General features: G+C 39.2%; 2 protein-coding genes across 2 annotated transcripts in view; both read right to left on the reverse strand.

Annotated features, from left to right (window-relative positions):
• kcnn4 (potassium intermediate/small conductance calcium-activated channel, subfamily N, member 4) overlaps nucleotides 1-15,355 on the reverse strand; it is an 80,455-nt gene extending 65,100 nt beyond the window's left edge. Inside the window, exon 1 of the mRNA XM_062063201.1 lies at nucleotides 14,482-15,355. Within this exon, the coding sequence (XP_061919185.1) occupies nucleotides 14,482-14,769 (288 nt within the window). The 5' untranslated portion in view covers nucleotides 14,770-15,355. The remainder of the gene's footprint in view (nucleotides 1-14,481) is intronic.
• Nucleotides 15,356-20,011: 4,656 nt separating this feature from the next.
• si:dkey-79d12.5 (maternal B9.15 protein) lies at nucleotides 20,012-46,330 on the reverse strand. Its single transcript, XM_062063204.1, has 5 exons — nucleotides 46,114-46,330; nucleotides 31,329-31,506; nucleotides 22,978-23,115; nucleotides 22,577-22,886; nucleotides 20,012-21,005 (listed from the first exon to the last, which is right to left on the reverse strand). The coding sequence occupies exons 1-5, from the start codon at nucleotides 46,313-46,315 to the stop codon at nucleotides 20,832-20,834; spliced, it is 1,002 nt and encodes a 333-aa protein (XP_061919188.1). The 5' UTR covers nucleotides 46,316-46,330; the 3' UTR covers nucleotides 20,012-20,831.
• Between the last annotated feature and the right edge of the window lie 25,759 nt (nucleotides 46,331-72,089).

Below are 72,089 nucleotides of genomic sequence, written 5' to 3' on the forward strand. Positions count from 1 at the left end.
TGGCATCCTGACCAGATGCCCGAACCACCTCATCTGGCTCCTCTCGATGTGGAGGAGCAGCGGCTTTACTTTGAGCTCCTCCCGGATGACAGAGCTTCTCACCCTATCTCTAAGGGAGAGCCCCGCCACCCGGCGGAGGAAACTCATTTCGGCCGCTTCTACCCGTGTTCTTGTCCTTTCGGTCATGACCCAAAGCTCATGACCATAGGTGAGGATGGGAACGTAGATCGACCGGTAAATTGAGAGCTTTGCCTTCACCACAACGGATCGATACAGCAGCCGCATTACTAAAGACGCCGCACCGATCCGCCTGTCGATCTCACGATCCACTCTTCCCTCACTCCTAAACAAGACTCCGAGGTACTTGAACTCCTCCACTTGGGGCAAGATCTCCCCAACCCGGAGATGGCACTCCACCCTTTTCCGGGCGAGAACCATAGACTCTGACTTGGAGGTGCTGATTCCCATCCGAGTCGCTTCACACTCGGCTGCAAACCGATGTAGTGAGAGCTGAAGATCTTGGCCAGATGAAGCCATCAGGACCACATCATTTGCAAATAGCAGAAACCTAATCCTGCAACCACCAAACCATATACCCTCAACGCCCTGACTGCGCCTAGAAATTCTGTCCATAAAAGTTATGAACAGAATCTGTGACAAAGGGCAGCCTTGGCGGAGTCCAACCCTCACTGGATGCGGACCAAGCTCTGACACTGATTATACAGGGAGCGGACCGCCACAATAAGACAGTCCGTTACCCCATACTCTCTGAGCACTCCCCACAGGACTTCCCGGGGTACACGGTCGAATGCCTTCTCCAAGTCCACAAAGCACATGTAGACTGGTTGGGCAAACTCCAATGCACCCTCAAGGACCCTGCCGAGAGTATAGAGCTGGTCCACAGTTCCATGACCAGGACAAAAACCACACTGTTCCTCCGGAATCCGAGGTTCGACTATCCGGCGTAGCCTCCTCTCCAGAACACCTGAATAGACCTTACCGGGAAGGCTGAGGAGTGTGATCCCACAATAGTTGGAACACACCCTCCGGTTCCCCTTCTTAAAGAGAGGAACCACCACCCCGGTCTGCCAATCCAGAGGTGCCGCCCCCGATGTCCACGCGATGTTGCAGAGTCTTGTCAACCAAGACAGCCCCACAGCATCCAGAGCCTTAAGGAACTCCGGGCGGATCTCATCCACCCCCGGGGCCTTGCCACCCAGGAGCTTTTTAACTACCTCGGCAACCTCAGCCCCAGAAATAGGAGAGCCCACCACAGATTCCCCAGGCACTGCTTCCTCATAGGAAGACGTGCTGGTAGGATTGAGGAGGTCTTCGAAGTATTCCCTCCACCGATCCACAACATCCGCAGTCGAGGTCAGCAGAACACCACCCCCACCATACACGGTGTTGACATTGCACTGCTTCCCCTTCCTGAGGCGGCGGATGGTGGTCCAGAATCGCTTCGAAGCCGTCCGGAAGTCGTTTTCCATGGCTTCCCCGAACTCCTCCCATGTCCGAATTTGAAGCCGCACACCGCTTGGCCTGTCAGTGCCTGTCTGCTGCCTCCGGAGTCCTATGAGTTAAAGGACTCTTTCTTCAGCTTGACGGCATCCCTCTAGGATTACCGCCACGACAGGCACCAACCACCTTGCGGCCACAGCTCCAATCGGCCGCCTCGACAATAGAGGTACGGAACATGGTCCACTCGGACTCAATGTCCAGCGCCTCCCTCGTGACATGTTCAAAGTTCTTCCGGAAGATAGATTTCATAGTTTTTCAAATTGTTTTATGATGTGTGGTGTACACTGCATCCAAACTTCCAGTGCCGTATAACGTTTCACCTTCCTTGGGCGCTGGACTTATCGCAGCCTCAAAGGCGCATAATAACAAAAGTACTTAAGTCAAAGAGATTTGACATTGAACATTCACATTTCATGGTCGATGAAGGGTTAGCCACAGTCCGCGCAGTTGCACACCTTTTTTCACTTGAGCACATTAAGACTAGAGCTCAAACGACTCCTCGAATAACTCGATTACAAAATATATTCGAGGAATTTTTGCTGCCTCGAGGCGTCGTTAAGTTTTTGTTTTGATTTTGTTTTTGTTTTGTTTTGTTTTTATGGCATTTTGCCTTGTTTAGTAGTCAAACCACGGACTGTTTAGGTGTTGCACAGCGTGTTTACGTCAGATCATACGCCCCCTGCACTGCACAACACCGCTCCTTTAAATACGCTTGAGTTTAGTGAACTTTTTCGCCGACATAACTCGCAATGGCAGACGCCGCAGAAAGCAGTTGACAAGAGCTATAGCAAAACGAGGGAATTAAGAAGCGACAAAAGTTGTCTAAGGTGTGGGAACACTTCACACTAAAATCGAAGGAAAACGCAGTTGTATGCAAACATTGCAAAGTGGAGCTCACATACCACAATAGCACAAGTTCGATGCTGCAGCACCTGTCGAGAAAGCATCCGATTGAGGGATGTCCAGAGGCGAGGTAAGTCATCTATTATCAAATGTAAACGCAAAACTTGTGTTAGTAAAATAAATGTTATTCATTATGATGACCAGAATGTGTTCTTTCACTCCCGCAAAGTCATCAAATGCCGCCAAAAGGTGTTGAAAACTAACAACGCTATCCGAGCTGTCATGTTCAATTAGCCTTTCATTAGTAACCACGCGAAGTAGTCGTGCAAAGTTATTCGGGTTATTCAAGTCAGGCAACCACATGCTACTTGGATAGCTTGCACCTGCAACCACTATGGCAGGGGTCACCAACGCGGTGCCCGCGGGCACCAGGTCGCCCGTAAGGACCAGATGAGTCGCCCGCGGGCCTGTTCTAAAAAAAAATATATATATATATATATATATATATATATATTTTTTTTTTTTTTTTTAATTAAATCTACATAGAAAAAACACAAGATACACTTTCAATCAGTGCATCAACCCAAACAACCTCCCCCATGCACACTCATCCACACCCACTCACACAAAAGGGGTTATTTCTTTCTGCTACCAATATTCTGGTTCCCACAACATAGACAACACATCTGCAAGGGACACAGTCCCTGAAGCACACATGATTGTATAGGCTGCTGGTCCACTAACATTTTCATTAATTACTATTTTTTATGTAATTATTTTTATATTGTTTTACTTTCTTTTTTATCCAAGAAAATGTTTTTTATTTATTTATCTTATTTTATTTTATTTTTTAAAAAAGGGCCTTATCTTCAACAGACCAGGTTGTCAATGAAATTAGATTTGTTTAAAGGGTTTTTTAAACCAGGCCCAGTCCAGATAATGTCCAAGTCGGACTCAGAAACACACACCTTCATTCATGTACACAGAAAAAAATTTGGGAACACAACAGATTGCATATAATTTATAAACAAAATTACATTTTCAAAATAAGCATTTATGTACAGTCCAGATTATGTCCAGGTCACTCAAATTAGGGAACACAACAACAGATATCATATAATCTATAAACATAATTATACTTTCAAAATAAGCCTTTGAGGACTTCTCATCTTTTTTTAAATGTTTTTTGGCATCTTTATCGTTTTCAACCATGTAACTTTCTAAAGTTAGAAAATACTGAATAAATGTTTTAGAGAAAGTAATACTAAGTGAATATCTGTTTTTGGCCTTAAAAATAAACATTTTACCGAGTACTATAATTAAATTGACTAAATCATGATTGTCAATGAACTCTCCTAAAATAACAGAAACCACATTAAGCTTCATAAACAAACCAATCCTTAAACACATTTTTTTAACTTCCACCCAAAACAAAGACACAATATGACAATACCAAAACAAATGCAGGGTGGATTCAGGCTCCTGACAACAAAATCGGCAATCATCTGACTCTGTCATATTCCATAATTTTAACATTTTCCCTGTGGGTAAGAAGTTATAAATAATTTTAATTTGAAAATAACGATTTTGCACATCGATAGTGGTTTTATAGATTAGTTTGAATATGGCATCCCATGGCAACGGGCAGTCAAAAAAGTCCTCCCATTTTCCATTTGTGTTGTATGAGGCAGCCTTCAAAGATGTCTTTATTAAATAAAAATTATATATTTTTCTATTTACTTTAGTTCCTTTTTGCCAACTAGAATTTCTTATTAGAGGTTTACAAACTAATAATTTAGTAGTTCCATAATTAATTATTTGTTTCCATCTTTTCCCAATTACTCCAGTTAGTTGATAAAATGAAAAGCTTGAGCAAGCATCACCATACATAGCTCTAAATTCATCATACTTCATAATTTTACCATTCTCATTGATAATATCATCGACAAAAATGATTCCTCTTTCAAACATATTTTTCCAAAGGAAAGGCTTTCCATCTATTACAATATTAGAGTTCATCCATATTAACTGCTGCAAAATATCGTCTCTTTTTTCTGGCACATAAAATTGAAAACACCACTATGAGTGGATTGTTTCCTTTATGAACCCCGCCATGTTTCCCAGCAGACTCTCTGGGAGGGGATCACTTGTAAAAAAGGATACAATTTCTTTTGATACAGTACATGTTTTTTGTCCAACAGGACATTTGTGTATTACTCAATGTTTAAATACATCTTTGGAACAATTGATGCTTTTAAAGACAGACACATAGCTTCAAGGTTGAGAAGTTTCAGGCCCCCATATTCATACTCTTTGTACAAAACCTTTCTTTTAATCTTTTCTGGTTTGCCGTTCCAGACAAAATCGAAGACCCTCCGCTCATAAATCTTAAAAAAGTTTTGTGATGGAGCTGGTAATGACAAAAACAAATAAATAAATTGAGGAATAATTAACGAGTTGGCAATAGACATTTTACCATACAAGGTTAGGGATTTCCCTTTCCATAATTGCATAATTTTGTCCAGCTTTCTTAGTCGATTATCATAATTTACTGAGCCTAAATCTTCCAGATTTTCTGGGACAACAACACCAAGTATGTTAACTGGTCCATCTGTCCACAAAACAGGCTCTTTGCATTCCATTCGAAAGGACGTTCCCTTTAGATTTCCGATCCTTAACATTTTACATTTATCATAATTAAGCTTAAGGCCAGATTTCTGTGAAAATATGTCCAAAAGATTAAGAAGGTTCCGCAAACAATAAGGAAAAATCTTATCTTTGTGAATCAGCCTTTTCTGACATGAACTTCATCAAGAACAAACACAGAACACGCCTCCCTGATGCACATCTGCAAGACTCACTCAGAGTTGCAGTGTCAAGTTACACACCAGAGTACAACACACTAGTTAACAGCATGCAATGCCAGGCTTCCCACTAACTGACAAAGAAACAGATAACAGATTTGGTGTCCAGTTCAAAGTGTGACATGATTTAAAAATTTGAGAGTTTACTTTTGTATTTTACATGAGTTATTATTTGTACAAACATGGTGCAAAGTAATTCATGATTTGTTAAAAAATATTAGTGGCTAGCTAGTTAAAATGGGGTATTGTGATTTCACAAGACTGTCTTAGAAGTGATCATTTGAAAATGTTCAATTTGAAAAATGTGCACTTAGAGAAAATATAAAAATAAAGTGTTGCATATTGATATTTATCTGTTTCTATATATATTTATTGTGAGAAATCATTAAGATGATCAGTGTTTCCACAAAGATAAATATCATTAATTATTAATAATAACAGAGTTAAAGGTAAATTGAGCAAATTGGCTACTTCTGGCAATTTATTTAAGTGTGTATCTAACTAGTAGCCCTTCGCATTAATCAGTACCCAAGAAGTAGCCCTTGGTTTCAAAAAGGTTGGTGACCCCTGCACTATGGTCTCTATAGCATCGGCGCCGATCTACATTTCTGCCAGTGGGTGCTCGGACGGGAAAATCTGACGCTACTTTTCTGAGCATATGGTTGCACATTTCAAATGCAGTATTAAAGGCACTACCTAATCCACTTTTTAATGAAAACTGTTCTTATTGTTTTATTTTTCATACTTATATTAATACTATATATATATATATATATATATATATATATATATATATATATATATATATATATATATATATATATATATATATATATATATATATATATATATATATATATATATATGTGTGTGTGTTTTCCTCTCAAACATGTTATAATGGCAAAATGAACATTGATTACTATTTTGCATGCAAAGAAAGCAATGAACTGTATTGCATTCTTAAAATGTAAAACTGTTTTCGTCATTATTAAGTGGTTTGTCTTTTTATATTGTTTATGTATTGTTGGCAGGTTGAAAACAGCTCAGCGGATTGCGTGGAGAAACCACCATTTAAACGGCACCGTATAATAATTATCAAAAACGCACAAGAGACAAGAACTTTGTTAATGCGGTCACACCACAATGTGAGCGCACCTATTTTTATTAGCACACACAAATTGGCACAATCAACCACGGACGCATTTCAGCTGTGCGTGTCAGCCTTCAATAATGAAAACAGGCGTTTAGGAAATAAAAGACAATCAGGCCGAACGCTGTTTAATTATACATCTTAACATGTATAATTAAACCTTAATTAAGCAAAAATATTGCTCCGGCCCAGCTGCACCAAATAATAATATAAATCCATTTAATAAATTCAAAATACACATAAGGCAACAAGAGAACTTACACTTCTCAAATAATAATATAAATCCATTTAATAAAGTCAAAATACAAATAAGGCAACAAGAGAACTTACACTTCTCTTTTGTAAAGAGCCGATATGGCATCTACATCAACAATATGATTTTCCTGAGAAGCTGGACAGGACAAAAAAATTATAATAATAAAAATAAAAATAAGCAAAAATATGATTTATTCGATTACTCGTTAATCGATCGGGATATTCGATAGAATACTCGATTACTAAAATATTCGATAGCTGCAGCTTTAATTAGGACCATGTCAGATTTTGTTTTCTTCTCATTTTTTTATATTCAAAGTGTTGTGTTTAACTTTTCTGCAAATTTTTAGGCTTCCACGTTCCAACTAAAAGATCCCCAGAAAGCTGAAAGGCTATGCCTCATTGAAATATTCAGGTCCCTAGTGGGATATGGGGTCAAAGTGCAAACTCCCGCTTAGCACAACATACACTGACTTCCAGACTAAATGATGCGGAAAGTTCACCTCAAGTTCCGAGGGTAATCTCGCTGCAGGGGGAAAAGGCAAAATGTGGAAAAATGGTCCACAAATAGCTTTATTTTCGTGCAGAACCAACATAACCAGTATGCTGCCATTAACTTTGATAGGTCCAGTACACAGTACACTCTGCAGCATAAATGCATTTGAAGTGGTTTTAACAAACTAAAGCAATCAATGCATTACTTGGCCAGTATATAGATTATGAATGACTAAAAGGCTTATAACTGGGAAGGAACACACTCAAGACGGTAACAGTACATTAAATGTAAAAAGTAATGCAGACAATTATTACATAAGTATACTGTACAATTTAATAAACCACATAGGACTTTCTGAGGATGCTGAAAAGTACTTAAATGGCTAATTATGAGTGTATTTGACTCAACAAGGTGGTCTAATGTTTCCTCATGCATGGGAACCTTTTTCCATGAGGGACTGTTGTTGATTGTGCAGCCTGCCCTTATCTGCTAAGATCTGCAAATTAATGGCATGACGGGTCTGGAAGTGGCCTAGCTAATCAAAGCCTGCACAAGTGTTGTCCGGCTCATGCTGTTTGCTAGTGAGAAGGAAGTTGCTATGACGAGACTGAGTGGGAAGTCTTCTCCATCCATTGTGGCGCTATTAGGAGCTACATTCACCACTAAAAAGCTTCCTCATTGTCCGCTGTCTCCTTTGTCATCCACATGTTGCAGACATTATCAGAGTATGTTTTACATTTGAAAAGTGTCTGTTCATCATAAACATTAATTTGTGCTCTAACACATTTACCCATGCACTTTAGGGACAAGCGGTAGAAAATGGATGGATGGAAGGACTTTAGGAGCATTTGTGAACTGTTGCAAGCAATTTACAGCTGTATTTTTTTGTTGGTAAAAGAGAGATGATGAGAGATTATCATCACACTTCAACATGTCTAACATGTAAATGCTGCCTATTTGCTAGCTCAGTATTGTAAATGAAAATCTGGATAAAAAAAAGCTAACAAACATACAAGGTCTTGTGGTTAGAGTGTCTGCCCTGGGTGAGTTCAAACCTCGGCCAAGGCATACCAAACACTATAAAAATGGGACACATTACCTCCCTGCTTGGCACTCAGCATCAAGGGTTAGAATTGGGGGTTAAATCAACAAAATTATTCCCGCTGTTCACTGCTCCCCTCACCTCTCAGGGGGTAGAACAAGGGGATGGGTCCAATGCAGAGGATACTTTCACCACACCTAGTGTGTGTGTGTGTGACTATCAGTGGTACTTTAACTTAACTTTAACATTTATAACCAAATTAGCACTGTAGACATAAACCAGAAGTAGGTATGAGCTACACGAAAATCGTGCCATTTGACCAATAAACATTGCTGGTCCTGCTTTGTCCACACATGAAACTAATGTTTTGATTAGACAAAAGCAAATTTGATTGGCCAAAATTTACGATGTAGTTTTTTGGTTTTTTTAACTTTTCAAGTATGATATGCCAGAAGTAAACATCAAGTATGAAACTGAGTGAAACATTTCCAATAAAAAGCATGTTTTGCCACATTTTAGTTTTTTTGTTGTTTTTTTTTTTTTACCAAAGATGACTATTCTTTATCACACACTACTGTGGTATGCGGTGGAAGAGGGGTTAGTGTGTGTGCCTCACAATAAGAAGGTCCCGCACTCTGGGTCTTTCTGTGTGGAGTTTGCATGATCTCCCGGTGACTGCGTGGGTTCCCTCCGGGTACTCCGGCTTCATCCCACCTCCAAAGACATGCACCTGGGGATAGGTTGATTGGCAACACTAAATTTGCCCTAGTGTGAATGTTGTCTGTCTATCTGTGTTGGCCCTGCGATGAGGTGGCGACTTGTCCAGGGTGTAGAAAATGCAGCTGGGATGGGCTCCAGTGGCCCCCAGGACCCCGAAAGAGACAAGCGGTAGAACATGGATGGATGGATACTGTGGGATATCATTCCATTCCTCAACCAGGTGTTGTTGCTAGTCAATTTATATCATCATTTATATTCTCATTTACCTTGGCCATCAGGTAGGTTTGTCTGTCAGTTAGTTAGTTAGCAAAATAATGTAAAACGTTATGGGTGTTTTTGATTTTGAAATGTACATTTTTGGGGGTGATCCAGATCATTTCTACTACATACTTTTTTGATGCTCAACTGTTCCTTGTGTATGCTAGTGGCAACGTCTCCACCCACAGAGACAAAGCAATTGGATGACTGACAATAGGGTTAACTCTCTTTATTTTATTATACGGAAATAGGGCCTGGCATAGGCCTGCACTCTCTTGAGTGATTTATTTCTTGGTTTTTAAAATATTGTAGCCTATAGCAGAAGTGAATGTTAAGTATAGGAAAACACTCCCTATTACTATTCCGTTGTTGCTGTCTAATAATTAGTATGCATCTCCATATTGTGAGTTTACTGAACAAAAATGACTTTTCTTTGTCACACACTCCTGTGGGATGGCCTTCCATTTCTCTGTTACCTTTTTCAAGTATGGTATGTATGGTAGAAGTAAACATCAATAATTAAACTCTCCAGTTACAAGCATAGATTGCTACATTTTGTGAGTTCACTTAACACTTAAGACTTTTCTTTGTCAGACTGTGGGATGGTATTCTACTCCACAACCTTAAGTTGCAGCAAGTCAGTTTACGTTACCATTTTCAAGTATTGTAAGGCAGAAGTAAACATCAGGTATGAAGCTGTTAAAAAAAGCTCATATTGCCACATTTTGTGAGTTCATGTAACAAATATTACTTTTCTTTGTCACACATTGCTGTGGGATGGCGTTTCACTTGTCCATTACCATTTAACATATGGTATGGCAGAAGTACACATCAAGATTCAAACTCTCAAATAAAAAGAATGGGTTGCTACATTTTGTGAGCTCACTTAACACTTGTGACTTTTCTTTGTCACACACTGCTGTGGGATGGTATTCCACTTTCCCATTACATTTTAACATATGGTAAGGAAGAAGTATATATCAAGATTCAAACTCTCACATCAAAAGATTGGATTGCTACATTTTGTGAGCTCATTTAACACTTATGACTTTTTTTTGTCACACACTGCTGTGGGATGGCATTCCACTTTTCCATTAGCATTTAACATGCTAAGGCAGAAGTATATATCATGATTCAAACTCTCACATACAAAGCTTGGATTGCTACATTTTGTGAGCTCACTTAACACATACAACTTTTCTTTGTCACACACTGCTGTGGGATGGCATTCCAATTTTCCATTACCATATAACATATGGTAAGGCAGACGTATACATCAAGACTCAAACTCTCACATAAAAAGCTTGGATTGCTACATTTTGTGAGCTCACTTATTAACACATACTTTTCTTTGTCACACACTGTTGTGGGATGGCATTCCAATTTTCTATTACCATTTAACATATGGTAAGGCAGACGTATATATCAAGACTCAAACTCTCACATAAAAAGCTTGGATTGCTACATTTTGTGAGCTCACTTATTAGCACATACTTTTCTTTGTCACACACTGTTGTGGGATGGCATTCCAATTTTCTATTACCATTTAACATATGGTAAGGCAGACGTATATATCAAGACTCAAACTCTCACATAAAAAGCTTGGATTGCTACATCTTGTGAGCTCACTTACCACTTACGACTTTTCTTTGTCATACACTGCTGTGGGATGGCATTCCACTCCTCAACCAGGAGTTGTAGAAAGTCGATTTATCGTACCATTTTAAAGTATGATACGGCAGAAGTAAACATCAAATATGAAAACAATCCCTGTGTACGTCATGTTGTCACTGTCCAATAAAAAGCATGTATAGTCACATTGTGTAAGTTTACTTCCCAAAAATGACTTTTTTGTTTATTATATAAAATTCCATTCGTTTGTGAAGGCTCTTCAAAAAGTATGCAAACCTCCATCAGAACGCCAAAATAAACTAGTCTGTGTATACTTATTTTACTTACTTTTCTCAGGTCACGTTCTATATTTTATATGTAAACACTCCTTACTATCATTTACTATTTACTTGTACAGTACTCTTTCAATATGGAGCATTTTTTTATCAATGCATTATATGAAAGTTTGAACTCCATCCTTATTTAAAAGTTGTTTGTATAAGGATAAGGTGCAGCTAGGCAAACAGTAGGCATATTTGAGTTAGTCATCTGAGGTATACATACCGCTTCATAGCTCATGACACATTATCTGTATGTACAAACCCTGTTTTCATATGAGTTGGGAAATTGTGTTAGATGTAAATGTAAACGGAATACAATGATTTGCAAATCATTTTCAACCCATATTCAGTTGAATATGCTACAAAGACAACATATTTGATGTTCAAACTGATAAACTTTTTTTTTTTTTTGCAAAAAATCATTAACTTTAGAATTTGATGCCAGCAACACGTGACAAAGAAGTTGGGAAAGGTGGCAATAAATACTGATAAAGTTTAGGAATGCTCATCAAACACTTATTTGGAACATCCCACAGGTGAACAGGCAAATTGTGAACAGGTGGGTGCCATGATTGGGTTTAAAAGTAGATTCCATGAAATGCTCAGTCATTCACAAACAAGGATGGGGCGAGGGTCACCACTTTGTCAACAAATGCGTGGGCAAATTGTTGAACAGTTTAAGAAAAACCTTTCTCAACCAGCTATTGCAAAGAATTTAGGGATTTCACCATCTACGGTCCGTAATATCATCAAAGGGTTCAGAGAATCTGGAGAAATCACTGCACGTAAGCAGCTAAGCCCGTGACCTTCGATCCCTCAGGCTGTACTGCATCAACAAGTGACATCAGTGTGTAAAGGATATCACCACATGGGCTCAGGAACACTTCAGAAACCCACTGTCAGTAACTACAGTTGGTCACTACATCTGTAAGTGCAAGTTAAAACTCTCCTATGCAAGGCGAAAACCGTTTATCAACAACACCCAGAAACGCCGTCGGCTTCGCTGGGCCTGAACTCATCTAAGATGGACTGATACAAAGTGTAAAACTGTTTTGTGGTCTGACGAGTCCACATTTCAAATTGTTTTTGGAAACTGTGGACGTTGTGTCCTCCGGACCAAAGAGGAAAAGAACCATCCGCATTGTTATAGGCGCAAAGTTGAAAAGCCAGCATCTGTGATGGTATGGGTGTGTATTAGTGCCCAAGACATGGGTAACTTACACATCTGTGAAGGCGCCATTAATGCTGAAACGTACATACAGGCTTTGGAGCAACATATGTTGCCATCCAAGCAACGTTACCATGGACGCCCCTGCTTTTTTCAGCAAGACAATGCCAAGCCACGTGTTACATAAACGTGGCCTCATAGTAAAAGAGTGCGGGTACTAGACTGGCCTGCCTGTAGTCCAGACCTGTCTCCCATTGAAAATGTGTGGCGCATTATGAAGCCTAAAATACCACAACGGAGACCCCCGGACTGTTGAACAACTTAAATGGTTATACTTGTATAGCGCTTTTCTACCTTCAAGGTACTCTAAGCGCTTTTGACAGTATTTCCATATTCACCCATTCACACACACATTCACACACTGATGGCGGGAGCTGCCATGCAAGGCGCTAACCAGCAGCCATCAGGAGCAAGGGTGAAGTGTCTTGCCCAAGGACACAACGGACGTGACTAGGATGGTAGAAGGTGTACATCAAGCAAGAAGAGGAAATAATTCCATCTGCGAAGCTTAAAAAATGTGTCTCCTCAGTTCCTAAACGTTTACTGAGTGTTGTTAAAAGGAAAGGCCATGTAACACAGTGGTGAACATGCCCTTTCCCAAAGACTTTGGCACGTGTTGCAGCCATGAATTTCTAAGTTAATTATTATTTGCAAAAAAAAAATAAAGTTTATGAGTTTGAACATCAAATATCTTGTCTTTGTAGTGCATTCAATTGAATATGGGTTGAAAAGGATTTGCAAATCATTGTATTCTGTTTATATTTACATCTAACACAATTTCCCAACTCTTTTGGAAACAGGGTTTGTACTATTTGCTGCATTTCTGATAGTTGTTTGTGTGCCATGTTTTTCCAGACCACAACAAACGTTACCCAGCTTGCCAAAGATTGTAGTATAATATACTAGAGATGTCCGATAATGGCTTTTTAGCCGATATCCGATATTGTCTATTGTCCAACTCTTAATTACCGATTCCGATATCAACTGATACCAATATATACAGTCGTGGAATTAACACATTATTGTGCCTAATTGTGTTGTGATGCCCTGCTGGATGCATTAAACAATGTAACAAGGTTTTCCAAAATAAATCAACTCAAGTTATGGGAAAAAATGGCAACATGGCACTGCCATATTTATTATTGAAGTCACAAAGTGCATTATTTTTTTAACATGCCTCAAAACAGCAGCTTGGAATTTGGGACATGCTCTCCCTGACAGAGCATGAGGAGGTTGAGGTGGGCGGGGTAGGGGGGGGGGGGGCGGGTAGGGGGTAGCGGGGGGTGAATATTGTAGCATCCCGGAAGAGTTAGTGCTGCAAGGGGTTCTGGGTATTTGTTCTGTTGTGTTACGGTGCGATGTTCTCCCGAAATGTGTTTGTCATTCTTGTTTGGTGTGGGTTCACAGTGTGGCGCATATTTGTAACAGTGTTAAAGTTGTTTATACGGCCACCCTCAGTATGACCTGTATGGCTGTTGACCAAGTATGCTTTGCATTCACTTGTGTGTGGGAAAAGCCGTAGATATTATGTGACTGGGCCGGCACGCAAAGGCAGTGCCTTTAAGGTTTATTTGCGCTCTGTACTTCTCCCTATGTCCGTGTACACAGCGGCGTTTTAAAAAGTCATAAATTTTACTTTTTGAAACAGATACCGATAATTTTGAAACCGATACCGATAATTTCCGATATTACATTTTAAAGCATTTATCGGCTGATAATATCGGCAGTCCGATATTATCGGACACCTCTAATCTATACCTTGGGCCATTCTGAGCCAGTAATTTCCAGAAGTTATCTCATCCTGCGAGAAGCCTCCATTGTACTAATGATTTCCAATGTTGTAAATATGTGTACAATAAAAATTAAGATACAACATTTCTGTCAACGAAGATTTGCGTCAGCCTTTGCTAGTAGGCTAATGTAACTAATATAGACACCTGTGTCATGTGTTGCCTTCATTATAAAACTTATATAGGAATTTTTTGCAGCTCCAGACAGATTTTTTTCTTTTGTATTTTTGGTTCAATATGGCTCTTCAACATTGTGGGTTGCCGACTCCTGTATCAGGCAAACAGTAGGCACATTTGAGTCAAGCCCTTTGAGATTTAGGGCTATATAAATAAACATTGATTGATTGATTGAAGATACATACCACTTCGTAGAAGAAGGGGCACATCTCAGTATGGATGATCATAAGCAGTATTCCGAGCAGAGCTGCACCCAAAGCCAGCGCGCACAGCCGCTTCTTGTCCTCCAACAAGAACTTTCTGTCCCGCAGTCGGTACAGGTCGTCTCCCTCCATGTGAGCCGTCCTTTTCCCTGGAAGCGACACCGGCACGGACACTTCTGCAGTGTCCCCGCCGTTCCTGTCGATCCCACAATTCACTTTGGAGTTGACGTGCATGGCGCGCTTGGTCATCTCCATCTCCAGAGCGCACATGAGTGTGTGCGTGTGGGGTGGTGGTGGGGGTGGGGGGGGCGACTTGGACCGGGACCGCTTTGATAGTCGTCACCCCCCGGCGACGGCGATCTATGCACGGCGTGGGCTCCAGTCATAGGAAGATGTGTCCAACAGTGGTATAGCAATGGCAGAGGCGCGGCATTGATGATGTTTACAAACACACACACACACACACACACACACACACACACACACACACACACACACACACACACACACACACACTGCTGTGTTATCTTATCTTATTTGCATGGCTTCTTGTTTAAGGGGGAAGTCACTCCAAAACTTACTTTTTTTTTTAAAACAAAGTCACAACACGAGGGGCCGTGACGTCACCGTCCCCTTCCTGCTGAGGTACAATGGCGGTCCATTCGTTCCACCCCACCCCAATAAGTACGCTAACCGACGTCACCAACTCCAAATCCGTTTGTACATTTAAACTAATGTATGTGTAACAAACAATTCGTTTGGAAGAACAGTATAAAACAGTGGCAATGTTAGCTTCTGTTGGCTGCGCACCTGCCGCGGTTCTGAGAAAATGTGCGAGCCACTCAAATTGCTACTGAACGTGTGCACGCATGCGCGTCAACGCTGAAGCTTGCTTCGAACAAAATAAACATAGAAATTAAGGTTAAAAAAAAGGTTGCTGTATTGTGGTTTTCTACAGAGCCCCTAAAGCAGGGATGTCCAAAGTGCGGCCCGGGGGCCATTAGCGGCCCGCAGCTAATTGTTTACCGGCCCGCCACACATTCTGGAAATGCTATTGCAAAAATAAAATAAAAACATTTAAAAAAAGTAGAATGAGGTGAAATCTAACTATAAAAAGTTGCAATGTTGACACAAAGCTGCCATGCAGGCTGTTTTTTTTTCTTTTGTCTATCTTTCTTTTTCTTTTTTTGCCATTGCTAAAAAAAACCCAAAAAAAACTATGTTATAATGAATTATTGACCTACTCAAGGCTCCAATTATTTCAATTATTTCACTTTAAAATGTTTTATGTGGAAAATATTGCATATATTGTGTGGTTGCCACACAAAAACATCAACGTTTTCTTTGACAAAAGAGCATAAAACAAACAAAATAATAGTTCAAATGTAAAATTGACAGATATATCTGAAGTTGATCTCATAACTTAAGTGTTGAAAATAAATAAAAACTAATACAAATGTATCACTTTGAGTGGGGCACCTTTTGTATCCTAAATATATTTAATGGGATTTTATTTATCTTTTCACTGTGATTACTCAAAAATAACAATGAATTAATATCAATGGTATCATGCATTATTGATGTTTTTAAGGCTCTAATTACTTCACATCAAACATTGCTTTCTGAATGTTTTGGGCAGTGGGGGAAATACTGCATATTTCAGTTTTATTATAAAAAACAAAGTTGTCTTGACAGAAAAGGCATAAAACCTTTTTGTTTTTTTTAATTTGATATCAACCTAAAGTTGATATACTGTAGCGATTTACTGTAAGCGTTAAATTAAAAAAATTAAAAAATAATTTGACTTGTTTTTAACATTTTAATGACTTAGACCCTTTATGGTCCCCGGGAGCCCTAAAGGTAAAAAAAAACCAAAATCCATATATTTTATTATGATTTGAAAATGAAAACTATCAAAATGGCCCCCGCAGGCTTTAATTTTTCCGTGTGCGGCCCTCAGTGGAAAAACTTTGGACACCCCTGCCCTAAAGGGACATGGATGTTTTGCCAGATCTCGCAAAAAGTATTGCGAAATCTCGCAAAAGTATTGCAAGATCTTGCAAAATATTTTTTTCCCTCCATGTCCCTTTAGGGGCTCCGTAGTTTTCAGCATTATTTTTTTTTTTACAAACAAACCAAAACAAAGGTGTTATATCCCAGCAGACACAAAACAACGTTGTGCACATTGTTGAATTAAGTCCTGACGTTGAGCAACGGCAGCACGGTGGTAGAGGGTGGAGTTTGCATGATCTCCCCATGACTGCGTGGGTTCCCTCCAGGTACTCCGGCTTCCTCCCACCTCCAAAGACATGCACCTGGGGATAGGTTGATTGGCAACACTAAATTGGCCCTAGTGTGTGAATGTGAGTGTGAATGTTGTCTGTCTATCTGTGTTGGCCCTGCGATGAGGTGGCGACTTGTCCAGGGGGTACCCCGCCTTCCGCCCGATTGTAGCTGAGATAGGCTCCAGCGACCCCCCGCGACCCCAAAAAGCGGTAGAAAATGGATGGATGGACGTTGAGCAACCTAAACATAACGTTAGCCTATAGCCGTAAATCACGAGTGTCTGAACGACATCCTCAGCTCAGATCCCACATCAGGGCAAGGAAAAACTCATCCCAATGGCCTACAATGAGAAGCTCCCCCACCCCCAATCTGTCCCGACTAAAATACTGCTGCGTAACTTTACAAATACATTTGGCTAATCGACATCAGTAAAATGTGGCATAATTACTCAGTAAACCATCTTGCAAGAAGCATAAACAAGAGAAACCTACAGCGTAGGACTCTTCGATTGCCATTTGAAGTTCCTTGGGGTAGGATTCGGATTCGGCTGCGTATTTGGCAACCTCAGTCATGGAGAGTGGGAGGGGACTACAGAATTGTGACCGTGATTGCAGTACCATTTCTGGCCACATTACTACATATGGCTCCTTTAAGGCCGTCAGAGCTGCTGTTATTTACGCATGGCGTTCTATCGATTTCGGCAACCCATCGCTACTGAACATGCGAGCGCATGCGCACAAACGCAAATGTTTAAACTCTTCCTTGAACAAAATACCCATGGAAAACAGCAGCTCCCTCATGTAGACTCCTCATGTAGACATACTCCACAAGTAAGTAGTCATTTTAAATTATATTGCATTCATTGTATCTTCTACATGTACATCTTCATTTTAATCTCCATTCAAACAGGAATATTAATATCGTAGACAATTACAGCGTGAGGTAGTTCACTTTGTATATCAACCCACACTAAGCAGGTTGACACAGTGTGAGGAAGTTTAGAAACGTATTTATGTTGCTAACTAAGTGACAAATAAAGTAAACCTGGCGAAAACATAACCTCATCGAAGAAAGTAAAAATTTTAATTCTACAGCGGGAGCGTTATTTGATATCTGAAATTTAAAGTTGTATTTTTGTAAGGTGCTGTGTAGTTCAGTAGATCCCACTATCGAGTTACTCAACGGGTTGCTTTTTTCGAGGAAGCCGCTAAATTCAACAGAACACCGTACACTAAAAATAACAAAGAAGCAGCAGCGGGGTAGGGGCTAAAGTGTCGGACAGAAGAGAGGGGAAACAAGCTCAACCTGTAAGTTTACACATTTATGTTATTATCCCTTCGTTGTAAATCATGCGATATTTGGAAGAAACTGTAACTCTAATGGCCTGAAATTGACTCCGCAGCGCCACCTGTTGTTGTGGAGTGCAAATTGCGGGACATTTGCATGTGGCTCTGACTGCAAGCATGTGGATCTCAGAGTGAAATATTACTTCCAAAAGGGTGGAACATTGCTGCCAAAAGTTTTACTTGACGAAAATTGTTTTCATGCATGCAAATCTTTTTTATTAATTTAAGAAAACTTTTTTATAATTGCTAATAATTTTGTATTTGAAGAAAACAGTTTTTTTAAATTGCAAAAAAAACTATCTTTTAAATTGAAAATCTTTTTTTTTTAACTGAAGAGTTTTTATTTTTACTTGCGAATTGTTGGGCGTGAATTAAAACATGTTTGTGGAGTTTTGGCAATAATTTCAATCCACACAAAACTATCTCCGACACCCCCGGATCATAACTGCAAAATGGCGTCATGTCATCAAAGCTCACCTTTAAGCGTACACACAACCACACACCAGGATGAGGTGATAGAAAATAGCCCTCCAATTAGGTCCGAAACAAGTCTGCCTCGGTCTTCAAAAACTAGTGTCGCCTCTTTTGATTGATTGATGCTTTTATTAGTATATTGCACAGTACAGTACATATTCCGTACAATTGACCACTAAATGGTAACACCCCAATAAGTTTTTCAACTTGTTTAAGTCGGGGTCCACTTAAATTGATTCATGATACAGATGTATACTATATATATACTATCATCATAATACAGTCATCACACAAGATAATCATCAGAGTATATACATTGAATTATTTACATAATTTACAATCCGAGGTGTGGGATGTGGATGGGTTAGGTTTGGTTGATATCAACACTCTTAACTCCCAAGTCCCAGGAGATGCACTATTTACTAATAATGTATTATTACGTTTTGTATTTTCCAATCTGACTTTAGAACTCTGAAGTAAAGGAGCACTTGTGTGTATAATAATTAAGTGAATATTGACAGGCTATATGATTATTCAAATTCATTATATAGCCACTCTATGGTAGGAGGCCACGGGGAAAACCCAGGACACGTTGGGAAGACTATGTCTACCGGCTGGCCTGGGAATGCCTCGGGATCCCCCGGCAGGAGCTGGACAAAGTGGCTGGGGAGAGGGAAGTCTGGGCTTTGCTGCTTAGGCTGCTGCCCCCGCGACCCGACCTCGGATAAGCGGAAGATGGATGGATATATTGAATGTGTTGGGTTTTTTTTGTTAAAAGAAAATCTCATCTTTAAAAAAGTATAAAACCAAAGTAAGGTTTTTACATGTGTTTTATAAAACTGGTTTCCACCAAATCCATGCAATTTTAAGTGTGTGTGGTGTTGTGTCAGCGACACTGGGTTTTGGGGTGGGGACCCATGATTTGGTGCTTATGTCCTGATATTTAGTCGTGTTGTTTGCACTTATTTACTACTTTTTTCTGTATTGGTAACTCTGTTAGAAATAAAAACAAGAGTGCCGTCACGGTCAAGACATGGTGATATAGCACCACCCTATGGAGTGTTTAAAATTACAGTAAATATTTCAGGGGAATTCCCAAGAGTGAACTTGGTGTAAATTTACATTTTTTTAACTGCTACCCAAATGAGTGCATCCTTAATAGAAAATAAAATAAAAAAAACCTTAAGATCCGGCGCTGTTCAAAGAGATAATTCCCACCTGTTGTTGGGTGATCCAACAACAGCTAGCGACCTCTAGTGGAGGGAAACCACATTTGGAATAAAAGGTTTGCAGGTTAGCTCTTGGACAGTATTTGATCCCATTCTGTGTTGCAGAAGTACATCATTTTGTGGCTGGTGAGTGGAGGTCAAGCTCGAATAACTATGGAAAAAGACGGCAACTTGTTCAGAATTGATTTAATATTTGAAGCTGGAAACCACCAAATAGAACAATAAAAGATTCAACTGAAACAAAGCAAATACTTTCCTGTATAGACAGTAAATACAATATATACAAAAATTAAATAACAGTACATGGAATTCAGTAGCCCCCTTTTTATAATAAAGACTAAAAGGCAGGAATAATTGAATTGATAGGGTAATAATTTACAGTAAAAATAACAATAGTGATACACATTACGCTGGCAGAATAATAAAACCTGCATATTATCTGAGTTAAATTAGCAATACAGTATAAAGCAGCTTTGGTCAATGAAAAACTATACAATCTGTAATGCGTTTTATCACACTTCACCTGTGGCCAAATACAATTTAACAAGAAAACAGCAAAAATAAACCATTAAGATCAGTCTGTAGTGCAGTTTTGTTATTTACAGGTTATAGCTATAAAATGTATTCTACTATACAGATAGTGTAACTACAAGAGATTAAAACCCTGAATCACATTTTGATGAAATGTGTGCACAGTGAACCCCTACTCTGCAGCATTTGTGGGTGGAAAAAATATTTTGGCATCAAATATATTGCAGACATTTCCTGAGCTTGAACAAGCACCCGGTAATTGAAGCCTCTTAATGTGTGATCATTAGCAGTGCAGATTTGGCAATTTCAGCAGTACCTGTGCTGAGAACATTTCATCAGAAGAAAAAAAAATGCAAAAAGGCAATCGAGAATGTGCAAGGGATAACTAAATGAAAGTTCTTCTCCTGGACAGAGTTAGCTACACCAGGGGGTGGGGTTAGGCCGTTTGACCCTTTACAGACCCCCATTAATGAAGAGCGGCCAGAGGAAGGATGAAATGTGGAGGAGGTTGCGATAAGACGTAGAAGCCAAAGACTTGAGGCTGTGGCGGCGGTCTGGGTGTGCAAACTGGGGGCAGGTACTGGTACTGGTGGGGACACATTGGTGCCGGATGGAAGAAATACTGAGGGTTTGCTGGAACCTGAAAATTGGAAAGAGCCCAAGACATTAATACAGTTGAAGAAATATCCTTCCCCTATAACAGATATTTACTATAAAGCACACATTGTCTACATACTCAATATAAGCTCTCAGGCGTGTGCCAAGAGAATGCTGGGAGGATTCTCAGCTTGCTGCATTTCTCCACAAAGCTGTGTAATTACCTTTCTTACCTTTTTGTTGTGATGCCCCGCTGGATGCATTAAACAATGTAATAAGGTTTTGCAAAATAAATCAACTCAAATTATGGGGAAAAAAATGCCAACATGGCACTGCCATATATTGAAGTCAGAAAGTGCATTATTATTTTTAACATGCCTCAAAACAGCAGCTTGGAATTTGGGGCATGCTCTCCCTGAGAGCATGAGGAGGTTGAGGTGGGCGGGGTTGCGGTAGCCGGGGGTGTATATTGTAACGTCCCGAAGAGTTAGTGCTGCAAGGGCTTCTGGGTATTTGTTCTGTTGTGTTTATGTTGTTACGGTGCGGATGTTCTCCCGAAATGTGTTTGTCATTCTTGTTTGGTGTGGGTTCACAGTGTGGCACATATTTGTAACAGTGTTAAAGTTGTTTATACGGCCGCCCTCAGTGTGACCTGTATGGCTGTTGATCAAGTATGATTGCATTCACTTGTGTGTGTGAAAAGCCGTAGATATGTGATTGGGCCGGCACACAAAAGGCAGTGCCTTAAAGGTTTATTGGCGCTCTGAACTTCTCCCTACGTCCGTGTACCACTCCGTACAGCCGCGTTTTAAAAAGTCATAAATTGTACTTTTTGAAACATCCATCCATCCATCCATTTTCTACCGCTTATTCCCTTCGGGGTCGCAGACACCGATAATTTCCAATATCACATTTTAAAGCATTTATCGGCCGATAATATCGGCAGTCCAATATTATTGGACATCCCTACTTATTACTACCGTTTTAAACTACACTTTTTGGAAAAACGGGATTAAAACTGTGGAGTGTAGTTGCTGTGATCTGTGTGGAGGTGAGAGGTTTTATTTTCTTATTTCTTATTAATGCACTTATGTTAAAAATGCAATTTCTATGATGATGTGCATTTATTAGGAACAAAAAGAATGAAGTTAATGGCAAGCAAAAACATTTGTGTCAACTATTTTTTCCCTGTTTACACATTAAATGGCCATAAAATGAATTTTATCTTATCACTCGAACAAACGTAATGATATATTACTAAATTCATCGATAGCGGCAGTCCTAAGACAACCAATTTGCATACAACTTAAACATGTACCAGAACCATAAATCCTCTCTAACAATCAAAATAAAGGTCTATGAATCCCCACATTGAAAAACAAAAATCAATGCATCAATGTATCCCACAATACATCTTCTAGATTATCTCATGGAGCTTCTCATACACTAAAGAGGCATGTTTTCAAAGAGGAGTTGCAGCAACTTGAGAAAAAGGAAAGAACATTAAGTCATTTTTGTGTTGTCCTTACAAGGTTATACTCATTATAACAATTCCAATGACCAATGAAACAGACCCTTTTTGGTTGTGTGTAAGATACAAGCAATATAACCTACCATGTTTTTGCCGTATCGGAATCTATTTGCTGCATCTTTGCGGCTTTTCCAAGTCCTGGCCGAGGGCGGTATAACTTCGCCCATCGCCAACGCCTTCTTGACAGTCTTCTCTTTTTCTGGCTCTTCTTGCTTCTCCCCACCCTTTGTCTCCTCCTCGGTGTCGCTGGATGCTGTAGAACCGCAGTCAGATGACGTAGCAGAGTGATAATCTGAAGTGTCAAGGTTCAACACGGCCTTTGCTTCCTTTGTGTCCTCCTCTTCTTTATCGCTGAAACAGGCTACTGTGAACGGATGGTTATTTTCTCCAGATCTGTGGAGGGAGGGGGGCGGGTTATTTTACGCACTCACATTCCCACCAGCTTTCATTCAGGTGTCATATTGCATCTTAGACAGTGACTCACCTCGCGCACACCTTCAGTGGGTCGATCCACACGGTGACCTGCGGGGGAAGACTTAGATCACTGGTTCTGAGCTCACACTCCTCACATGCCTTGAGGAGCGCCTCATCATAGGGCATCCATTTATTTATCCGGATACATCTGAAACACAAAGAAATAGTGATGCTTTGGATCGCATTACTGATGTATGAAATTCCTGTTTGTAGAATTATGTTATTTTTAAAGCGGTCAAAAATAACAAGTTAACTCATAGGCAATGGGTTATACTTGTATAGCGCTTTTCTACCTTCAAGGTACTTAAACCGCATTGACACTATTTCCACATTCACACACACATTTACCCACTGATGACGGGAGCTGCCATGCAAGGCACTAACTACGACCAATCAGGAGCAAGGGTGAAGTGTCTTGCCCAAAGACACAACAGACATGACCAGCCGGGGATCGAACCAGGAACCCTCAGGTTGCTGGCACGGCCGCTCTACCAACCGAGCCACACCATATATTTAGATTTTTTTCAAATTATTTTTTACATAAATTTATTTTGAGCCCCTTTACATTAACAGCGAATGGTTACCAGAAAGGCGGCATGGGTTGTTTTAAGGTCAGTGATCAGATCAATGCATACACAGGCAAAATTTCACTTCAAAATGAACAAACAGGACTTTAGAGAATATTTTCACAAGGTTTTGAGCAAAAATTATGTATTCTGTTTCATTCGGATAAATTTGCATGTGTCAAAATATCAAAATAATTAAATTAATATAAATAATGTGAGCAAGTATTTACTGTGATTAATGATGATTAATCCAAATTTAAGTGTGATTAATCTTAATTACTTACTCAGTGGCCTAGTGGTTAGAGTGTCCGCCCTGAGATCGGTAGGTCGTGAGTTCAAACCCTGGCCGAGTCATACCAAAGACTATAAAAATGGGACCCATTACCTCCCTGCTTGCCACTCAGCTTCAAGGGTTGGAATTGGGGGTTAAATCACCAAAAATGATTCCCGGGCGCGCCCACCGCTGCTGCCCACTGCTCCCCTCACCTACCAGGGGGTGAACAAGGGGATGGGTCAAATGCAGAGGACAAATTTCACCACACCTAGTGTGTGTGTGAGACAATCATTGGTACTTTAACTTTAGCTTAATCAGATTTTTTTTAATCATAATTTGACAGCACTAGTTATTTTTTAACACAATAACCAGTATTACTGGCGCCCAAAAGTGGTTGATTGCGCCCTCCTCATTTAGTCGCTAGTTAATAGTATGGTGGAAATGTCAAATGTGAACAATTCAAAAGTCCTACAATTTGGAAACTGACTCACATTTTTTTCAGGAAAAAATGTGCCTCAAAAGTAGCACAGAAACTTTGGAGGTTGAACTATAATCTTGTGTGGTATTGTGCAAAACACCAACATAAAGTGCAAGGCATTTGTCTTGAGACAGCTCTAAAGTATGAGCTTCAAAAAGGTGTATGTTATAGAACTTTTTTTTTTTTTCTTTCTTAAAAAGGGACAGGCACCGAAACTCTGTTGCATAAAGACACCGGTGCGGACGTGAACAGCAGTAACCAGGCCGAAACAAATGGCTACCTGAGCCTCATTTCAGCCCTAAAATTAATGCAGACTCAGCCACCTGCAAGAGTGCCCTATTCAGAAAGTACTTAACGGTAATCACTAATTTATAGCTGTTAATTGATTCCTGGCTTGACCGTGGTAAATTAATTTCTGCGAAGTAGTAATTATTATAAATCAAATACAAGTAAAACACAAAAAATATGAATATCATGCAAAAGTTGAATTCATGTCAACAGTTCAACTTCAAAAATATAAACTTATTACATGCAAAGTGAGATATGTCAAGCCTTTATTTCTTATCAATTTGATGATCATGAACAATTTCCCTTGTGGATCATTAAAGTTTGTCTAAGTCTATCATGGCCTACAGATTTTGAAAACCCCATATTTTCTGATATTTTCAATTTGAGGTTTTCATAAGCCGTAAGCCACACATCTAAGTTATATCAAAAAAAGCCTTGAAATATCTTGAGTTGCATGTTATGAGCCTATATCATGTATTAGCTTGACCTTGTAAATCTAACTGCTAGAAAAACTAACTTTTGCACAATAGTAAAATGTGTTGAGTTTCACCTGTATTTTAATAGCTAGGGCATAAAAACGTGCTAAATATGTTTCTCAACATTATGAGAGCCCTCTAAACATGAAGTAACACCCAAACAGGCACCTTTACACACATGTAATCCAATACAGCAGACACATTAATAAAAAATAAAACCAACTTTAGCAGCCATGGTCTCATCTAGTGGCCCCAGTATTGATATCTTTAGTTCATTTAAGAACACTTTTATGCTTGAAACTGCTTAATTTAGGCCCAAAACACACAATGTGTGTCATTTATTTTAACCCCCCGAGAAATCTGCGATAGCGGGAAGCCGCAAACTGTGAAGAGCGATGTGGCGAGGGACGACTGCATTAGCATTAAGTTGAATGTGCCAGTCTTGTCTTTTGTTGAGCCCTACAAAGTGTTTACACTGTAAGTATTGTACTTATTACACATTTACTGTTTGATTACAACATGCATGCTTAGTTGTATTTTTGATTAATACATTTGGAGATGTTGAAATCGCCATGTAAAATCACTAATGCCAATCAATAGCATATAAATGGCATATCCAATGTAAATTCGCATTGAGCTAGAACATTTTGAAAAGTGTATCCTTACTTCCGAGTGCTTTCTATCAGGCACACTTTTTTGGTTGGCATTGAAAACGGCAACATTTATTTGACAGGGACAGTGTACATTAATAGGCATTACTATCAATGTATCAGAATTAGCCATGAGGCTATTTTACATCCGTTGTAGTTGGACCAATGTTAAAAGTTATCAACCTAAAAGCAATAATGATTAGACAACAAAAGACCATAAAAAAGTCCATCAGTGCGATGAGCAACTGTAGCCAATAACATACTAATGAATATACAATATCCTATCATTGAACTTCAGTGTACATCAGAAATAACCGTATAAATACAAAAAGAAGTACACTTATTCAGTTATGATACAATATAAAATTTAGACAAACCATGATTTTAGACGTATTTCAAAAATGTATATTGACACTATATGCTTCTGGCTCTCCTCTCAAAAATACATCTTAAAATACATCTAAAACATTACCTAGAGGCAGTCCGCTATGAGTACGGCGGTTTGCCCCCAAGTTCTTGAGCAGGTACAGACTCTGCAACCAGCTGTGGCGTCACATGCCCCAAAATTGCCAAAATATGGTAGTGTGATTTTAAGGCTGAAACGACGCGTCGACATAGTCGACGTCATCGGTTACGTAAATACGTCGACGCCGTTTTTGTGCGTCGACGCGTCGCATATTTACGTCACACTACCGTCATGGCGGAGCGCAAAGCAGACGATGCGAGCGGTGCGAGCGAGGGGGAAAAATCACGCCAAAAGTCGTCAAAAGTGTGGGAGTATTTAAATAAACGGCCTAATAATGTTGTTGTATGCACACTGTGTCGAGCGGAAATGGCCTATCATAGCAGCACAACGGCTATGAACGAACATTTGAACAGAAAACCATCAACCATCAACTAGTCACTCGTCTGCGTTAGCATACGTTATCATTACACAAAAACATGAATGTGTCATTTGTATCTGCTAGGGGTGTATTGTATTGAACCGTTTCGGTACGGGGCTTTCGGTTCGGTACGGGGGTGTACCGAACGAGTTTCTAAGCTAAAGCTAAAGTCTTAACAAGCTGTTTTGCCTCTGTCTCAGCACGCAGCATTGTCCCACCCACACAACCATCTGATTGGTACACACAAAGCATTATCAGCCAATCAGCAGTGCATATTCAGAGCGTTACCAGCCAATCAGCAGTGCGTATTCAGAGCGCATGTAGTCAGCGCTTCAGCGTGGAACAGATAGGTGTTTAGCAGGTGAGCATCAGGCAGCGGACTCTCCCCAAATGATAATAAACACCTCCCAGTCAACTACTAGTAACATCACTATGAGCCCGTTGACCTTCTATGAATATAAACTGGAGCTCAGCTCACTCGCAGTCCTGGCTTGAGGTGAAGGCTTATTACCTTTTAGTTCCAGCCACATCGACCCCTTCTGTTTGCTATTTTCAGCTGCTGGGAATATTGTAAACATGAAAAGAACCAGAGCATGTAGACATGCTAACCTTTCTTCATTACGACTGTTAGTCACTCACTGGAATGAGTAGAATTGGTTATTGTGTACTGTGTTGGACTGGATGTTTATTTTGCACATTTTAAAAGCAATACTTAATGTTTACAGTGCTCCAGAATATTTAGATTGGCACTTTTTTGTATTGGATGTTTATCTTTATTTTTGCACATTTTAGCAAATAAGCAATACTTTCACTTTTGTTGAAATGTTTACACTGTTACAGAATATTTCGTTTTGCACTTTTTTGTATTGGATGTTTATCTTTATTTTTGCACATTTTAAAGCAAAATAAGCAATACTTTTACTTTTGAAATGCTTATACTATTGCAGAATATTAAGATTTGCACTGGATGTTGACTTTTATATTTGCACATTAAAAAGCAAATAAGCTACTTTTAATTTTGTTAAATGTTAAAAGTTTTAAATGTTTACATTGTTACAGAATATTTAGTCATGTTGTTGTCAATGTTGACTGAGTGGCCATACTTCTTTTTTTTTGTAAATAAAAGCCATGCCTTTTGAAAAAACTGGCCTACATTTATTTTTTCATCTTCATTTTGAATAAAAAAATAATCGGTAAAAGGAAAAATAATCTATAGATTAATCGAAAAAAAAAATATCTATGGATTAACCGATTAATCGAAAAAAATCTATAGATTAATCGATAGAAAAATAATCGTTAGCTGCAGCCTTATGCGCCCGGGAATCATTTTTGGTGATTTAACCCCCAATTCCAACCCTTGAAGCTGAGTGGCAAGCAGGGAGGTAATGGGTCCCATTTTTATAGTCTTTGGTATGACTCGGCCAGGGTTTGAACTCACGACCTACCGATCTCAGGGCGGACACTCTAACCACTAGGCCACTGAGTAAGTAATTAAGATTAATCACACTTAAATTTGGATTAATCATCATTAATCACAGTAAATACTTGCTCACATTATTTATATTAATTTAATTATTTTGATATTTTGACACATGCAAATTTATCCGAATGAAACAGAATACATATTTTTTGCTCAAAACCTTGTGAAAATATTCTCTAAAGTCCTGTTTGTTCATTTTAAAGTGAAATTTTGCCTGTGTATGCATTGATCTGATCACTGACCTTAAAACAACCCATGCCGCCTTTCTGGTAACCATTCGCTGTTAATGTAAAGGGGCTCAAAATAAATTTATGTAAAAAATAATTTGAAAATAATCACTAATCACCATTAGTGTTGTCACCCATTACTGGTCAAATTTAGCGCTACATGTATTAAACGAGCATTACTCTCAAATATCCACACGATCACAAATACAAAACGAGGTCAGCAATCTCAATACAAAACAAACTAAATATCTTTATGCACAAATTATATCTACTTACAAATGTCTGACCAAGGATCGTGATTAATCTTACACGCTGGGATTTCTACCATTGTTGCTGCTTGTCTGGATCAATTTGTCGTTTAAAAACGTCCGCCAGTAAACAATGATTTGAGCACTTGCTTGGGGCAGAACATTCATACTTTGTTGTCCAGTCATTGTTAAAAGTCAGATTTTTGCAATTTATTTAGATTTTTTTTCCAGGGCTCAATGAGTAGTCTTATTTTACTCACCCCAATGTTGCTTCACTGTGACACACATGCCTTGCTGTTGCCCCTGCGGGGTGGCGGGAGTACTGCATACATGATCAACCCTAGTGTATTTTACATAAATAATCACTAATCACCATTAGTGTTGTCACCCATTACTGGTCAAATTTAGCGCTACATGTATTAAACGAGCATTACTCTCAAATATCCACACGATCACAAATACAAAACGAGGTCAGCAATCTCAATACAAAACAAACTAAATATCTTTATGCACAAATTATATCTACTTACAAATGTCTGACCAAGGATCGTGATGAATCTTACACGCTGGGATTTCTACCATTGTTGCTGCTTGTCTGGATCAATTTGTCGTTTAAAAACGTCCGCCAGTAAACAATGATTTGAGCACTTGCTTGGGGCAGAACATTCATACTTTGTGGTCCAGTCATTGTTAAAAGTCAGATTTTTGCAATTTATTTAGATTTTTTTTCCAGGGCTCAATGAGTAGTCTTATTTTACTCACCCCAATGCTGCTTCACTGTGACACACATGCCTTGCTGTTGCCCCTGCGGGGTGGTGGGAGTACTGCATACATGATCAACCCTAGTTTTAAAGGCCTACTGAAACCCACTACTACCGACCACGCAGTCTGATAGTTTATATATCAATGATGAAATCTTAACATTGAAACACATGCCAATACGGCCGGGTTAACTTATAAAGTGCAATTTTAAAATTCCCGCAACACTTCCGGTTGAAAATCTCCTTTGGATACGATTTATGCGCGTGACGTCATAAAATGCAGTAAATATAGTATCAGAGGTGGTTTAAAATACAAATCCGTGATACACAATAGAAAAAGGAGAGAGTACATAGTTCTGTGAGTTCCGGTTGCTAAGTTGCTAAATTAGCCTTAGTGTCGTTAGCAACAACATTGTTAAGCCTTACCAGGCTGAGAATTTTTAACCGTATAGTTACATGTATATGGTTTAATAGTATTTTTGCTCTTCTGTCTATCCTTCCAGTCAGGGGTTTATTTATTTTTTTTCTATCTTCATTTGAGAACGATGCTAGCACGTTAGCTCAGTAGCTAAGTGTGTCACCGATGTATTGTCTTGGAGATAAAAGTCACTTTAAATGTCCATTTCGCGTGCTCGACTCTCATTTTCAAGAGGATATAGTATCCGAGGTGGTTTAAAATACAAATCCGTGATACACAATAGAAAAAGGAGAGAGTACATAGTTCTGTGAGTTCTGGTTGCTAAGTTGCTAAATTAGCCTTAGTGTCGTTAGCAACAGCATTGTTAAGCCTTACCAGGCTGAGAATTTTTAACCGTGTAGTTACATGTACATGGTTTAATAGTATTTTTGCTCTTCTGTCTATCCTTCCAGTCAGGGGTTTATTTATTTTGTTTCTATCTTCATTTGAGAACGATGCTAGCACGTTAGCTCAGTAGCTAAGTGTGTCACCGATGTATTGTCTTGGAGATAAAAGTCACTTTAAATGTCCATTTCGCGTGCTCGACTCTCATTTTCAAGAGGATATAGTATCTGAGGTGGTTTAAAATACAAATCTGTGATTTACAATAGTCGGGACCCCGGGTGGACCACTAGCCTGTGCATCGGTTGGGGACATCTCTGCGCTGCTGACCCGTCTCCGCTCGGGATGGTTTCCTGTTGGCCCCGCTGTGGACTGGACTCCCGCTGATGTGTTAGATCCACTGTGGACTGGACTTTCAGAATGTTATGTCAGACTCTCCAAGGTTTCTCATAGTCATTCACCGACGTCCCACTGGGGTGAGTTTTTCCTTGCCCGTATGTGGGCTCTGTACCGTGGATGTCGTTGTGGCTTGTACAGCCCTTTGAGACACTTGTGATTTAGGGCTATATAAATAAACATTGATTGAAAAAGGAGAGAGTGTGGAATCCAATGAGCCAGCTTGTACCTAAGTTACGGTCAGAGCGAAAAAAGATACGTCCATCACTGCCTCTCAAGTCCTTCACTGTAACGTTCCTCATCTACGAATCTTTCATCCTCGCTCAAATTAATGGGGTAATCGTCACCTTCTCGGTCCGAATCTCTCTCGCTCCATTGTAAACAATGGGGAATTGTGAGGAATACTAGCTCCTGTGACGTCACGCTACTTCCGGTACAGGCAAGGCTTTTTTTATCAGCGAACAAAAGTTGCGAACTTTATCGTCGATTTTCTCTACTAAATCCTTTCAGCAAAAATATGGCAATATCGCGAAATGATCAAGTATGACACATAGAATGGATCTGCTATTCCCGTTTAAATTTTAAAAAATCATTTCAGTAGGCCTTTAATGGTTTCATTAAGCCTCCTTGAGTGATGTTCAGCAGGCCAAATGAAAAGCTTTGGCGGGCCGAATGAAAAGCTTTGGCGGGCCGAATGAAAAGCTTTGGCGGGCCGAACGTGGCCCGTGGGCTGCCAGTTGAATAGATCTGCCTTATATCGTGACACAGTTTTTAGCTGTATCGTCCGGCCCTAAATTCTACTAGACACTTTTTTAACATGCAACGTCTACTAACCTGAACGCCTGTCCTTTGCTCGGGCTGTCTGGGTACCAGTGGTCCTCAAACTTGTCCAATAATAGTTTCTGGAGCTTCTCCCCAAACAACTGTGCTTTTGCATCATCAAGCTTGCCACTTGCCACAGCCAGACGTTTGAAGAAGTTGACTCCGGCTTTTACCTCTCTCTTCATGGTGCCTGTGAAGACAGATGAGAAGTCACTGACACTTGTCAACAACTTAACTGTTTCATGAGAGTGAAATGTTATGTGTTAACTGACAGACTGCACTTGTCAACAACTTAACTGTTTTTTGTGTGCGTGTAATGTTATGTGTTGTTTACTGACGGATGCATGTGCAAAATTATTTTCCATGATGACATAAAAGCTTCAGAGTAGTGTGGAGGAGCATGAACTATTATAGGAGACAACAAATGTCCCTGCACAGTTGCCCATGAGCCTTGGATGAATTTCTGTCATGCATTCCTTAAGTTTTGAGCTAAATATGTCCTCAGACATTTCATTAAGTACAACCACACAATCTCATGAGATCTAATAGAGTAACTGCTTTCATAAAGATGCTTAGTTTTGATTGTCGGACCAATAATTATAACCAAACAGATCTACACCCTTGCAAATTATCACCCCTGCAAACTATAACTACAATAAAAACTCCACTTATTCTACATTAGATTGTACGTCCAATGTGAAACAGAACAGATGCAACTTAGCCTGGGCCAAAGAACGCTTGAATGAAAACAAACAAGGATGCAACCTTCCCCACCCCCACACAACTATTATGACCTGCACACTGAGCAAGTTGTTTATCTTCTGATAGTGTGTCTGTTTGAGGCAGGCGCCAGTGTCAGCTCGACCGGGGGAGAGGAGCACGTTGACGAGAAAGGCCAAGGCGACTCCTACAGCACCGCCAAACGGTCTGAGAAACACTAATCCTGATGCGCCTGCTAGAATGTGACACCTTGGTCTTTTGGTTATTAGGCCTTTGCAGCATGCCACTCATACAAACCCTGTTTCCATATGAGTTGGGAAATTGTGTTGGATGTAAATATAAACGGAATACAATGATTTGCAAATCCTTTTCGACCTATATTCAATTGAATGCACTACAAAGTCAAGATATTTGATGTTCAAACTCATAAACTTTATTTTTTTTTTTTTTTTTGCAAATAATTAACTTAGAATTTCATGGCTGCAACACATGCCAAAGTAGTTGGGAAAGGGCCTGTTCACCACTGTGTTACATGGCCTTTCCTTTTAACAACACTCAGTAAACGTTTGGGAACTGAGGAGACACATTTTTTAAGCTTCTCAGGTGGAATTCTTTCCCATTCTTGCTTGATGTACAGCTTAAGTTGTTCAACAGTCCGGGGGTCTCCGTTGTGGTATTTTAGGCTTCATAATGCACCACACATTTTCAATGGGAGACAGGTCTGGACTACAGGCAGGCCAGTCTAGTACCCGCACTCTTTTACTATGAAGCCACGTTGATGTAACACATGGCTTGGCATTGTCTTGCTGAAATAAGCAGGGGCGTCCATGGTAACGTTGCTTGGATGGCAACATATGTTGCCCCAAAACCTGTATGTACCTTTCAGCATTAATGGCGCCTTCACAGATGTGTAAGTTACCCATGTCTTGGGCACTAATACACCCCCATACCATCACACATGCTGGCTTTTCAACTTTGCTCCTATAACAATCCGGATGGTTCTTTTCCTCTTTGGTCCGGAGGACACAACGTCCACAGTTTCCAAAAACAATTTGAAATATGGAGTCGTCAGACCACAGAACACTTTTCCACTTTGTATCAGTCCATCTTAGATGAGCTCAGGCCCAGCGAAGCCGACGGCGTTTCTGGGTGTTGTTGATAAACGGTTTTCGCCTTGCATAGTAGAGTTTTAACTTGCACTTACAGATGTAGCGACCAACTGTAGTTACTGACAGTGGGTTTCTGAAGTGTTCCTGAGCCCATGTGGTGATATCCTTTACACACTGATGTCGCTTGTTGATGCAGTACAGCCTGAGCGATCGAAGGTCACGGGCTTAGCTGCTTACGTACAGTGATTTCTCCAGATTCTCTGAACCCTTTGATAATATTACGGACCGTAGATGGTGAAATGCCCAGTGCTCCCCTCACCTCCCAGGGGGTGATCAAGGGGATGGGTCAAATGCAGAGGACAAATTTCACCACACCTAGTGTGTGTAACAATCATTGGTACGTTAACTTTAACTTAATTGAGTGTGCATGTAAATACAAAATATAAAGTAGAATCTTCACAAAACTGAACCAAAATACACCTCGAAGGTCTAAAAAAAACTTGGGAGTTATCACATGTGGGGGCGTCAGCAAATCTTGCGACATCGTAACTCAAAAGGTCTGATAAAAACCATAGAAGCAGAAATACAACTTACTGTGACATTAAAAGGGTCTGGCTCACTTCAAACTTCATTCATCAAATATCAACTACATACACAAATTAATGTTTAAAGGAGCCATATGCAATAATTTCAAGTCAAGTCACCATTAAATTGCCCTGATACGTCAAAAGGCATTAATAAATCATGTTCTTTTTGAATACCTGTATAATTGATAATGGTAGTTCAGCCAGGATATGCTCATTCCATAGATTTACAGCCCCGAAATCGTGTTACTGTTTTCATTTTGATGTCCCGCCATCCACCGTTTGACCAATTACGACCCCTGTCAATTTGTCACATCCAGGTTGCCAGTTACGCACTGCCCTCTTTGTCGCGCTACTGCTAAGTTACTAAACATGTCAGACCTTAGTAAATCTAAAAAGCGTTGTTACGATTCTCAACTTATTCATGACAAAGCCAGGAACAAAACGAGGATTTGTATCAGGGATGCCTTTGAAAGATGGAGACGATTGAAGGTGGAGAATATTTTTTCATCTGACACCAAACTTGCTAATTTCCTCCTAGACAGGTAAGTCAGGCATTTACGTTTTCTTATTACTTGTAATAATTGGAAATGGACATTTCGTATGTAAACTATATTGTCCAATACAGTCTATGATCTTGTCTAACAAAGCTAGTATGTTCATGCAACAAATGCTTAGTGTAATGTGCTTAGTTCCTAGTGTAATGCTTAGCATGCTAGCCCGGTCAATGACACATCGACATACAGGCTAACGGGGGAAATATATGCCCGTTAGCCTGTATGTCGACGTGTCATCCAACTGACAGGGCAAAATATATTTTCGACAAATAAAACGTATGTGGATATGGGTAGTTTCAGTGCCTATTTTGTTCTCAATATGCTGATACATTGAAGAAATGGGCGCCAACATTAGCACGGCTGTCCTCATGGCAATGTGAAACGTATGGAGACAGCCAAATTACATGATAAAATAATATCTTGGCTGCTAATATGCGCTACTTATTTTCACCAGTATAACCATTGCTAGCGTTGGTTGTTTAACATAATTGCACTACACGAGGGATGTAAGGATAAACTGCAGGCAAACTCCCCACGTAAAACTGCGAATGACAACCACACTTTAGTAAAGTCAGACTGTGTAGCGCATGGCTGCCCAAACAAAGTGAAATTGTGCTAATACGCCACGGGCCAAACACATTTTAAGCATACAGCACTTATATGTGAAGAGTTTAGCCCCATACCACCATGTTTAAAGAGGTGGAGATGGTAACATTGGATAAATGGCAACTAATTAGCCTTGTGAACATGGAATCAATTATTGTGCTAGCTTGATATATGTCAGTATTAAATGTATTAGCCATGGCGGGCAAAATTTGACCCCCGACCCACACTTTGGGCAACCTTGGTCTAGTGCTAGCTCGCTAGGTAGCTTAAACGCCCACATGAATACAAGAAACATAAGAGACATTCTTTCCTCACCTCAAAGGGGATTTGCACTTAAAAAAAAAAAAAAAAAGCCTATCATTCACAATCCCTGTGAGACAAGAACACATAAGTCTCTTTTTGTGTATTCTAAATCCCCAAAACACGCTGTAAAATCTCTAAAAAACATTCAAAACCTCCAACAATACTCTATTCACTTACCATGACCTGTATATTGACCAAGCATGAGCAACATTATTATTATTATTATTAAGTACTAACACCGAGCAACTATTTTTAACAGCAAGGCGCTTTGATTACCGAGGTAGCTCTTTACACACTGAGCTGCTGCAATGTCCCAGAGATGGGAAAAGTTTGTGGTGGATTATAAATCATGACTTGCATTTGTACAGTAGTGGCCATAAACCGAGAAGTTGGTGTTTATTAATCCCAGTGCTTTTTCACCCGAGAAGTGAGAATTATGATGAATTCATCATATAAAACAGGGAACAAGTCTTGTGCTGAAAGATAAACATCGTTCGTAGTTTGTATTTCTTTTTTAGCACCAGTGTTAAATTTCTTTGATAACGTTTGTCTTAGTTATTGTCAACAACTTATTTTCCCCTGATGAAAATAATGCGTTAACTACCGGTAATTAAAACAAAATGCACGTTGACAAAAACGATAACAAAATTAACTGACATTTTCATTGACGAAAAACGTTGACAAACGAAATTCAATCATATTTAATTGTGTCTTGTAGATGGGTTGGACAAGTTTTTAAGTCTTTAACAGCGCACATATGATAGAGGGGTTGGCGGATAGGTGCAAAGGAAAGCCAATCAGATGTTTTTCCTTGTAAGATGAGGAAGTTGAATTTCTCACCATGAAAACTATAATGTGCGATTTAACATGTTCCACATCGTAATGTGTACACCTGAAGGACACATTTTATTTTTGACGCTATATGCTTCTGCTCTCCTGCATTCATAAACAAATTATGATGAAAGCATGCATTGTAATTACGTTTGAATTTATTTCTAAAATGCAAGCATACAACATGATACATCACAATTTCCAGTTTCTCTTTTCAACATGTTCGAAAAGGAGTAGGAAGAAGCAGAGCTTATCTAATCCTACCCCCTTTTTTTTTTTTTTTTTTTTTTACATTTTGTTCACTTCCTGTTCTCAATTTATTCACAATTTACTCCATAAGTAATCACAATGAAAATAAATAAATAAATTAACAATACTCTGTGAAGTATGGTGAGATGAGTAAGATTATTTTGAAAATGAATGGATGGATTAAATAAATTCAGAATGTTTATCATGGTTCTTCTTCTTTGTACTTTGTAAACACTTAAGTTTGAAGAGTTTCTTGAAGTGGATCATATTAGTACATTGATTTCGTTGCTTAATCCATTCCATAATTTAATTCCACATACAGATATACTGAAGGTCTTAAGTGTTGTACGGGCATACGAATGTTTTAAATTAAATTTTTCTCTAAGATTATATTTCTCCTCATTTTTTGAGAAGAATTGTTGTATATTCTTGGGTAGCAGGTTATAGTTTGCTCTGTGTATAATTTTAGCTGTTTGCAAACTCACTATGTCGTGGAATTTCAGTATTTTTGATTCAATAAATAAAGGGTTTGTATGTTCCCAATATCCAACATTATGTATTATTCTAACTGATCTTTTTTGTAACAGCGTTAGTGAATGAAGTGTACTTTTGTAATTATTTCCCCATATTTCTACACAATAACTCAGATATGGTAACACTAGCGAGCAGTAGAGAATATTAAGTGATTTTTGGTCTAAAACATGTTTTGCTTCATTCATTATTGACGTGTTTCTTGCTACTTTATGGTGTATATTTTTTACATGAGATTTCCAGTTCAATTTATCAACAATCATTATACCTAGAAATTTGGTTTCATTCACTCATTCAATTTCTATTCCATCATCTTGTATTTGTGTTTGACTTTCTCTTCTACGGTTACCAAATAGCATTATTTTAGTTTCACTGAGATTCAAAGATAGTCAGTCTGTTTTTGTCAAACCATCTTTTTAATTTGTTCATTTCTTCTGTTATTATTTGTATTACCTTCTGTGTGTCCTCTCCTGAACCAAACGCTGTCGTATCATCCGCAAATAATACTAATTTGTAAATCTTTTGTAACTTTACAAATGTCATTTATATAGAGATTGAATAATTTTGGTCCTAGTATTGATCCCTGAGGTACACCACAGGATATATTTAGCGTTGTAGATGTGTGTGTTCGCCTAGCTTCACGTATTGTTTCCTGTTCAATAAATAACTTCTTATCCAGTTTAAGACCAACCCTCTGATGCCATATCGTTCTAGTTTTTTGATTAAAATATTGTGATTGTGTCAAATGCCATGAACACCCTGGCCTCCGTTCAAGACATTGCAGTGGATGGTGCAGCCGTGGGGCTGTTGAAAGGTCGCGGGGAGCTGGGATTGGGTAATACGGCCCAAGTTGTGGGCTACAAAGCTGGATCATTGTTTGCCGGAGGCGGGCTGCTGGCTGTGATTGACGTGGCCGGGTGGAGTTGGATGTTTTTGCTGCTAACTTTCATGTACGCAGGTGTGGCCCTGTTTGTGTGGGGAGCTCCTGTGTTGGATGAGGAAACTTTAAAAGGGGCCAACAGGCGGATGGTGGCAAAAGAGGAGGACAGGTAGTTGATGCTATGAGGCCATTGAGTGTGTGGAGGAAGATGCTGGCAGTCCCGGGCACTACTTGGACGGTCCTCTACGTGCTCACATACAAACTGGACCTCCACTGTTCTAAATTGTTGATGACTGATGATAACAACCAAACCTACCCCCCCCCCCTCCCCTCCACACCCCGGATTGTAAATAATGTAAATAATTAAATGTGATTATCTTGTGTGATGGCTGTATTATGATGATAGTATATATCTGATAGTATATATCTGTATCATGAACCAGTGGACCCCGACTTAAACAAGTTGAAAAACTTATTCGGGTGTTACCATTTAGTGGTCAATTGTACGGAATATGTACTTCACTGAGCAACCTAGTAATAAAAGTCTCAATCAATCAATCAATGCTTATGTTAAATCCATAAACACTGATGCCGCACATTTTTTACTATCTATTGCAATGGTAATTTCTTCTGTAATTTCAAATAAAGCCATCGAAGTTGAAACATTAGCTCTGTATCCATATTGGTTCTCATCGAGTATTCAGATTTTTTTTGTGTATTGTGATATTTCACAACACACATACATACCTGCTTTTTTATCACATTGTTTACGTGTCTAATAAAGATTTGATTAATTTATGATGTCTCAGGTGTGATTCACTACAATAGGGCCTTACAGCACACTGGATTCCAGTTAATTGCAATACCACAACACTGGATATTGTTCAGATAAGTTAAATTTAAGAACTTGCACCGAAAACAACACTGGAGATGACTGACGTGCGCATTTTCCGCGCATGCGTACTCTGTTGCGTTGCGCCGGCGGACGGAGGGGGACGGGGGTCCTAAACGGTGGCATTGTTGTGTCTGGACACGGATAAGGTTAGGTGTGATTTACCCTGGATAACCTTATCCGGCTTAGTGTAAACGGTGCCTAAATTGCAGTCTTTTAGGAATGGTTGAAAAGACAGTGTTGTATGTGGGAGATAGGTGGTGTGCCAGATTACCTCCTCTGTTCAGGCCAGACCACCTCCTCTGTTCAGGGATGTTTTTTCAACCTTGACATAGATGGCTTCCCTCACTCCTCTTTCATAACAATATGTGAATCAGTGCATTCATTATTACACTGGATAGCATACACCAGACTGTTTTTGTGGGTGTCGGGTGTCAGGTCTTTAGGATGCACTAGTCTCTGTCTCATAGTGTTGCCTGGTTTCAAGTGGACTGGGATGTTGTGTTGGTTAAAAATGATTCCGAGTTTCTCAGATAAACCTGATACATATGAAATGACAATATTTTTGCATATGTCACTTTTTCCTGCTCATCCACTCTGTTATTGTTATTTCTGGAACTAGATGCACTTTTCACAAATGCCCAGCTGGGGTGAACACAGTTTTTGAGGGGTCTGTGACACATCCCTATCTCCCTGTCCTTTCAACCATTCATAAAAGACTCTGCAATTTAGTTGGAAACATTCTGGTCACAGAAGGTGACCAGGATGCCATTGGTTTACTACTGAATGGAATGCCAACGTTCTGCCACAATACCTCAATGCAAGGGGACATTACCTTCAACGATTGCCGTTGGCTTTGACAGTAGGATTGCTCGTTTGCATCAAAGCAGTTGTTTTTCTCACTACAATAGGGCGAAACCATCCTTGCCCAGGAACACCCTCCTGGTTTTTGGATTATAAATATTTAGGGGTTTGGCACCAGCGGCTAGACTAGATCTGACCAATCTAAGTCTATGACTCGATCTGACCAATCTAAGACTATGAGCATGAACTGATGAAGCCTACTTGGATCAGAGGTTTCTCTTAAGACGAACCAAACAGTCCAGTTGCGATCGATTGAATGCCCTGAGATTACAATGACCTGGAAGAATGATAACATTCATAGACATAGCTGTCATCTCTCACTATGATTATTAGTAAGGGTTGTTAATGTAAATAATGTTACGCCCAAAAGTCCTAGCAATGCTTAGAATGGGCAAAATACAGTAAATATTACATGTCATTATAAATGTGCCTGTTACTACATTACATACATATTTACAGCGTGTGTATGAAACATTATTGGAGGTTTTTGGATCATATCCCATTACAGACCATTGCTAACTGCCTTTTGCTAGTTTTTTTTTTCCTGATTTAGAATGCACAAAAAAGAGACTATGAGAATATGTCAGTACGCCTGTGATTAAAGGCTGTATAAATAAAGCTTTATTAATTGTTTTACTATCACACAAGGATTGTGAATGATAGACAAAATTTCAAAACAAGTGCAGTTTCCCTTTAAAACGCCACTAAACACCTTCCTGTTTTCTCTCCACTACGTGTGTCAGGCCTAATATGAGCAAGTACTCTTACTTTAATTAACCAATTACTTAAATTAATTCACTTCACATTTTGTTTTGAGAGCAGCTTCACAGAAAGGACAGTGTTTGCCTTACACTGTTCGGTGATATGCTGTTGCCTGTGATGCAACCCCCTCAGACTCAACAGTTGTCCTGGGCATAAGGCATGAGAAGCACTAAAATGGACCAAGACATGGACCAAGAGAGAAACATGTTTGGTCTCAGTTTTCTGTTGGGGTGGAAAAAATTAAAAATTAAAATAAATGAAATTGTCTCCCGCAACTTATTTTTAGGTAAACTGGGTAGCGCATCAAGTCGTTGATGCGCTACCCAGTTACATAAACTTGTTTTGCACCACTCCGCAAACAAAATAAACCTATCCCAGCGCTTGGTTGTTCATCTTGTTAAATACCTGGCCTGTCACTTGTAACACTGATAGATAACTTATTTCCCTTGCTTCTCAACTTTCAGATAAAGGCAACCTTGTACTTGAATTTGCCCTGGAGCTGCGTTAATGTAACTGAAAACAGATCAAATGTGGCTGACGAAATAATTTGAGTGTGGGATTACAATGTATCCTTGAAAGAAACAACAACAAAAAACAGTTTTTCTGATTTTTTTTTATCAAATCCATATTTATAGAAGTGAGTAGGCCTTAGAACACCATACATCAATCAATGTGTATTTATATAGACCTTAAGCACATGTGTCTCAAAATTATCGCACATAGGACAAGGAACAATGGTTTGAAAGAGGAAAGGGGGGTTGTGCATTGTCAGCAGAATTGTATCCTTGTTTACATCTTTGGATCCCTTTTGTATAAGCGTTGTAGGAACATACTGTACTTCACTTTCAAGCTTGCTCAGCCCTACGGCTGCACGATTAAAAGAAAACCTGATTGCGATTTTTCTCACCAAAATTGCGATCACAACAATATGCAATAATCCACTTTTAAAAATATCTTTCTGCATTAGTGCAAATTAAACAGATGTGCTGTCTATCATTCACAATCCCTATATAAGACATGAACACAATGTTCTTTTTTATGTATTCTAAGTCGGAAATAAATTAATACACAAAAAGTCCGCTAACAATGTAGTCCAATGGGGGCTCTCTATTTCGCCCACAAAACCCTCTAAATAACCATCCAAATATATTTACACATTTCGTGACCTGAATATTACCCAAATATTAGCGATGTTATTATAAACGCTAACGCAGACAAACTATTTCTTAGCGGTGCAATGATAACAGACAGCTAAGCAAGTAGCACTCGGCTGCCTTTCCTGTGAGCCGTCAGAAATCTCCTGCCTCTCCCGCATCATCGCATCTAGTCAAAGTTGTTTTAGATTATAAATCATGCCTCTCATCTGGGTATTAGGAGAATGTAGCCATATATCTGGAAGTTGTTCATCTGTGACATTCAATGTGTACCCGGAGATGGAGACAAACACACACAACCAAAGATGGTGTCTGCAGGGAGACTTGTTTCCTTGTTAACCCTTAGCGTGCATCATGATTAATTGTTCATCTAAACGGGAAGATAAGGAAGTAAGAGCAGACATTGTACAGTAAGCTATCATTTTATTGTGTTTGTATTTCTCGTTTAGCACTTCGCAATACTGCTACATGATGCTTAGTGTTTTACTACAGCTGGATCTGTTTGGCAGAGCTTCTAAAACTTGTATGTCATCCTCCTTTTATTCAAGATAAAAAATATAAGGATATGGATCATAATTTTGCCCAAAGTAATCAATGTTGGCTCTCAAAGTTTACATGTTTTGCATTGTTGAAAGGGTTCTGTGGTTCCTACCTCTACGTCACGCGATCTCATGTGGCTCAGGAATATCCGTGAGATTGGTACTATTTTGATCATATCAATTTACTCGCAAACTTTGGAAGTCTTTAGGTGTCATAAATCAGATTTATATAATAATAGCTTCAATATGGAGGCAACTTGTTTTTCCACTGTACTGGTACTTTAAAATGGAATCGTTATTCCAAATAGGAGATAAGCCAAATGCGGTTATCAATCACGGTGTTTTGATCATTTTAAGTTATTACGGTAATACTAACCATCGGGAGTTATACAGCGGTTCTTATTACAGTTTAAGTGCATGTATTAAACGCCCGCAGCAGCTGTGAAAAATTATCACTCTGCACTCTTGTAGCCCGTAACAATGCATGCATATGACTGTTATCGAGGCTGGCAAATTTAAGAGTTAATTTTCATTTAGCGTTCGGTTAATTGACTTATCGAGCGTCGGCCCATGTCGAATACATAGTATTATTATATAGCCTACTTTGAAAGTGTTGTTCTCTTGTGTTCAGATGTAGCTGATGGTTTGTATTTTTGTTACTGTGTTTGCCAGGTTTTTGATCAATTGTTACTGCATAAAAATCAGTGTTGTTGTGAATTATTACCATTTCAAGGGTGTCGACACCTAATCTCAAACATACCACTCTGCAATTAATTTTTAGAAATTATTGCATACGTTGTTTTTCCGATGCTAAAAATAGTATGTACTTTTGTTTTTTTTCCAAAAACAGAATACAACATAAGAAATAAACATAATCTACTATATATGGATAGGTCTGAAGCTGATTAAAGATTTGAAGTGTTTAAAGTAAAAAAAAAAAACATTCATGACTTACTTTTATGAATTAGTTCATTTTTCAGCAAGAAGAGTTAGTGTGGGTTTTTGGAAAAACGGTCGTTGTCCAAAAATAAATGCATAAAAAAAATCAGTGTCATTAATAATTGACCTATTAAAGGCTGTAATTACCTTATCTAAAAGTATTCCACTTTGCTACTCATTTTTGGAAATATTGTATATTTTTTGTTTTCCCCAAAAACAAAAAGTTGTTTTCTTTGCAAAAGAAAAAGAAAAAGTATTAAACATTAAAAAAAAAACTTCCATATACCGTATTTTCTGGACTATAGAGCACACCAACACTGGACTATAAGCCGCAGATATATACGTCGCTAAATGAGCCATCTACACAGAATTTCTGTAAATGTTTATTTACATACCTCAATTGTTTCCACGCGGCTGATCAAACAGAACAGTTATCGTCATAAACCCACCAGCTGCAGAAGCGAGCTTTCCAATCAGCTAAACAGATTCAATAAGTCCATGGTGACGTCTTGGTGAGTTTACTGACGAATTTGTGAAACAAACAATACAAAAAGAACGCCATTGTAAATTAAGAATACTAACAGACACCCGTAAACCTTTTAGCATATTAGCTAATCCTAACGACGCTACAGTCATTACATTACAATAGTACGCACAAATATGCATAAAAACACTCCTACAGACATCACACATGGGACGGTTTAGTAAGTATTAACAGCTTCAGTTACTGTAAAATTTCAAACGTTGCTTGGAGTTATGAATGAAGACAACTAAAAAACTGAACGGCACTCTACTTCTGGTTGAAAGCACGACCAGTAAATGGAGGGACACTGCAGCACCAACACTGAGTGAACTCTTCCAAAAGATGGCACCACAGCATGAACAATAAAACACCTTCTCAGTATATTAGCTTGTTTTATGAAAACATTTTATTATGGTCTTCAGCGAAAAAAAATCCATAAATTAGCTGCAACGTCTTGTAAGCCACAGGTGTCAAGTGTTTTAAAATGTTTGGGGATAGGTTGATTGGCAACACTAAATTGGCCCTAGTGTGTGAATGTTGTCTGTCTATCTGTGTTGGCCCTGTGATGAGGTGGCGACTTGTCCAGGGTGTGCCCTGCCTTCCACCCGAATGCAGCTGAGATAGGCTCCAGCACCCCCCGCGACCCCGAAAGGGACAAACAGTAGAAAATGGATGGATGGCTGTTTGCTTACTTACTAATAAAAGACAAGTTGTCTCATATGTTCACTATTTTTTTTAAAGCCAAACTTGCAATAAGAAACATCTGTTTAATTAATTGTAAGATTATTTGTTAAAATAAAGCCAATAATGCAATTTTTTGTGGTCCCCTTTATTTAGAAAAGTATCGAAAATAATTTTGGTAATATACCAAAATATTGGTATCGGGACAACACTAGTTCATTGTTTCTTATGGGGAAATCTGTTTCACTTTACGAACGTTTCGGTCGGTGAACCATGTTCATGAAAACAATTACGTTTGTAGATTGAGGTTCCACTGCATTTTTTTATTTTTAAAACATATATGCCCAAAAATGTTAAAATAAAAAGGCAAACACGTGTCACATGTCAAATATGCGGCCCCCGAGTCAAAAAGTTTGGACCACCCTGCTTTACTTATTTAGGATAACCAAAAGTCTTTGATCTTCTGATTACAACGGTAAAAAAAATACTGATGAGAAATTAAAGAGTATAAAAAGGGTTACTTGTGTTATTTGTATAAGTACATTATGATTACAGCAGTGCTTATATTGGTATTAAAATATTGCTCAGCTGCATTAATTTTTGGGAGTATTTTACATCCAGCAAAATTAGGGATGTCCGATAATGGCTTTTTACCGATATCCGCTATTCCGATATTGTCCAACTCTTTAATTACCGATACCGATATCAACCGATATATATAGTCGTGGAATTAACACATTATTATGCCTAATTGGGACAACCAGGTATGGTGAAGATAAGGTACTTTTTAAAACAATTTATAAAATAAAATAAGATAATTAAAAATATTTTCTTGAATAAAAAAGAAAGTAAAACAATATAAAAACTGTTACATAGAAACTAGTAATTAATGAAAATTAGTAAAATTAACTGTTAAAGGTTAGTACTATTAGTGGACCAGCAACACGCACAATCACGTGTGCTTACGGACTGTATCCCTTGCAGACTGTATTGATATATATTGACATATAATGTAGGAACCAGAATATTAATAACAGAAAGAAACAACCCTTTTGTGTGAATGAGTGTGAATGAGTGTAAATGGGGGAGGGAGGTTTTTTGGGTTGGTGCACTAATTGTAAGTGTATCTTGTGTTTTTTATGTTGATTTAATGAAAATAAAAATAAATAAAAAAACAAAAAAAACGATACCGATAATTTCCGATATTACATTTTAACGCATTTGTCGGCCGATAATGTCGACAGGCCGATGTTATCGGACATCTCTAAGCAAAATGCGTAATCTATAAATGGTTTATACTTGTATAGCGCTTTTCTACCTTCAAGGTAATCAAAGCGCTTTGACAGTATTTCCACATTTACCCATTCACACACACATTCACACACTGATGGCGGGAGCTGCCATGCAAGGCGCTAACCAGCAGCAATCAGAGGCAAAGGGTGAAGTGTCTTGCCCAAGGACACAACGGACGTGACTAGGAAGGTAGAAGGTGGGGATTGAACCCCAGTAACCAGCAACACTCCGATTGCTGGCACAGCCACTCTACCAACTTCGCGTTTTAGGTTCATTTGAGGATGTTACAGTCCACTTGCGACAGTGCAAACATTATCATAACATGTACATGCTAACAAGTGATATAAAACAGCTTTGTGACAAAGCGATTTGTTAGTGTTACTAGTTTTGGTTCCTGCTTAATCGTATCGTGGGGGTCGCACTTCGGACACTACTAATCACCCGACAAACTTGTTCAGGTATCAAACAAAAGAAGATAAAAGACAACTACGAAGCAGCAACACGTGTCAGTGCTCGGACGTTGAGAAGCCAGAAAAATACAAAACGTATACTTTTTGTCTTTGATGCCAAGGGGGAAACCCCCCAATTAGTAGAGCATCATAAACTACTTTGAGACACATCAAAGAACATAAAACATCTGAATGTGCGCGCAACTTCTTTGCTCCCATCTTCTTAAGGAACATAGAAAATAATCTTAAATATGTAATAAAAAATGTTGGTAAGCGAGTTCAAATGAAAAAGAAACATCGGGAAAGATGTAACAAAAGCTCTGTAACTTACTGTTGAGTAGAACCGTTTTAAGCGTCCTTAGCCGGTCACAGTCGTGTGATGTCGTGGCTGTGGGTTGACTCTCTGTGCTGATAAGTTGAAGTGAGTTGGAGTTATTGTGCTCTGCACATGTTGCTTCCTTCTTCTCGCCCACGACAGTTGTAGTGAGCTGGCGCTGACGAAATCCCTGGTAGCCACGCCCACGCAGCGTCATATAAGGGCAAAGCAGGTAACTTGTCTCGACCGGATATGTACAGCAAATCTGATCGTTTCACGCATGCTCGAATACAACGTCACTTCCTTTCTAACAATTCTTTTAAGACGGTGCCTATATGACGTCACGTGCTTTGATGTTTGAATGTTTTGTTTTGTGTAAAAAAATTATTGTTGTTTTGTGTAAAAAAGAATAGTTTAAAATAGAACAAGGTTATGAAAATGAACAGATGGTACATTAAACACAAATTAGGAGTATAATTATATGGTAACCTTGTAATGTGTAATCCATCCATCCATCCATTTTCTACCGCTTAATCCCTTCGGGGTCGCGCGAGGGAGGCGCTGGAGCCTATCTCAGCTACAATCGGGCGGAAGGCGGGGTACACCCTGGACAAGTCGCCACCTCATCACAGGGCCAACACAGATAGACAGACAACATTCACACTCACAGTTCACACACTAGGGCCAATTTAGTGTTGCCAATCAACCTATCCCCAGGTGCATGTCTTTGGAGGTGGGAGGAAGCCGGAGTACCCGGAGGGAACCCACGCAGTCACGGGGAGAACATGCAAACTCCACACAGAAAGATCCAGAGCGCAGGATCGAACCCAGGACCTTCGTATTGTGAGGCAGACACACTAACCCCTCTACCACCGTGCTGCCCCCATCGAGGAATTAAAAAAAAAAAGTTTTTTAAACGAGTCGGCTTAACAAAAACTAGACTTGTTGTTGTCAGTATTGTGAATTGATGTATTTGATGTCACTAAAGGAGTAAAAAAATATCAATTTCTTTGCCCATTAGGGCTGCTGAACACGTTGTTTGGGTTTCTGTACGGATCCGTACGGTTTCAAAATAAATACTGTATTCTTTTGCTACATGATCTTAGCGCTGCTTCCGATACCGTTGATCCTAACATTTTATTAGAACGTATCAAAACACATATTGGTATGTCAGACTTAGCCTTTTCTTGGTTTAAGTCCTATATTACTGACAGGATGCAGTGCGTTTCCCATAACAATGTAACCTCGGAGTATGTTAGGTAACGTGCAGAGTTCCACAGCGTTCGGTTCTTTGCCTTGCACTCTTCCGCATCTACATGCTGCCGCTAGGTGACATCACACGCAAATATGGTGTTAGCTTTCACTGTTATGCTGATGACACCCAACTCTACATGCCCCTAAAGCTGACCAACACGCCAGATTATAGTCACCTGGAGGCGTGTCCAAATGAAATCAAACAATGGCTGTCCACTAAAGTTTTGCAAGTCAACGCTAAGAAAACGGAAATGCTGATTATCGGTCCTGCTCGACACTGGCACCTATTTAATAATACCACCTTAACATTTGACAACCAAACAATTACACAAAGCGACTAGGTAAAGAATCTTGGTGTTATCTTCGACCCAACTCTCTCATTTGAGTCACACATTAAGACAGCCTTCTTTCATCTCCGTAATATCGTTTAAAATTTGTTCCATTTTGTCCACCACCGATGCTGAGATCATTATTCATGCTTTCGTTGCGTCTGTTCTCGATTACTGTAACGTATTATTTTCGGGTCTCACTATGTCTGGCATTAAAAGATTACAGTTGGTACAAAATGTGGCTGCTAGACTTTTGACAAGAACAAGAAAGTTTGATCATATTACGCCTATACTGGCTCACCTGCACTGGCTTCCTGTGCACCTAAGATGCGACTTTAAGGTTTTATTACTTACGTATAAAATACTACACGGTCTAGCTCCAGCCTATCTTGCCGATTGTATTGTACCATATGTCCCGGCAAGAAATCTGCGTTCAAAGAACTCCGACTTATTTCCAGGGCCCTAAAAAAGTCTGTGTGCTATAGAGCGTTTTCTATTCGGGCTCCAGTACTCTGGATTGCCCTACCGGTAACAGTTAGAGATGCTAACTCAGTAGAAGCATTTAAGTCCCATCTTAAAACTCATGTATACACCCTAGCCTTTAAATAGACCCCCCCTTTAGTCATACTTGCCAACCCTCCCGTTTTTAGCGGGAGAATCCCGGTATTCAGCGCCTCTCTCGACAACCTGCCGGCAGAGATTTTCTCCCGACAAACTCCCGGTATTCAGCGGAGCTGGAGGCCACGCCCCCTCCAGCTCAATGCGGACCTGAGACTGAGTGGGGACAGCCTATTCTCACGTCCGCTTTCTCACAATATAAATATGCTTGCAAGTTCCAAAACGAATGGAAACAAGAATTTCAGTTCATCCAGGACAGTTCGAAGGGGAAGGTGTATGTTGCCTGTAAATATGTAGAACAGACTTCTCCATTGAACACGGTGGCCGAAATGATATACTCAGTCATGAACGGGGAAGTTAAACAGGACAATACTGCCATCTAATGGATAGATAATTCAAGTATTTCTTTTATGTAAATAAAATAAATATATATATATATATATATATATAGCTAGAATTCACTGAAAGTCAAGTATTTCATACATATATATATATACATAATATATATATATATATATATATATATATATATATATATATATATATATATATATATATATATATATATATATATATATATATGAAATATATATGAAATACTCGAGTTGGTGAATTCTAGCAGTAAATAACCACGCCCCCAACCACGCCCCCCGCCCCCAACACCCCACCCCCACCCCCTACCCCCCACCTCCCGATATTGGAGGTCTCAAGGTTGGCAAGTATGCCTTTAGTACAGTTTATCTGCCGTCTCTTTTCTTCTCTGCTCTGCCCCCCTCTCCTGCGTGGAGAGGTTATCAGGTGACCACAGGTGATGCGCTAGCTGTTCAAAGTTGGGGTGGACCACTCCTCTGTGCATCAGTTGAGGACGTCTCTGCGCTGCTGACTTGTCTCTATTCAAGATGATCCCCTGTTGGTCCCACTATGGACTGGACTCTCACATTATTAACTAGACTCACTTGTCAGCCATTGCACCGGTCGCTCCAAGGTTTCTCATTGTACCCATTGGGTTGAGTTTTTTCTTGCCTTGATGTGGGATCTGAGCGGAGGATGTCGTTGTGGCTTGTGCAGCCCTTTAAGACACTTGTGATTAAGGGCTATATAAATCAACTTTGATTGATTGATTGATATTCTTAAATAACATTTATTTTGTATGTACTCTTTTATATGACATTGCTATTTAAATAAAGATTACAAAAGCGAAAAACCATTGTAACAGTGACTGCCGACAAACAAGTTGACAGAAAGGTACATTGTCTTCGCGCATGCGTGCAACGATCAAGTCTTCATTGACTTTTCTGGTCCGTAGGACATGAGGCGCGTGAACGCTGTGGTGGGGCGATATTGCATATTTCAGGACCGATTCGATACCAATCAACTACATCTCCAGTATTAATACTAAATACTGTTTTTGCCTTAAATTTTTGGATCACAATAAAAATCTCAATAAAATTTTTCGACACTTTTTTGGAGTAAAATAAACTAAATAGTGAAAAATAACTCAATAAAAGCCAAAACTACCTCGAGTTGTGTGTTTTGATAGTATCGATATTTGGACCGATCCGCTCTCCCGACTGCAGTGAGTGCAACGCCATCCTCTGTCAGGGCAAGTGTTGTCTAACATTAGCTCGTAGCTAATTTCTTGTAAGTATTCTTTTTTCCTCCATTATGAATACTATACAAAAAAACAAGAAATGAGGACGGCTGACTCAAATTACTGTTTAAAGTTAACATATTTTAAATGCATAGATATACGCGCTCGCTACCATACATGCTATCATCGATCCTCGTGTGGTAGACTTGAAAACGTTGACATAGCTTGATTTTATCGGGGGGGGGGGGTTGTCCTATTTTATTATTTTGGTATTTTAAACTTCTTGGCTAGAGTTTCTGATATGTCAACTTGAATTACTTATTTAAAGAGACTGTTTGCAACTGGCTCACAGTTACATGTTCCCAACCCAAAAATTCAACAAGAACAATCAGTGATTTAACATCTTTTTTAAAGTGTCAATTCCATTTACGACCCCGAAAGGGACAATTAAGCGGTAGAAAATGTATGGATAATTATATTGAATACAAATTGCTGGTCGGTCCGAGGAATTTGTTTGGTGTGAGCAGATACACAGAATGAGTCCCAACGAAGCAACTAACAATTTGCATTCTTGTTGTTGTTGCAATAGGCTATATATGCAATAATAGCTATGAACTAATGTGAGCTATCTAAGTCGCTTTAAAAAAAAGCTAATAACACACAAAGCTAATGCACATGTTTCGCACAGGTGTAGTTTTGTCATAGAGGGTGTGAATTAATGCTTAAAACACATTGGACAGTGCATATTCATCATCTGTTGTCCCAAGACAGGCACTAAAAACAAAGGCATTTTTGTACACTGTCACACAAAAGTAAAACTAAGTTAACCGTCTATACATCCATTTCCTTTGTCTTTATCCATTCAATAAAATAATGGATGTCCACTAACTTATTGGAACTCAACGCTAAGAAAACGGAAATGCTGATTATCGGTCCTGCTAGATAACGGCACCTATTTAATAAAAACACCTTAACATTTGACAACCAAACAATTACACAAAGCGACTCGGTAAAAAGAATCTCGGTTATATCTTCGACCCAACTTTCTCGTTTGAGTCACACATTAAAGCAGCCTTCTTTCATCTCTAAAAGTTGTTCCATTTTGTCCACCACCGACGCTGAGATCATTATTAATGCGTTTGTTACGTCTCGTCTCGATTACTGTAACGTATTATTTTCGGATCTCCCTATGTCTAGCATTAAAAGCCTACTGAAATGAAATTGTTTTATTTAAACGGGGATAGCAGATCCATTCTATGTGTCATACTTAATTATTTCGCGATATTGCCATATTTTTGCTGAAAGGATTTAGTATAGAACAACGACGATAAAGTTCGCAACTTTTGGTCTCTGATAAAAAAAGCCTTGCCCCTACCGGAAGTAGCGTGACGTAGTCAGTTGTTCGCCTCCTCATATTTTCCTATTGTTTTCAACGCAGCTAGAGCGATTCGGACCGAGAAAGCGACGATTACCCCATTAATTTGAGCGAGAATGAAAGATTCGTGGATGAGGGACGTTAGAGTGAAGGACTAGAATGCAGTTAGTAACATATCTTTTTTCGCTCTGACCGTAACTTAGGTACAAGGGCTCATTGGATTCCACACACTCTCCTTTTTCTATTGTGGATCACGGATTTGTATTTTAAACCACCTCGGATACTATATCCTCTTGAAAATGAGAGTCGAGAACGCGAAATGGACATTCACAGTGACTTTTATCTCCACGACAATACATTGGCGAAGCTCTTTAGCTACTGAGCTAACGTGATAGCATCTGGCTCAAATGCAGATAGAAACAAAATAAATACATCCCTGACTGGAAGAATAGACAGAAGATCAACAATACTATTAAACCATGTACATGTAACTACACGGTTAATAATTCTCAGCCTGGCAAAGCTTAACAATGCTGTTGCTAACGACGCTGAAGTTAACTTAGCAACTTAGCAACCGGACCTCACAGAGCTATGATAAAAACATTAGCGCTCCACCTACGCCAGCCATCCCTCATCTGCTCATCAACACCCGTGCTCACCTGCGTTCCAGCGAGCGACGGCGCGACGAAGGACTTCACCCGATCACAGATGGGGTTGGCGGCGAGCTCGGCTAGCGCGTCTGCTATCCAAGTAAGTCCTTCTTCTTGTGTTGCTACAGCCAGCCGCTAATACACCGATCCCACCTACAACTTTCTTCTTTGCAGTCTCCATTGTTCATTAAACAAATTGCAAAAGATTCACCAACGCAGATGTCCAGAATACTGTGGAATTTTGAAATGAAAACAGAGCTTTTTTGTATTGTATTCAATGGGGTACCAATACTTCCGTATCAACCGTTTACGTCATGCGCATACGTCATCATATCTAGACGTTTTCAACCGGAAGTGTGGCGGGAAATTTAAAATTGCAATTTATAAGTTAACCCAGCTGTATTGGCATGTGTTGCAATGTTAAGATTTCATCATTGATATATAAACTATCAGACTGCGTGGTCGGTAGTAGTGGGTTTCAGTAGGCCTTTAAAAGATTACAGTCGGTAAAAAATACGGCTGCTAGACTTTTGACAAGAACAAGAAAGTTTGATCATATTATGCCTATACTGGCTCACCTGCACTGGCTTCCTGTGCACTTAAGATGCGACTTTAAGGTTTTACTACTTACGTATAAAATACTACACGGTCTAGCTCCATCTTATCTTGCTGATTGTATTGTACCATATGTACAGACCAGAAGTCTGCGTTCAAAGAACTCCGGCTTATTAGTGATTCCCAGAGCCTTAAAAAAGTCTGCGGGCTATAGAGCGTTTTCTGTTCGGGCTCTAGTACTCTGGAAGGCCCTTGTTAAGTGTACAGGGGAAGAAAACGGCACAGACAGCAGGGACGTCGTTTAATTCTATATTTATTTATATATATTAACAAAAGAATGGAGTGTGAAATTAATCCAAAACGTGTATCCATTTCCTCCCGCTTTTCTCTCTATAAAAAGTTAAAAAAAAACAAAAAACATTCTTAACTGTGGGTGGATTTAAAAGGCCTACTGAAACCCACTACTACCGACCACGCAGTCTGATAGTTTATATATCAATGATGAAATCTTAACATTGCAACACATGCCAATACGACCGGGTTAACTTATAAAGTGCAATTTTAAATTTCCCGCTAAACTTCCGGTTGAAAACTCCTTTAGAGGATGACGTATGCGCGTGACGTAGCCAGTGAAACAGAGGTATGGCTCCCCCATTGAAGCCAATACAAACTAGCTCTGTTTTCATCTCATTATTCCACAGTATTCTGGACATCTGTGTTGGTGAATCTGTTGCAATTTGTTCATTGCATAATGGAGAAAGAAGCTGAGCAAGCAAAGAAGAAAGTTGTCGGTGCGAAGCGGAGTATTTTGCGAGGGAAGTCAGCAACACAACACAGCCGGCGTTTCATTGTTTACATTCCCGAAAGATGCAGTCAAGATCGAAGAACTCGGACAACAGAGACTCTTACCAGGAGGACTTTGACTTCGATACACAGACGCCTGTAGAGAACTGGGACAACACAGACTCTTACCAGGATTACTTTGATTTGGATACACAGACGCAGACGCGGTACCGTGAGTACGCAGCTGCGCTTCCAAACATTTGATCGCTTGCCCGTACGTGCGTGTCACGTACGTAACTTTGGTTAAATATATAAGCTTTATGAACCTTGGGTTAGGTGAACGGTCCTTTGGGCTGAGTGAGTGTGTGTGTTGTGCAGGTGTTTGAATTGCATTGGCGTGTTATATGGACGGTAGCTAGGAGCTAGGAGCTAGCATAACAAACACCTAGGTGTTTTTATGCGGGATTAATTTGTGGCATGTAAATATAAGCCTGGTTGTGTTGAGGCTAATAGAGTATATATATGTCTTGTGTTTATTTACTGTTGTAGTCATTCCCAGCTGAATATCAGGTCACCCCTGGCTCTCACAGCATCTTCCCTATCTGAATCGCTTCCACTCCCCACTAGTCCTTCACTTGCACTTTCCTCATCCACAAATCTTTCATCCTCGCTCAAATTAATGGGGAAATCGTCGCTTTCTCGGTCCGAATCGCTCTCACTTCTGGCCGCCATCACTGTAAACAATAGGGAACTTTGTGGAAATGTTCAACTGACTACGTCACGCTACTTCTGGTAGGGACAAGGCTTTTTTTTGTCAGGTACCAAAAGTTGCGATCTTTATCGTCGTTGTTCTCTACTAAATCATTTCAACAAAAATATGGCAATATCGCGAAATGATCAAGTATCCATCCATCCATTTTCTACCGCTTATTCCCTTCGGGGTCGCGGGGGGCGCTGGAGCCTATCTCAGCTACAATCGGGCGGAAGGCGGGGTACACCCTGGACAAGTCGCCTCCTCATCGCAGGTATAACACATAGAATAGATCTGCTATCCCTGTTTAAATAAAAAAAATTAATTTCAGTAGGCCTTTAAACGGTTGCACGATTGACGATATACAATATAAATGAAATAAATTGGGCCGACGATGGCATACTATCGTCATAAATACATGTTGATGACACAGTTTAGCTGTCTCCCACAAACTTGTCAGCGACAAGCAAACGAACAGAATGCGCCCTCAACGCAATGTGGCATTCTTGCTAGCAGCTAACATCCCTCCTCACTGCAAAACCACTTCTAAATTAGTAATCCTCGCCTCCATTGCGGCAAATAAACCACGTTTTTTTTACTAGTTATCATCTCCAGTAGAGACAAGCTAGAGCTCTTGAATATAAACAGAGGTGGGTAGATTGATACAAATATCAACAGTAACGATAACAAGTATCGTATCAGTATATGGTCGATACTATAGTGGTTAGATAAAAAAATATATATATTTTTTTATCAAGAAATCGTTGTTTTTTTATTGTTTACTAACTCAGGAAATAAGTCCCTGGACACAGCATAGCATTGAGTGCAAAAACCAAAGGATTTAATCGAGCCAATAGTAGGAAATCCTTTAATAAAATAATTGATATTGTTAAACTGCCATTCTGTGTTTTTGTCTGATTATAATTGTGATCAAAAATGTGATCATTTATTGATCTTGAACATTTTAAGTATCAGCACAATATTGGTATGATTAATATTGCCATGTAACTACTTGGACTGATACCCAAATTTATAGTATCACCCAAAACTACTGTCCAAACAACAACAAAAATTGTTTATTCACTTCTAACAGAAATGTAAGTAGAACCATGTTACAACAGAAATTACCCAGATATTAACGGTAAATTAGCAAGTAGATGAATAATAGTTAGAGAAAATAATACAACCAAATATGATGCAATATGTTATTGCATATGTCAGCAGCTATATTAGGAGTCTTTGTAACCCGTTTTGAAATGGTTCTATTATCATGTTTGATGCGTGGCTCACATGGTAGAGCGGCCGTGCCAACAACTTGAGGGTACCTGGTTCTGCCATCCTAGTCATGGCCGTATTGTTCTTGGGCAAGACACTTAAACCCACCTTTCACCTGGTCGTGGTTAGTGCCTTGCATGGCTGCTTCCGCCATCACTGAGTGAATGTGTGTGTGAATGTGACGTATAATGTAAAGGTATATTATATATAATATTAAAGCGCGATATAAATACAGACCATTTTTCATTTACTTATCAAATTAGATATTGTGATATATATCAAGATTCAAGATTCAAGATGCTTTATTATTGTCCATTCTTTAAAGTCCTACTGAAACCCACTACTACCGACCACGCAGTCTGATAGTTTATACATCAATGATGAAATCTTAACATTGCAACACATGCCAATACGGCCGGGTTAACTTATCAAGTGCAATTTTAAATTTCCCGCTAAACTTTCGGTTGAAAACGCCTTTGGATGATGACGTATGCGCGTGACGTAGCCAGTGAAACAGGAGTATCGGTAGCCCATTGAAGCCAATACAAAAAGCTCTGTTTTCATCTCAAAATTCCACAGTATTCTGGACATCTGTGTTGGTGAATCTTTTGCAATTTGTTTAATGAACAATGGAGACTGCAAAGAAGAAAGTTGTAGGTGGGATCGGTGTATTAGCGGCTGGCTGTAGCAACACAACAAGGAGGACTTACTTAGATAGCAGACGCGCTAGCCAACGCTAGCCGCCAACCGCATCTGTGATCGGGTAAAGTCCTTCGTCGCGCCGTCGATCGCTGGAACGCAGGTGAGCACGGGTGTTGATGAGCAGATGAGGGCTTGTTGGCGTAGGTGGAGCGCTAATGTTTTATCATAGCTCTGTGAGGTCCGGTTGCTAAGTTAGCTTCAGCGTCGTTAGCAACAGCATTGTTAAGCTTTGCCAGGCTGAGAATTATTAACCGTGTAGTTACATGTACATGGTTTAATAGTATTGTTGATCTTCTGTCTGTCCTTCCAGTCAGGGATGTATTTATTTTGTTTCTATCTGCATTTGAGCCAGATGCTATCACGTTAGCTCAGTAGCTAAAGAGCTTCGCCGATGTATTGTCGTGGAGATAAAAGTCACTGTGAATGTCCATTTCGCGTTCTCGACTCTCATTTTCAAGAGGATATAGTATCCGAGGTGGTTTGAAACACAAATCCGTGGTCCACAATAGAAAAAGGAGAGAGTGTGGAATCCAATGAGCCAGCTTGTACCTAAGTTACGGTCAGAGCGAAAAAAGATATGTTTTGCACTGCATTCTAGTCCGTCACTCTTAACGTTCCTCATCCACAAATCTTTCATCCTCGCTCAAATTAATGGGGTAATCGTCGCTTTCTCGGTCCGAATCGCTCTAGCTGCGTTGAAAACAATAGGAAAATATGAGGAAGCGAACAACTGACTACGTCACGCTACTTCCGGTAGGGGCAAGGCTTTTTTTTATCAGACCAAAAGTTGCGAACTTTATCGTCGTTGTTCTATACTAAATCCTTTCAGCAAAAATATGGCAATATCGCGAAATGATCAAGTATGACACATAGAATGGATCTGCTATCCCCGTTTAAATTAAAAAAATTCATTTCAGTAGGCCTTTAACATGTACAAGACACATAAGAACTGAAATTTCATTTTCGGCACATCATTATCGCAGGAAGCCGCAATACACTCAAAGTTGATATAACGCGGTCCAATATAACGCAACATTCTATATAACGCAATCGTGCCATGGATCCTGAATTTTCACCCGTTTTTTTCCACCAGAGTCAGTCGCATTTTTTTCCACCAAATTTTTGCATATTTACCAACCTACGGTCATGACTGGTCCCTCTTGGCTTGTCCTGTGTTGATTTACTCTACGCGACAGTTACACATCTTCATTGCTACATTTTCTTGTTCACCATTGTCCCCCCAGTTAGTTTCACGCGAAGCTAATGCCCTGTATGTTTTTGTGGCTGGTACTGGAATTGAACAAGCATTCTTACCTGCAAGCTGCTTCCTGGGAGACACAACCTTTGCAGACATGTGACCAGGTAGTAACACTTACACTTTACCCTTTCAAAGTCTACTCTGTCTACTTGTATTTGTGTTTGACTTTCCCTTCTACTGTTACCAAATAACATTATTTTAGTTTTACTGAGATTCAAAGATAGTCTGTTTTTGTCAAACCATCTTTTTAATTTGTTCGTTTCTTCTGTCATTATTTGTATTAGCTTCTGTGTGTTCTCTCCTGAAAGATTGAACAATTTTGGTCTTAAGTATTGATTCCTGAGGTACGCCACAAAATATTTTAGCTCTGTAGAAGTGTGTTTGCCTATCTTCACGTACTGCTTCCTGTTGGTTAAGTAGCTTCTAACCCAGTTCAAGACCAACTCTCTGATTGCATACCTTTCTAATTTGTTTATTAAAATGTTGTAATTAATTGTGTCAAATGCTTTTGTTAAATCCATAAACACTGTAGCAGCACATTTTTTGCTATCTAATGCATTGGTGATCTTTTCCGGTTTTTTGATTAATGCCATTAATGTTGAGATGTTGGCTCTGTATCCGTATTAGTTGTCTGTGAGTGTTTCATTTTCATATATGAATTTGTCCAATATGTTGTTAAACATTTTTTAAATATTTTTAGAAAATTGTGGAAGTAGAGAGACAGGTCTGTAGTTTGAAAACTGGTTTTATAAATTGGTACAACTTTTGCTATTTTCATTTTATCTGGGAATTTGAATTGATAGGTTGCTGATATATGTTAATGGTTTTTATCGTTTCCATATAATATCCGTTACAATCAGTTGAGGTTTGGGATATACATTTTTTTACAACATGGATTATTTCCTCATTTGAGAATCCTTCGAGGAACATGGAGTTGGGGTTTCTGTCTATAGTGTCATTCAAGTCCTCAACTGACTCGGGATCTGGAATCTTTTCTTCCAGATTTGGTCCAATGTTCACAAAGTACTTATTGAAGCTCCTCAACTACTTCGTTCATATTGTCATTTTTTACATTTCCATCTGAGAAGTATTTAGGATAATCCTTCTTAGCACCATTTTCAATCATGCTATTTAGGATGCCTCATGTTGCTCTAATATTGTTTTTGTTCTGGTCCAATAATTGACTGTAATAATATTTTCTACATGTTCGTAGTTTGCTAGTTAACTTTTTCTTAAATGTTCTATATAATGTATTCTTCTTGTTACAAGCATTTTTAATTTTGTTATTCATGGTTGATTATTTTTTGTTTGATTCTTACTAAATTGTTTCAATGGACGGTGTTTGTCGTAAAGCATTTTGAAGCTTTAAAAATAAATACCATATGCATCATCATTTTCACTGTATTCTTTGTCCAAACTTTGTTTTCTCTGATCATTTTTAAAAGTTGTCTTACTTTGTTCAGTCCATATTCTTTCTGTCATCAATGTTCCTCTTCTTGTAGTTTCCGTCATAGATTATGAAAAATGGCAGATGATCACTGATGCCAGATATTAGCAGGCAACTTGTGGTATTATTATCAAAATCATTAGTAGAAATATTATCAATAAGTGTGGCGCTGTGTCCTGAGATTCTGCTTGGCCTTGTGATTTTAGGATATAAACTCAGGCTATACATTGTGTCAATAAAGTCATCTATGGACTTTTGTTTGTTAGGGTTCAAGAGGTCAATGTTGAAGTCTCCACATAAGAAAGTTATATTTTGACAGATTTCAGTAAAAATTGCCTTAATCCAGTTCTCAAACGTATCAATGTTTGACTTAGGTGATCTATATATACAACTGATCAGTACATATTTGATTTTTTCATGACATATTTCAGTGGTTATACATTCTAAGCTATTTATATTATTAATAGCTAGTGACATATTTTTTACCACTTTGTAGTTTAGGTTCTTTATCACGTACACAGCTACTCCTCCTCCATTCTAGTTGGTTCTGTTGATATAGTTTAGTTCATATCCTTCGAGGTCAAAATCCATTCCTTTCTTAGAATCCATCCATGTTTCTGAGAGAACGATAATTTTGAAGGGCTTGTTGAATTGTTCCAAAAAATGTTTCACGCTGTTGTGGTTTGCATACAAACTTCTTCTGTTTAAATGAATAATTGACAGTTTGTTGTCTATTTAAATTGTTCCGTTATCTTGTTCGTCTGTATAATAAAAACAATTATTCCTGGTGTGAAAGAAAAAAATTGTGTCTGGATCTTTATCCTTATCTAACTCCAGACTATTGTACTCTAAGCTGCTGAAGGTTTTCAGTTCCATACTTTCCTGTTCACCAATCATTTGTTTTGCTCTATGAATGTCTATAAGTGTTGATGAATGTGCACCTGGGGGAAGATCATCTTGTTCGGTAATCTCTTAGAGCGTTGTAATTTTGTAGTCGAATGTCAATGTTTATTTTCTGTCAGACTCCATTATCGTTGTTGTGTTTGTAGTTGCTGGGAATTCTGATATTCGTCCAGATCCTTGATGTCTTTGACAACGAGTACTCTTGCTTGTGAACCTCCATTTATGTAGATTTTGCAGTTGGAGCTCCAAGTTCTCTGAATTTTCCCTCGTTTCCTCAAGTCACATGCTTTCTTGTTTTCAACATTGCGTTTAGTGAGGTGAACGATAGGCAAAATTCCCAATAAGTGCGGTTCCCCTTTAAATCACACATAAAGCAGGGGTGTCATGCTTAAATCTACCATGTTCACATTGGTTAAATGTGTAGTTATGTTACCTTGATTTCAGCTCTGGTGACATTTTGATGATTGTTTTGTTTATATCATAATTGTAATATTTGAATGATGATAAATAAATGTGTTGTGGTGTGTTTGAAGAAACACAAAACACGTTTTTACTGGTGAACTGCCTACATGATAATGTTAAACAGGAAGCGCTTAAAGCTTAATGGCTTTTTAAATGCACTGAGACAAAGTCTAAGTTGATTGATTGAAGCTTTTATTAGTAGATTGCACAGTACAGTACATATTCCGTACAATTGACCACTAAATGGTAACACCCGAATAAGTTTTTCAACTTGTTTAAGTCTGGGTCCACGTAAATCAATTCATTGTGTCACATTTTCAGAATGTGATTGTTCTATTTTTGGCCAAAGTAAGACAAAGAAAACAATCTGAAGTTGTCTTTATTTTTAAGTTATTATGCCATGATTTTAGCAGTCCAACCCACGCGGGAATAGATTTTCCTCCAGGTGGCCCCTGAGCTAAAACTGTTGCTCTTAGTAATTTTTGCTTTTCTTTTAAAAAAACCATTATTATTATTAAATGATTTAATTTAATGACAATAGTAAGTAATACAAAAGTATTGTAAAGAAGGGATTGAGTTGGCGTTGGGTTTGACCTTTTTTCTTTTATAAGATTGATTTGGAAATAAAACTTACAAAAAAACATTTTTCAAAAGTATATTCTGTTTTAAAAAGATTTTATGAAAATTCAGATACCAAATGCTATATTACAAGGATCGTGTTGAATCAATAATTGATTCTGAATTGAATCGTTAACCCAAGAATCGAATCTTGAGGTGCACAAAAATTCACACCTCTACTAATAGTGCATCTTTGTTCATTTATCTATGCTAGCGATATTAATTGACATGTACAACAATCTAGGCTTCCACTGAGAAGATACATATTAACTCATTATAATTGCCATTCAGACAACATTATGGTGGTGTGCCATGAGACTTTTCTAAAGTAAAACTTGTCCATCCATCTTGGCTAAATAATGGTTGGGAAACACGAGTTGAAACCACCTTCACAAACTCTACTAGTCCACTAGAGGGCAGACTTGTGTTTTATCACAAATTTAATTTAGCCTAAAGTGTGTGACATGTGTCCTATTCTTAAGTTAAAGAACAAAACGTTACTAATGACCACTTGTGTTACTGTACTACTTTATGAGGCATTTCTTGCTTCATATTTGAGTATAAGAGTTCAAGTCTGCATGCCCTTTTAACTTATATCTAAAATAAGTTGTATTTGCATGTGTATATGTATATATAGCCAATTTTTATTATTTATTTTCAATTATGTTGTATTTTTTAGGTCTGAAGTTATGTCAAAAGTCAGAATGTTTTGTTCAGTTTACAATGACATGCTTAATTACTTTTAACCTACAACTTTTATTTCATTATTTTCCATTTGAAATGAGAAAAGAGAAATACTTGCATACATTGGTGTGTCTGTTTAGTTTCCTTTTATTTACTTTATTACCCTCTCCATCTCTTGAACTGAGCCACCAGAGGCCTCCTTAACTGTAAGGCTGATTGCATTAGTCTTTAAACAAGCAATTAATTTTCTCAAAGAGTCACAGGTCATTCGGTTCGTTTGTCAGCTTATTTATTTTCTTGTGTTTCAAGCCATGCGTGTCATCAAGCTCTATTTTGAATTCCCCTTGTTGGTATGACAATTGTGCAGCTGAAACTCATTATTATTACAACTGTGCTTCAAACACGTTTGTGTGTTGATATAAGCATTAGACTTGCGAGCAAACAGCTTTGACTCGTGTATGTAGCCATCGATGTAGCCACATGCACACGCCACATGCAGCCCGCTTTGCCTCTAAAACATATTGATTTCTCTCGTTCACAGGGAGCTTAATGCCATCGATCGGTCAGGCCATTTCAAGATCAGCGCCCGTGTAAGCATTCCTCGCTCTAACCTGCATGTTGCTTCTTTTCCCTCAGGTAATGACAGTCCTTGAGCCTGCGACTGGTACAGCATTGTGTCCTCTGGTACCTCCACTATGGTCCCCACTTATATGGGCAACAAAAGCTTTCCTAAAAAAAAAGGTATGAACCTAACAACTCCTTTGACCTTTACCATCTTCTCTTCTCCTTTTCTTCATTATTTTCTCCTTCACCACCCCTTTGTGGATCAATAGGTATTTGTATTTGTAATGCATCAGACCACCAGCCTTAATTTAGGAAAGTACAGCAGTGCCTCACCTTACAAGCCTAATTGGTTGTGTGACATTACTCTTAACTCAAAGCACGTAACTCAACACAGCCCAGTGAAATGAATTGAAATCTATTTAATTGGCGGTTGACCCCCCCCAAAAAAACAGCACAAAATTAACATGTAACATGCCTTTTAAAAGAAAAAAACAACTTTTCGAATTCTTGTATGAACAGCAATACAATAGAATGTACTGCTGTGTTCGCCATTATATATTAAATAAATATTGTGTCAAGAAATTACTTTGTTGCTTGCAGCGTGACTACAAGATACAGAGACGGCAGGCGTAATGCAGGTAAAAAGTATATTTAATGGACAAAAGGAAGCTAGATCCCAGCCGAGTCATACCAAAGACTATAACCTGCTTGGCACTCAGCATCAAGGGTTGGAGTTGGGGGTTAAATCACCAAAATGATTCCTGGGCGCGGCGCCGCTGCTGCCCACTGCTCCCCAAGGGGATGGGTCAAATGCAGAGGACAAATTTCACCACATCTAGTGTGTGTGTGACAATCATTGGTACTTTAATCTTAATTAATCTTAGTGCAGCTAGGGAGTGAACAAAACACTACAATTGTAGAGGTAGCATAAATAAAACAAAACAGGTACAGCTTGGAAGGAAGGAAGGATCTTTATTGTCATTGCCCAAGTATAACAAAATTTAATTTTCAGCAAAAACCTGTTCAAGAGTAGACACACATTGTACAGGGAAACAAAAGGAACGCTGATGGGTCGCCGCTTACGGCGCGCCGTAAAAGGTGGGAAAAAGGTGGGAGCGGGGGGAGGATGAGTAAAAAAAAAAGTCGATCTCAGACTGGGCTCTTATGGGGGCGGGGTACCAGTCTGAGATGAGGAAAAAAAAACTTGATAGCAAAGCACACATACATATTACGACATACAACTCGAGACTTGACTGGTGAGGAGGCGGACATTCGGCCCGAAGCTGCCAGCCACAAGGGTTACTGCTCCGTTTTCCGTCATACCACGTGGGGCGATGCGTCGACGGTATGGGATGGGGGATGGTATAAGTGTGTGTGTGACGTGTATTTTCCACGGATGCATGTGTGTGTAAGCCTGCAGCGTGTCTCTGTTCCGCGACCCTGGTGCTCTCACAAAGGCGTTAACGCAGCCAGTCAGTCCAACAAAAGTCAACAAACCACAGTCAATGAGAAACAGGGAATACGTTTTTTGCATCTTCGCTGCACCGTCCTGTTGGAGAGTCTCGAAGCAACGACCTTGTCACGTCGCTTGCAGCCAGGGAAAACAATCCAGATTCGAATGTTTGTGTTTGAGCGAGTGAAAACAAATTTAAAGTTTTCACTCTAATTGTCTATGTGTGCTCCTTAAAATTCATCATACTTCGCCACCTAGAGCAGACAGCATCTCCCAGATCAGGGGCCGGCAACCTTTACCACTCAAAGAGCCATTTTGACCAGTTTCACAAATTAAAGAAAACAATGGGAGCCACAAAACTCTTTTGAAATTTAAAATGAAATAACACTGCATACAACATTTTTTTTGCTTTGTGCTATGTATAAACCAGGGATTTCAAACACGCAGCCCCATCTTAATATGAAAATTTAATGTTAGTGCAGACCACGAGTTTTATACGAATGGCGCTTGACAGCGTCATACTTGCCAACCCTCCCGATTTTACCGGGAGATCCCCGAAATTAAAGTCCCCTTTTCTCTCGAATGTCTGCTGATTTTCACCCAAACTACAATAATAGCGCCCTCTACAATCAGCATTGACAACATACTAGTCCAGGTACATGTTGTATGCAGCTTCTGCTTGCACACGTAGGTGACAGCAAGGCATACTTGGTCCACAGCCATACAGGTTACACTGACGGTGGCGATATAAACAACTTTAACACTCTTACTAATATGCGCCACACTGTGAACCCACACCAAACAATAATGACAAACACATTTCGGGATGACATCTGCACTGTAACACAACATAAACACAACAGAACAAATACCCAGAATCCCATGCATCCCTAACTCTTCCGGGCTACATTATACACCCCCGCTACAACCAAACCCCGCCCACCTCAACCGACGCACGGAGGGAGGGGTTGCGGGGGGGCAGGGTTGGGGGGTGGGGTGGGGATTGGTGGTAGCGGGGGTGTATAATGTAGCCCGGAAGAGTTAGGGATGCATGGGATTCTGGGTATTTGTTCTGTTGTGTTTATGTTGTGTTACAGTGCGGATGTTCTCCCGAAATGTGTTTGTCATTGTTGTTTGGTGTGGGTTCACAGTGTGGCGCATATTAGTAAGAGTGTTAAAGTTGTTTATATCTCCACCGTCAGTGTAACCTGTATGGCTGTGGAACAAGTATGCCTTGCTGTCACATACGTGTGCAAGCAGAAGCTGCGTATAATAGTTACCTGGGCTGGCACGATGATACTGTTGGCTGTAGAGGGCGCTAAATGCTGTGTCATCACAGTATCCCCTTATTATAGATGACAGGGTGAAAATCGGAGAATAATTGCCCCGGGAGTTTACAGGGAGAGGCACTGAAATCCGGAAGTCTCCCCCGGTTAAATCGGGAGGTTCGGCAAGTATGCAGTTGAGCCGCATCAGAGAGGTCAAAGAGCCGCATGCGGCTCCGGAGCCGCGGGTTGCCGACCCCTGTCCCAGATGTTGTCAAGTTTGCGATTTAGTCCAAAATCACAAAAGTCTAAGTGCCTGGAGCTCTGTCTGCATCCTCCAATCAATTGTGGCAATATGTCGATACATCAGGACATCGCTTATTCCAATCAGTAGATGTCCTATTATCGTTAGTAATGGGATCTGCAGTTCTTTTGACTGTACCGAATCACTAGAATCAGTTCCTTAAAATGATTCGTTCAAAAAATTTGTTCACCGAACCCCCCCCCCACAGTAGTACTGTACTACTGTGCGTAGTACAGTACAGTGCAGACATTCGCGGGAGAAGCAGCAAATAGGCGCCCACACAACACTACCGCCCCTCCCTGAATCGCATTCGCGAACGACACAACACTAAGGGGGCGCCCCTTAGTACAGTACGTAGTACAGTACAGTGCAGACATTCGCGGGAGAAGCAGCAAATAGGGTGAACGCGAGTCCCCACGCACTGCGTAGGGACTCGCGTTAATCTAACAACAACAGTTGCAGTAGAAGGGATAATAATAATAATAATAATAATAATAATAATAATATGAATCAGAATTGATCCCCAAGGAGAAATTTATTTTTGTTACAATAACTGTGTAAATAATAGCCTATGTATGTGTACATACATTAGTTATTATTTTTATTTTAAATCTTCTCAAAACAGCCTGCCCTACACTTTACCCCCCGCCAGTAGACTGCTAGTAGACTAGTAGTCTACTCTCATAACTTTATGTGTTGAGATAATGGGGACGTGTGTTTGTTTTCATGTGGCTTGTTTTCATGGGATCGGCAGTTCTTTTGACTGTACTGAATCACTAGAATCAGTGACTGACACAGCGCCACACTGTGGCCGCAGTTCAGTACGTGAACCGAATCACTTCTGCAGTTCTTTTGACTGTACTGAATCACTAGAATCAGTGACTGACACAGCGCCACACTGTGGCCGCAGTTCAGTACGTGAACCGAATCACTTCTGCAGTTCTTTTGACTGTACTGAATCACTAGAATCAGTGACTGACACAGCACCACACTGTGGCCGCAGTTCAGTACGTGAACCGAATCACTTCTGCAGTTCTTTTGACTGTACTGAATCACTAGAATCAGTGACTGACACAGCGCCGCACTGTGGCCGCAGTTCAGTACGTGAACCGAATCCCTTCTGCAGTCCTTTTGACTGTACTGAATCACTAGAATCAGTGACTGACACAGCGCCACACTGTGGCCGCAGTTCAGTACGTGAACCGAATCACTTCTGCAGCAGCAGTACAGTTTAATTGCAAATCAGCATTATTATAATGATGATGATAGCTACTAAACAACATCAACAACAACAGTTGCAGTAGAATGGATAATAATAATAATAATAATAATAATAATAATATGAATCAGAATTGATCCCCAAGGAGAAATTTATTTTTGTTACAATAACTGTGTAAATAATAGCCTATGTATGTGTACATACATTAGATATTATTTTTATTTAAAATCTTCTCAAAACAGCCTGCCCCTACACTTTACCCCCCGCCCCCGCAGAGCAGAGAGCGAGAGCGTTGTCGTTCACTGAGTGATTCATGTCGTTAATCCGCGGTGAACGAATCGTTCGCTCAGTCCCTCCCCCCGCCCTCTCATTGGCTGCGTCGTTCGCCGACGTCGAGGGTTCAGTGAGTCACAGAATGCGCCAGTTCCACTCATACCGGCATGGTCGCGGCGGAGCTCAACTGAACTGAGAAAGGAACGAATCAGTTCATGAAGTGATTCGGTTCAGTACGTTCACTCAAAAGATTCCTTCTTTCGAACGAATCGTTCGCGAACGACACAACACTAGTTATCATGGTTCCGGATAGGTAGATATCTTCAACGTCCTCAACTGAAAGGGTCGCCAGGTACGCGAGACAACGCGTCTCACAGGAGTCAGTTGTGTGTCCAGCAAAACAACTGTTCCATAGGACAGGCAGGTTTGTCAATTTCGTTGAGATGCCAGTTGATCAATTCCATTGTTTAGATTTTGGAAAGCATTGCAATAAGATGCTACAAGTAAGTTAAGATAGGACAAAACAAAGAAGCGAGCAGGAGAGATAAGGGAGAGGAAAAAGCAGTGCCCGTCTTCAACGAATGCCAAAGAGAAAGAGACAGCCAGTATATGAAGGTAATGCTGCATGGAGGTGCTAAGCACAATGCAAACAGAATGCAATGCACTGATCCAGACCTGTACAAAGAACACATATCCATCCATCCATCCATTTTCTACCGCTTGTCCCTTTTGGGGTCGCGGGGGGTGCTGGAGCCTATCTCAGCTGCATTCGGGCGGACAAAGAAACGTTATTCAGTCTGGCTTGTACATGCACATGCATCCTCCGCTGTTGCAATTTTTAATAAAAAGTAGCTTATATCGTGTCACTTGACTCGAAATGGAAGCGCTAAAAACTATAACATGGCTGACGGGGTGGAGACGCAGTTGAAAGGGGCTTGGACTGGAGGAGGGCCTCGGCAGGTAAATAAGACCCTTTATTCGGCCCTTTTCCACCAAACTTTTGGTTCCTGAAACCTCTGGTTCCTGGATATATGGCCTTCTGTAGAAGTGTGTGGTTTGTGTTTCCCCCACATTTCAGGGACATTTATACAAATTAGACTGAGGACATATGGAGGAGTGGTTTACTATATTTCTATACTGATACCATGTTAATAAACAAACACAATTGGGTCTCAATTCTATTACTAAAAAGTAAGTAATTAGAATACAATGCAATAATATACAAAACAATATGATTATAAAACAAAGTGTACCGAATTGTTCTTAAAAAGTTAGGCTTTTGTCCGCAATATTCAACAGTCAGAAAGTTGACCTCCCGGTAAATGATGAATTCATGAGGGTCAGGCAATTCCTTGTGGTCCATTTCAGCTGTAAATAACAATACATAAATAATAAATGTCACATGAACACATCGGCTTTAGCGTTAGCATTAGCATTCTGATCACTCTGTTTGAGGCTACTAGGTGTGTTGAGATTATCCTCTGCATTTGACCCATCACCCTCACCCCCTGGGAGGTGAGGGGAGCAGTGAGCAGCAGCGGTGGCCGCGCCCGGGAATCATTTTTGGTGATTTAACCCCCAATTCCAACCCTTGATGCTGAGTGCCAAGCCGGGAGGTAATGGGTCCCATTTTTATAGTCTTTGGTATGAATCAGCCGGGGTTTGAACTCACGACCTACCGATCTTAGGGTGGACATTCTAACCCTACAACATGTAATAAAGTAAATAGTTAATATTTGATGTTATTTGCCGTCATTCCACTTGTGTGCTGCCCCCCTTTTTTCCACATGTATCCAATGAAGTCTTAGTAGTAAGCACCTGAGGTCGCTGATTCGAGTCTGGCTTCATACTCCTTCGTAAAATAAGTTTAAAAGAGTCCATCCACTTCGCGTAGCTGCACGTATCGAAATTAAGTTAGTCAAAATAGTAAACAACATTAAACTGCATACAGTTTAAAGACTACTGCTGAGTAAAATCACTCCAAAATAGTTCCACAGATCAATGTTTTTCAGCACAAAGATGCCCCACAAAAGTTTCATCATTTCGAGAGCTCCTTTCGTTCTTCTTTCTCTCTGTTGTCAAGTTTGTTGTAATATAAATACACAAGAAATAAGAAATAAAAAAGTCATCGCGAATATTCTAATGGCGTCCGTGTGTTCGAAAGAGAAGTTTAAGGAACGCCCCCAACTGTGTTCAACCAATTAGCGTTCGACAGCACAGCCCGCCTCCGACAAAGGTCCCTGGTTGCTTGGAAAAGTCTCACCTAGCTAGGAGAAACTCCTAAATGTTTCTATAAGAACTAAATCTACCTGGGTAGTTTCTGGTGGAAACACATGGGGAACTTTATTTACCCGGGGAAGTGGGGAAGTTCCTGAAAACGTTCCTGTGGTGTAAAAGGGCCTATTGTGAAGAGACAGTCAGAAAGCGGCTTGAAGATAGTCTGTTAAACAAAATCAATGCCAAATTTTGACTAAACACCACCATTACATGTTATGTAGATTACAATGAAGTGATTTAAATGTAGAAAAAAATATATCATAATTTGTCCCCCTTAAAGGCCTACTGAAAGCCACTACTACCGACCACGCAGTCTGATAGTTTATATATCAATGATGAAATCTTAACATTGCAACACATGCCAATACGGCCGGGTTAACTTATTAAGTGACATTTTAAAATTCCCGGGAAATATCCGGCTGAAACATCGCGGTATGATGACGTATGCGAGTGACGAAGTCCGAGTAACGGAAGTTATGGTACCCCGTAGAATCCTATACAAAAAGCTCTGTTTTCATTTCATAATTCCACAGTATTCTGGACATCTTTTGCAATTTTTTTAATGAACAATGAAGGCTGCAAAGAAGACAGTTGTAGGTGGGATCAGTGTATTAGCAGCGGACTACAGCAACACAACCAGGAGGACTTTGGTGGAGCGCTAGCCGCGCTAGCCGCGCTAGCCGCGCTAGCCGCCGACTTCACCTTGACTTCCTACGTCTCCGGGCCGCCAAACGCATCGGGTGAAGTCCTTCGTCCTTCTGCCGATCGCTGGAACGCAGGTGAGCACGGGTGTTGATGAGCAAATGAGGGCTGGCTGGCGTAGGTGAAGAGCTAATGTTTTTAGCATAGCTCTGTGCAGTCTGGTTGCTAAGTTAGCTTCAATGGCGTCGTTAGCACAGCATTGTTAACCTTCGCCAGCCTGGAAAGCATTAACCGTGTATTTACATGTCCACGGTTTAATAGTATTGTTGATTTTCTATCTATACTTCCCGTCAGGGGTTTATTTATTTTGTTTCTATATGCAGTTAAAGCAAGATGCTATCACGTTAGCTCGTAGCTAAAGCATTTCGCCGATGTATTGTCGTGGAGATAAAAGGCACTGAATGTCCATTTCGCGTTCTCGACTCTCATTTTCAAGAGGATATAGTATCCGAGGTGGTTTAAAATACAAATCTGTGATCTACAATAGAAAAAGGAGAGTGTGGAATCCAATGAGCCAGCTTGTACCTAAGTTACGGTCAGAGCGAAAAAAGATACGTCCATCGCTGCCTCTCAAGTCATTCACTGTAACGTTACTCATCTACGAATCTTTCATCCTCGCTCAAATTAATGGGGTAATCATCACTTTCTCGGTCCGAATCTCTCTTGCTCCATTGTAAACAACGGGGAATTGTGAGGAATCCTAGCTCCTGTGACGTCACGCTACTTCCGGTACAGGCAAGGCTTTTTTTTATCAGCGAGCAAAAGTTGCGAACTTTATCGTCGATTTTCTCTACTAAATCCTTTCAGCAAAAATATGGCAATATCGCGAAATGATCAAGTATGACACATAGAATGGATCTGCTATTCCCGTTTAAATAAAAAAAATCATTTCAGTAGGCCTTTAAACATTAGTAATAGCAGTAGTAGATTTTCGTAGAAGTAAAATTAGCAATTAATCAAGAGACAGCTCTCATCCCAAAGAATTAACTTAGAACACTGCACTTTTTTCATTCACAATCCCTATGTAAGACAAGAACACATATGTTTTCTTCTTTTTTAATGCATTTGAATTAATAAAGTATGACATATAATATTTAATGTTATATATAATATAATAGAAGGTTGCCATACAACGATAAATTGGTAGATTTTGACATTCAACTTAGACACGAAGATGGCGAGCAAGATACGAAAAGACACTTGATTGCAGCAACTTTTTTTTTTAACCCTTCGTGAAGATTATGATTAATTATTCATCTAAATGGGAATATATGAACATCCCATCAGTTGGCATCCTAGTCAAAGCAGACATTGCATAGTAAGTGATTGTTTTATTATGTTTGTAGTTTGTATTTTGTGTTTAGCACTTAGCAATACTGCAGCATGATGCTTGTGTTTCACTAAAGCTGGATCTGTTTAGCACACAACTTCTAAAACTTGTAAATTGTTCTACGTAACTTTAGGCTCAAAAATATAAGCTTTTGGATCATTGTTTGTGTCAAAGCAGTCTATTTATCCCTCATGAAGTCTGCAATTATTAGTTGTTGTTGTTGTTGACGGAAATAGTGAACATTGTGATGTGTCTGTAAAATTAATGCGCCGCCGTATGCTTAAAATTACCCAAAATATGTTAATATTACATGTTATTATGTGCCTATTACTACAATATATATATATATATATATATATATATATATATATATGTATATATATATGTATATATGTATATATATATATATATATATATATATATATATGTATATATATATGTATATATGTATATATATATATATATATGTATATATATATGTATATATGTATATATATATATATATATATATATGTATATATATATATGTATATATATATGTATATATGTATATATATATATATATATGTATATATATATATGTATATATGTATATATATATATATATATATATATGTATATATATATATATATATATATATATATATATATATATATGTATATATATATATATATATATATATATATATATATATATATATATATATATATATATATATATATATATACTAAGGCTGCAGCTAACGATTATTTTTCTATCGATTAATCTATAGATTATTTTTTCGATTAATCGGTTAATCTATAGATTATTTTTTCGATTAATCTATAGATTATTTTTCCTTTTACCGATTATTTTTTATTAAATTTTATTTAAAATGAAGATGAAAAAATAAATGTAGGCCAGTTTTTTCAAAAGGCATGGCTTTTATTTACAAAAAAAAAAAAGTATGGCCACTCAGTCAACATTGACAACAACATGACAAAATATTCTGTAACAATGTAAACATTTAAAACTTTTAACATTTAACAAAATTAAAAGTAGCTTATTTGCTTTTTAATGTGCAAATATAAAAGTCAACATCCAGTGCAAATCTTAATATTCTGCAATAGTATAAGCATTTCAAAAGTAAAAGTATTGCTTATTTTGCTTTAAAATGTCCAAAAATAAAGATAAACATCCAATACAAAAAAGTGCAAAACAAAATATTCTGTAACAACAGTGTAAACATTTCAACAAAAGTGAAAGTATTGCTTATTTGCTAAAATGTGCAAAAATAAAGATAAACATCCAATACAAAAAAGTGCCAATCTAAATATTCTGGAGCACTGTAAACATTAAGTATTGCTTT

Source organism: Entelurus aequoreus, linkage group LG11 (assembly GCF_033978785.1).
Source record: "Entelurus aequoreus isolate RoL-2023_Sb linkage group LG11, RoL_Eaeq_v1.1, whole genome shotgun sequence".
NCBI classification, from domain to species: domain Eukaryota; kingdom Metazoa; phylum Chordata; class Actinopteri; order Syngnathiformes; family Syngnathidae; genus Entelurus; species Entelurus aequoreus.

Excerpts from the sequence above, each read along its gene's own strand:
- si:dkey-79d12.5 (XM_062063204.1), bottom strand. The coding sequence starts at position 46,315 with ATGACGCTGCGTGGGCGTGGCTACCAGGGATTTCGTCAGCGCCAGCTC. Across the intron at positions 31,507-46,113 it reads TAAAACGGTTCTACTCAACA|GCACCATGAAGAGAGAGGTA; the intron begins GTAAGTTACAGA and ends CTGTCTTCACAG. Across the intron at positions 21,006-22,576 it reads TCCGATACGGCAAAAACATG|GTTCCAGCAAACCCTCAGTA; the intron begins GTAGGTTATATT and ends TCCAATTTTCAG.